This window comes from Gossypium hirsutum, chromosome A09, assembly GCF_007990345.1.
Source record: "Gossypium hirsutum isolate 1008001.06 chromosome A09, Gossypium_hirsutum_v2.1, whole genome shotgun sequence".
In the NCBI taxonomy this organism is placed as follows: Eukaryota; Viridiplantae; Streptophyta; class Magnoliopsida; order Malvales; family Malvaceae; genus Gossypium; species Gossypium hirsutum.
Genome location: NC_053432.1, coordinates 77,211,228 through 77,282,112, shown reverse-complemented (window position 1 = coordinate 77,282,112; position 70,885 = coordinate 77,211,228). Strand labels below are relative to the sequence as shown.

General features: G+C 33.8%; 7 protein-coding genes across 10 annotated transcripts; 6 read left to right on the top strand and 1 right to left on the bottom strand.

The window, feature by feature from the left end:
* Positions 1-3,178: 3,178 nt before the first annotated feature.
* LOC107933635 (cysteine-rich receptor-like protein kinase 1) lies at positions 3,179-6,331 on the top strand. Its single transcript, XM_041076895.1, has 6 exons — positions 3,179-4,394; positions 4,481-4,591; positions 4,681-5,031; positions 5,121-5,355; positions 5,487-5,631; positions 5,732-6,331. The coding sequence occupies exons 1-6, from the start codon at positions 3,632-3,634 to the stop codon at positions 6,062-6,064; spliced, it is 1,938 nt and encodes a 645-aa protein (XP_040932829.1). The 5' UTR covers positions 3,179-3,631; the 3' UTR covers positions 6,065-6,331.
* A 12,786-nt stretch (positions 6,332-19,117) lies between these two features.
* LOC107933636 (GDSL esterase/lipase At5g03610) lies at positions 19,118-21,814 on the top strand. Its single transcript, XM_016865896.2, has 5 exons — positions 19,118-19,445; positions 19,536-19,751; positions 19,833-20,104; positions 20,901-21,216; positions 21,533-21,814. The coding sequence occupies exons 1-5, from the start codon at positions 19,385-19,387 to the stop codon at positions 21,700-21,702; spliced, it is 1,035 nt and encodes a 344-aa protein (XP_016721385.2). The 5' UTR covers positions 19,118-19,384; the 3' UTR covers positions 21,703-21,814.
* A 10,239-nt stretch (positions 21,815-32,053) lies between these two features.
* LOC107933659 (26S proteasome regulatory subunit 6B homolog) lies at positions 32,054-35,458 on the top strand. Its single transcript, XM_016865923.2, is given in 7 exon segments — positions 32,054-32,624; positions 34,014-34,131; positions 34,134-34,243; positions 34,339-34,497; positions 34,608-34,760; positions 34,949-35,032; positions 35,140-35,458. Coding segments are annotated over 7 exon segments (1,260 nt in total). The 5' UTR covers positions 32,054-32,123; the 3' UTR covers positions 35,275-35,458.
* Positions 35,459-35,910: 452 nt separating this feature from the next.
* Positions 35,911-39,018, bottom strand: LOC107933660 (phosphopantetheine adenylyltransferase). 3 transcript variants are annotated; one of them, XM_016865925.2, is made up of 8 exons: positions 38,871-39,018; positions 38,636-38,681; positions 38,102-38,222; positions 37,920-37,991; positions 37,245-37,304; positions 36,743-36,837; positions 36,343-36,412; positions 35,911-36,216 (listed from the first exon to the last, which is right to left on the bottom strand). In XM_016865925.2, exons 3-8 carry the CDS (start codon positions 38,219-38,221, stop codon positions 36,094-36,096), a joined length of 540 nt encoding a protein of 179 aa, XP_016721414.1. In that variant the 5' UTR covers position 38,222; positions 38,636-38,681; positions 38,871-39,018; the 3' UTR covers positions 35,911-36,093. The 3 variants fall into 3 exon arrangements, with proteins under 3 accessions (XP_016721414.1, XP_016721413.1, XP_016721415.1); XM_016865924.2 differs by having other exon boundaries at positions 38,784-38,993; XM_016865926.2 differs by having other exon boundaries at positions 37,920-38,010; positions 38,784-38,894.
* A 12,016-nt stretch (positions 39,019-51,034) lies between these two features.
* LOC107933613 (ubiquitin-conjugating enzyme E2-23 kDa) lies at positions 51,035-55,905 on the top strand. Of its 2 annotated transcripts, none has more exons than XM_016865875.2 (7): positions 51,035-51,179; positions 53,156-53,229; positions 53,915-53,994; positions 54,433-54,547; positions 54,827-54,879; positions 55,069-55,197; positions 55,436-55,905. In XM_016865875.2, the coding sequence occupies exons 2-7, from the start codon at positions 53,186-53,188 to the stop codon at positions 55,570-55,572; spliced, it is 558 nt and encodes a 185-aa protein (XP_016721364.2). In that variant the 5' UTR covers positions 51,035-51,179; positions 53,156-53,185; the 3' UTR covers positions 55,573-55,905. The 2 variants fall into 2 exon arrangements, with proteins under 2 accessions (XP_016721364.2, XP_016721363.2); XM_016865874.2 differs by having other exon boundaries at positions 51,042-51,309.
* A 79-nt stretch (positions 55,906-55,984) lies between these two features.
* LOC107933611 (probable inactive receptor kinase At2g26730) lies at positions 55,985-58,444 on the top strand. Its single transcript, XM_041076894.1, has 2 exons — positions 55,985-57,620; positions 57,706-58,444. The coding sequence occupies exons 1-2, from the start codon at positions 56,327-56,329 to the stop codon at positions 58,272-58,274; spliced, it is 1,863 nt and encodes a 620-aa protein (XP_040932828.1). The 5' UTR covers positions 55,985-56,326; the 3' UTR covers positions 58,275-58,444.
* A 2,898-nt stretch (positions 58,445-61,342) lies between these two features.
* On the top strand, positions 61,343-64,948 carry LOC107933608 (WAT1-related protein At5g40230). The gene is made up of 7 exons (XM_041076893.1): positions 61,343-61,649; positions 61,731-61,793; positions 61,874-61,990; positions 62,091-62,331; positions 62,408-62,566; positions 62,648-62,799; positions 64,666-64,948. Exons 1-7 carry the CDS (start codon positions 61,459-61,461, stop codon positions 64,787-64,789), a joined length of 1,047 nt encoding a protein of 348 aa, XP_040932827.1. The 5' UTR covers positions 61,343-61,458; the 3' UTR covers positions 64,790-64,948.
* Positions 64,949-70,885: the final 5,937 nt, after the last annotated feature.

The following is a 70,885-nucleotide window of genomic DNA, read 5'->3' as shown; positions in this document are numbered from 1 at the left end:
CTTTCTCTTTACATCTTATGTATATGCTTAAAACTGTCTCTTTCTGCTGTCGAGCTCTCTCTACGAAGGGCATAGGATAGATGAACGTGCTACAGAAGATCGACACACCAAGTATGTGAGATTTAAGGAACAACAGGTGTGATTCGATGTAGTTTAGGCTATGGACTTGTCATCTGATTCGACTCTATCGTGGAAAGATAGGCTTTTAGGAAAATGTTATTCAGATCTGAAGAAGGTGACTGAATCTACTGGATTCGAAGGGGATAATGATTTTGAATTTTTTGATGGGGATATCAAGAAGTCTATGGTTAATGACATCCATTTGATTGAATTTTCAGAAAGGGTTCATCAACTTCTCATCAGGGATATCGAGAATGGGTATTTTTTGGCAAAGTTTTAGGACAAAAGCGACTTCGAAAAAATGATCTCTTAAGGGCCATGGGTCATTCAGAATCAGTGGGAGGAAGCATCGTGTTCTGTTTTATACAAATAAATTATAAAGTTAATTGCCAACCATTGCAAACTTATTTTCCCAAGATCATTGCTGAAGAGCAAGTAGGATTTATTGTGGGAGGAGCATCACAAATAATGTAATTATTGTGCAGGAAGTAATTCATTCTATGAAAGGTAAGCAAAACAGGAAAAATGGATGACAGTTAAAATCGATATGGAGAAAGCTTACTACAGGGTGCGATGAGAATTTATTGACATCTCTCTTTAAGCTACTGGTATTTCGGATTTACTCAGAATTGTAATTATGTCTACTATTTCTAATTCTATCATGCAAGTATTGTGGAATGGTGTGCCGACTTAGAAATTCAGGCCTGCCAGAGGGATTCGACAAGGATGCCCTTTGTCTCCTTATCTCTTTGTATTGTGTATGGAATGGTTTGGACATAATCTCTACTCTGCTATATTTATAGGTAAGAGATGTCCTATTTGGTTATCCCAGACTGGTTCAATTGTATCTTATCTTTTCTTTGCCGATGATTTATTTATTTTTAGCAAAGTGGATATGCAACAAGCTCGACGCCTTAAGGATATTTTAGAGTGTTTCTGTACTTTCTCTAGGTGTAAGGTTAACGCTCGAAAAACAAAATATCTTCTTTTCCAGTGCAATTGATGATGATCTAGGGATGCTGATTAGTGATTTGACTGGTTTTCAATAAGTGGATAATCTTGGACACTACTTAGGTGTGTACCTTTATTCCATGAGAGAGTTACTAATAGTTACTTGAGATTTGTGGTGGAAAAAGTTCGTAGTAAGTTACAAAGTTTGGATGCCAGACAACTATATTGTCGGTACAACTATTTTGGCACAAGTAGTCTTGTTATCGAATCCTACCTATTTTATGCAATCCATGATTATTCCCAAAGGTATCTGTGAGGAGATCAAACGTATGGCTAGGCAGTTCATTTGGGGTGCCTCAAATGGTAGGAAAATTTGGCTCTTGTTGGATTGGATTCTATTTGTCAACCTCGTTGCTATGGTGGTCTTGGGTTTAGGCAATTGCGGGACCATAATACATCTTTTTTCCTGAAACTTGGGTTTAATAAAGTTTCAAAGGATAATGCTTTATGGGTCTGTGTTTTTCGATCTAAGTATAACCTGAATGAGAGATTACCGGAAAATATTTCTTGAGGTAGATGTTCTTTCCTTTGGAAGACTTTCTCTAAGATCTAGCCTTTGCTTCGTGGTAATCTAGCTTGTTCAGTAGGAAATGGTAACAACATTCGGCGTTGGATAGATCCTAGGTCCTTGAAGCAGGTCCTTTGGTTTTACGATTTCCTTCTCAAGCCAACCTTCTTCCGGATTGTTTGCTTAGTGAAATGGTAATGAACGAAGGCATGTAAAATCTAGATCTTTTTCGAGTTTGGGTATTGAAAAAGATGTCATAAGACGTATTGTGAGTATTCCCCCTTCTCATCCTACAGTGGGACTGGATAGAATTATGTTGATGGGTACTTCAACAGGATTCTTCTCCATTAAAAGTGCATATTGACTATTACGAGAGCATACTTGGTCTCCTAGAGATGCAGCATGGAAATTGGTGTGGAAGTTTCAGGGTCCCCAAAGGGTAAGGTTTTTCATTTGGTTAGTACTCAAACAACGATTACTTACCAATTTAGAACGAGTGAAATGGGAAATCAAAAATGATAGTTCTTGTTTGTTCTGTGACCATGCATCGGAAGATTTGTTACACTTGCTTAGGGATTGTTCAGTCGCCAAGGAAGTTTGGTCGTAGATTATTTCGATTAATCATCAAAGCAAGTTTTTCTCTATTAATTTCTAGGAGTGGCTTGTCTCTAATTTATAGAGTAACTCGAGGATAATTATAGGAGGGATTCTTTGACCTTGTCTTTTTGGCTTGCTTGCTTAGCGCATTTGGAAGAACAAAAATCTTTTCACCTTTCAAGGTGTATCTTGAAGCCCTTTTGAGATCGTCAAAGTCTCCTATAGTTGAGCAAAGCAGTACATTTCAATTCATAAGAACACTTAGATTAGCCAACATGAGGATAGCTCTAGTCAGGTATTGATAGGTAATTGGGTTTTTTTTAAATATTGATGGTGCTATTAAATTGGACTCAGGAATTGGAGTTGCTGGGGGAGTAGTGCATGATGGGAATGATGATTGGATTTTCGGATATAATCAACATTTGGGGCAATGTTTATAATCAACATTTGGGGCAATGTTTAGTGTTTGATATAGAATTATGAGGTATTTTGGATAGTTTGGTGTTCCTTTCGAAACAAGACTATAAAAAGGTAGTTATTCAATATGAAAGTTTGTAAGTGGTCAAAACTATCCAAGAAAATTCATTGGTAGACTCAAATTCAGCTTTGATAAGGCGGATTCAATAAGTTCTGCAACATTAAAGTCATTGGCTCTTAAGGCATGTTCCTAAACAAAAGAATCAAATCGCGGACTCTGTATGGCAAAAATGTCTTTTGATAGGAGGGAAGATTTGCAGGTGTTTGAGAGTTAGTTTAGAAGATACTAAAAGTCTTAGTTTCCGATAGATTAGAAGGAAATTGTGGCCAAATTAATTTAGTTTAATTCCTTTTGTTGTTTTCATAAATAAAAAAAAAAAGAGAAAAAGAAAAGTTCTAATTTGGTATTATTATATTGAATTTAATTACCTAAATTGGCTATTTAATTACAATTTTAAACAAAGCTGGCTGTCCCGCAAGGCGGGGCAGTTGTGGAAGTCGACCCGCGTTGCCGGCTGAATGCTGATATGGAACGTGGGCGCAAGGGTTACATTACAGCCAAATGCCGTGAATCAGTTATCTAAAAATGGCCTTAAAATAACAAAGAGAAACGAAATTCAGTTCTTGATTCTTGCATTTTTATCTTTCTGTCTCCCCGAAACAATAAAGACAAACAAAACAAACCATCTTCCCTTATGCATGCAAAAAGCACCAGACATCATACCTGGTACCCACAACAACGACTCCATACCTCCTTAGCCTTGGGTTTCAAAATCCTCTCTCCATCCCCACACCCCTTTTTACCCAAACAACACAGGGAGAGAGGGGTAGGATAGGAGAGAAGACAAGAGAAGACAATACAACTGGTAACCTTCGATGTGTTCATGAAAATTGCACCAACAACCGAGATAGAATTCGATGCGATTATCAATCCCATATCCTTGGAACATAAAAACAATATGGATGTTTTTGGTATTTTGTTCATGTTTTTTCCCTTCTTTGTCATTCGAAGGCCACCTTATATGTGGAACTAACAACCAAACGTCGGACAACTTTGGTCACAAAGTTAATGAAGCCATGGAATCATTGTGGGAACTTGTGTCTTCTAAAAGTTGGGGAACCGTGTTTAAGAAAGATCCAAAGTACAATATTTTTGGATTTGCCCAATGCTACCAAGATGTGAATGCTGACGATTGCGAACTCTGTTTCAAAATATCCCAAGGAAAACTCCAACAATGCATTCCTGCCAGATCTGGCCGGGTCTATCTCGACCAATGCTTCCATCGTTTCGATCACTATGACTTTTACAACGAAGGGGTTGATCCAAAGTATGATCACGTCACCTGTGGCTCCCCTACAGGTGATTCCAATGACACTTACATGTCTCAGGATTTTCAAAGTAAGTTGGATCATGTGATTTTGAACGTCGAGGAGGCTGCGTTGCGGAAAAATGGATTTGGGACAACCGAAGTGAAAGGTGGGGTGGTAACCGTTTACGCCTTGGCTCAGTGTTGGAAAACCATCGATAAACAAGCTTGCGATAAGTGCCTCACTGATGCAGGGATGCGGCTGAGGGAGTGTGGCCCAGCAGCCGAAGGCCGGGCTTTGTTTACTGGGTGTTATATGAGGTATTCAACCAATAGATTCTTTGATCATGGTTCGGGCACGGTGGAAAAAAAGGGTAAATTTTGCTGCCCACATTGATTTTCTTCTTTATCTATGTTGTCTGTCATGTTGGATAGTGATTCTTGTCATTTGTATGTGTAGGGTTTACAGATTGGGTCACCCTAGGAGTGGCTTTATCTGGAGCTACATTCCTTTTGCTTGCTGTCGTTGGTGCTTTTGTAAGCTACAAGAAATTATCCAGAACAAAAGAAGGTATATATATACATATATCATATAAAGCAAAATGATTGAAATTTGAACCTTTTTTACCTGTTTAACTATTTTCTGTTGATTTCTCGTAGAGGTGACTGGTCTAGATGCCCTTCCGGCCACCGGACTCAAGACTAGTTTAAACTTCAAGTATGAAATGCTTGAAAAGGCAACCAATAATTTCAATGAATCAATGAAATTAGGCCAAGGAGGAGCAGGCTCGGTGTTCAAAGGAGTCCTACCTAACGCAGAAGCTGTTGCAGTTAAGAGATTGTTCTTCAATACTCGGCAGTGGGTGGACCAGTTCTTTAATGAAGTAAATTTAATCAGTGGAATTCAACACAAGAACCTTGTAAGGCTTTTAGGATGCAGCATTGAAGGTCCGGAGAGTCTTCTTGTTTATGAATATGTGCCTAATAGGAGCCTCGATCAAATCCTTTTCTGTAAGTGCATGCTTTCTAAACTTAAATTTCCTTATTATCATTTGATACATTTCTCCATTTTCCACTCTTATTATGATTATTTGATGCAGCTAAGGACAAAAGATATATTCTAAGCTGGTCCCAGAGGTTCAACATCATATGTGGAACAGCTGAAGGGCTGGCATATCTTCATGGAGGTTCTGGCGTGAAAATCCTTCACAGAGACATCAAAGGCAGCAACATTCTCCTCGATGAGCATCTCTCTCCCAAGATTGCTGATTTCGGACTTGCTCGTTGCGTTGCTTCGGATAAATCCCATGTCAGTACTGCAATTGCAGGGACACTGTAAGATATTTAGTTTTGGTGCAAAAAGAAAAATAAATGCAAAATCACTGAGACTTGCTTTCTAATCAAAACAAACATATAACAATATGATATGATATGATACAACTATGAACTTTTAATCTGTGTTGCAGAGGATACATGGCTCCAGAATACCTTGTCCGGGGACAACTAACAGAGAAAGCAGACGTTTATGGTTTCGGGGTGCTAGTTCTTGAGATTGCAACTGGTCGGAAAAACAGTGTTTTCTCGGAGGGTTCAAGTTCGATTTTGTACTCGGTGAGATATCCATTATTCTTACAAGCAGATATCTTTAATGTTAATGTTTAAACTATAGAACATGGATAGAGGGGCTCTTAATACTGTGCTTTTCAATCAGGTTTGGAAGCAATACAAGGCAGACCACATTACACAATCAATTGACCCTGGGTTAGAAGGCAAGTTTGAGGAAAGGGAGGCATCTACTGCGCTACTAGTTGGGCTTTTGTGCACTCAACCTTCAGTTGCAATAAGACCATCCATGCATGACGTTCTTCACATGCTAACCAATGCAAATTCTGAAATTCCTTGTCCAAAACAACCTCCGTTCTTAACTGCCAGTGTGTTAAGTCCGGCACACACCCCCGACGATTCTTTTGCAATGGATTCTTCAGCTTTAGATCAGCCTAAAACAGGTTCTGAGTCATCCACTCAGAAGGCCATTGGGCATTAAATTAAAGCTACAATGGAGTCAACATAGCCTTCACTCATTTTCTCCTTGGGCTTTGGGGAACCAAAAAATTGTAAATCTCAGAGATGCAGGTCAAGAGATCTGAGAATTTTCCTCCCCCAACTGCAATGAAACCTTTGTTTTTCCCACTTGGAGGCCAGGCGGGGGAGCAAGAATATTTGCATGGCTTCTTTTTAGGGATCCCGGTAGGTCGGATATGTGTCCCTTTTTTTTTTTGTCATACTTGAATTCAAATTCTGCTTTAATTTTTAAATTCTTTTATTATTTACATTAAATTTAAATATTATAATCTGAATTTGAATTTAAAAAATATAAAAAACTATAATCCTTCATATAACTTACTACAACATATAATTCAACCACAATTCCGTAAACAACTAAGTTTCCATTACTATCGAGCATTAAGAAGAACTAAATTTTGTAACACTTGTTCATTAATCTCCTATTAGTCGCACCTTACTATCCTCCATAACCATTCTCTACATTTCTCTCTTCACTATATATACACACAAAATTTTTTGTCACCGTCTTATAACATAAGATTAGCAATATAAGTTTGAATAAAGAATGCTTGTTTAACTAACATTTCTTATACCTCGCTTCCTTATCACTTTAACTAGTAGAAATTTAGGGTTTTTTACTATAATAATATTAAAAGAAAAAAGGAAAATAGGCTACCTTCGAGATAATTTATCAAAATAGTATACTTCAAGTGATGGAGGGTGGTGCATAGGCGGCACCACCTTGAATTTTCTGATAAACACAGTGAAAAAAATATAAAATAATAGGTCAAAAAAAGTGAAAAATAAAATAAAATAATGGGTCGAGAGCATCTTATAGGCGGCATCAGTTGTGGGATAGCCATAGGCGGCACCCATGGTGGGCCTGTTAGAGGTGGCACCAGTGGTGCCTTTCTGACAAGCATCACCCCTCCAATATATCTCCACCCTGCTCCCCCCATTCTGCTCTTACCAAATTGGAAAAAAAAATAAAGAAGAAGAGAGGGAGAATAAAAGAGAAGAAAGAAAGAAAGGAGGAAAGAAAAGAAAAGGTAATTTTTTTTATGGTTATTTTTTAAATAGAATAGATTATGATAAGAAAAAAATATTTTGTTAGTATTATATAGTTTGTTTAGTATTATTTTTATGTTTTGTTTTAAAAGTTATTTTGTTTATTGTGATATATTAGTAAGTTTTGTGTTTAGATTAATTATGTGTTTATTATGAATGTTATGTTTTAAATTTTTTAAATATATTTGAAAGTTTTTATGTTAGTAAAACTATTATAAAGTAATTGTTAATTAGTGATAGCAACTGAAAATATTTTTGTTATACATATTGTTAGAAATGACAACATATTTGGTATTGCCTGATGAAATAATAACTTTAGCACAAAGGGAGAAAGTTGATAAGATGATGAGAGAAGTGTAAGATTACAGAATGAAACCAGAAGAAGATATTGTTCAACACCTTATTACCGTAAATCGAAAGATGCAGAAAGTATTGTGAAAGGTCATGAAATGATTAGAAACAATAAAGTGCAATACTTAACTCTTAGAGGGACATTAATAGAACGGGAGCATCAAATCATTTTAGACGAACTTTGGAAGACATCGGTACCACGAACCTATTGGAATCTAGTTATAAACTTCGCGAAGTTTATAATCTCTTATGGAGCAAGGAAAATAGCGAGACAAAGTATAGGTTCACGAAAGTTAACTGGGAAGCAAAATTTGTTTGACAAACTATGGATCGATAAATTAGTTGTTAGGAAATTACCGAGAGAACTTGTATATTCAATACTCGTTATAAAAATTGAAGAGGCAAAAGATCCCGAGGAATTTCCAAATTGGATTGTATAAGATGAATATGAAGAGAATCAAGAATTTCCAAATCGGATTGTAGAGAATTTCCCAAATGAAGATACGGGATCGGAGATGGAAGAAAATGTAGAACTGAATTTAAGTGGTTAAATGTAAAGATAAATGTTGTTCATGTACAAAATGAGAATTAAAAAAGTATGGGCTTATGAATGAAAAAAATTGTATATTGATTAATTAATTTTGTATTTAAGTAATTTATTTGTCGTTCGAAATTGTTTTGAGAAATTTTGTTTATTTTTTAATAGATTGAGTATTGAAGATGGATAATCAGTTTTTCGTATGCTTTTATTTTGATGGAATCATCTTGACAACAACCGTTGGATGCATATTTGAATGTCGGCAACAAATAGCAATGAGATTTAATAGATATTTCTCATTGGATGATATGAAGGGAACGATTAATGCAAAAATTGTTAGACGTTGTAGGAGAAGGATTTCGAAACTTTTCTACAAGTTTCCAGTTTCGACAGATCCCATCAAATTCACCGAAATGGAACTTGTAGACGACGAAGACATGGAGACAATGATAGCTCTTTACTGTGGGAATAAGAGTGACAAAAATGCACCGATTCACTTATTTGCTGAGTTAGCCAGTATGGAGCAAAATGAAGATTTCACTGCATATGGTGAAGAACATGGAGCTCAAAAACCGTGCGTGGTGGCTCCAATATCGTACGTTGATAGTGAATCAACTATACGTGGGATCAATATCGATCTTAATGTTATATCCGATACTGATGTGGTTGGTGATGATGGATACGATAGTAGTGATCCTTGTGATCAAGAGGTCAATAGTGATAGTGATCCCGATGTGGAGTATGTCCCCGATGATATTGACGATGAAGATGTGAATGACGATGGAAACATTAACCCATCTTCAGTGGGGAACCAGATGCGACGTATTGTGATACAATAATCCTGGGCCACACATGTCGCTCATAGACCTCGACGCGACGCATGTAGTTGAGTTTTCGAAGTACCCTGAAATACTTTCTGCTCACCGACTGGCCGTAAATTTTGAGCATGAGGAGTTGTTGGTAGACTAGAGATTCGAAAGCAAAGAAGAGTGCGTATTTGCTATTAAGCGTATACCATGAATACATCAGTGGATTACAAAGTTGCAGTGTCTAAACTGACATTATATATTAGAGAATGTTAGAAGTCGGCGGAAGGCTTCAATTGGCGGGTACGAGCTGCATTTATTCAAAAATCGCAGATATGAGAGATACGCAAATTTGTTAGGCTTCACACATGCACATCAACACGTATGACAGAAGACCATGAAAAACTTGATTCCAAAACTATTTGTACGTTTATCATGCCAATGGTGAAATATATGCCGACCATTAAAGTTTCGGTATTGATTACCGAAATGCAAGCACGATTTCAGTATCGAGTATCATATCGAAAAGGGTGGATAGCTAAACAGATGGCAATAGAGCAATTGTATTGGGATTTCGATGTGTCGTATAACGAGCTACAAGGATGGATAGCCGCTATGTGAGAGTATGTACTGAGGATTGTAATTGAGTTACAAACACGACCTTATTACGGCCCGGATGACCAATTACAGCCAGGAAAAAGAATTTTCCATCGGATGTTCTGGACGTTTGATCTATGTGTGCACGGATTTCCCCATTGCAAGCCGTTTGTACAAGTCGATGGGACCTGGCTATATGGAAAATATACACAGATCTTACTTTTTGCGGTTGCTCAAGACGACAACAGGAATGTGCTCCTGATAGCATTTGCCATCATAGATAAGGAGAACATGGAATTGTATGAATTCTTCCTTACCAACTTGCGGAGGTATGTTATTAGCAACGATAATACTTGCATCATCTCCGATACAGAGAAAGGATTAATTGCCGCTATTAGGCGTTCCAGCGTACCATGGAGATCTGTTTACTGTATCTGGCACATCGCGGCTAACTTCCATCGAGATTATAAGAATGTAGGCTGGAAGAGAAAAGTTGTAAAAATGAGTAAATGATTACCTTCTCTTTTCAAAATATGTTTTAATGTTTTAGGGAAATACTGTAACTTATCTTTCCTTAATACATATACAGCGCACGAGCTAAAGCCACATATTTTTCGCCAAAGAATGACTCGACTTGAGAGTGACATGGAGGGTCAAACGAATACATCTTTCCAACAGTGGTTAGGACTATGGAGCCTTGGCAATGGGTTCAAAGTTTTGAGGAAGGCTTTTGTTATGGTCAAATGACCACAAACTTAGTGGATGGGGTCAACGCTGTGTTGTTAAAAATACGACATCTTCCGATTTCATTTGTCTTTTCTGCTACATTCTACAGGTTGACTACCTTGATGCCAAGAATGGGTCAGCAACAAGTTAACCAGATGGAGGCGGGACATGTGTTTGTCGAAGATGTCAGGGATGTAATGGCTGTAAACCGTCGAATGGCGAGGTTGATGAATGTAGAAATATATTCACGACACCATGAAACATTTCGTGTTACGGATACCATCGGTCGTCAACCCGGTATACCACCTAGGTCCTATGGAGTTGATCTCCAAAAAAAATAGTGTGATTGCAAGAGGTTCCGAACACTTCATTATCTATGTGCGCATGTCGTGGCAGCATATGCTAAGGTGAACCTTAATGTTAAACAATTTGTCGATGATGTGTACACACTCGAGCGCAAGTTACATGTCTGGGAAAATGATTTCCCTGTTCTGCCTAACCTGTCAACATGGGAGGTACCTTCGACGACTTTCGAGCTTGTCCCAGACAGAGGGCTACGCAGGAATCCGAAAGGTCGTCCGCAATCATCCAAAATCTGTAATGAGATGGACATTAAGGAGAAATCTGACGGTAAGCGTTGTGGATTATGCAGGTTAGCTAGTCATAATCGGAGTAAATACACGCAGCGAAATTGTCATGTTAAACAATCGTCATGATCGGGTAGGAATTGAACGTATGTTGTAATGTATTTAATTTATATAAAAAAATTATATTGCAAAGTTTGTTCCAATTAGATTAATGTTGTAATGTATTTAATTTATATTACAAGACTAAGTTTGTTAAGTTTTAGTGTTTTAATGTTCAAATTAATATAATTTATGTTATGGTCAAATTTTGTTACAATTTTTAAAGTTCCAATTAATCTAATTAAATGTATACAAAAAAATACAAACTTTTTAATATCAAAACCCAAGAAACCCCTAAAATTGATGGTTCGATGGTATGGTCCTAGGGGTATACCTATGCGGAGGTCGACGTTCACGTTGTGGGTGATCGCGACGACCAACATCCTCTTCAGTCGCAGGTGAGGGTGTCTAATACGTGGAAGAAAAATCATATAGCTCGAATGGCATTGATAAACTTGAGCCGAGAGGAGTGCCATGCTGCAGTGGATACAACCCAGGAGGAGTGGAGTACTGCGGTGGATATGGGTCGAAGGTAGTGCTGTACTGCAGTGGGTACAGGCCGAGAGAAGTGCTGTGCTGCAATGGATACGACCTAAAGATATCAAACCCGTAATGGTATCCGCCCCCTGACGAGCCTGGAAAATAATCATTGCGCGGCAAATCTGGATGATAAGAAGTATCAGCCGAATATAAATGCGATCGCTCAAACTCGGCCTCCGACTGTGGCTCGAGCTCCACCTCTTGCTCAGGCTCGAGATCTGGCTGTGGATAGGGCTCTATATCAGCTACTGGTTCTATGCCCCAGGTCGCTGTACGTGCGGGTAGACTACAGTCGACTGGCCACCAAGTAAATATGGCTTTCCCATACTAGAGTACCATTGTATGTACTCTAACGATGGTTTCAAATCGGAAGATATATCCATCTGAGGTATTCGACCCATCCGATTATCCCACACCGCAATATATCTCCGGTGCACAACCCCCCAATACATTCCATGTTTTCCTTTCTTGTTGATGCCGTGAACCTTCCCTACCTCCATTGGCGGATCTAGGATATACTGGATACAACCAAAATGTTGTAGTACTCGATCCCCATGGTAACACTCAACTACATTGAAACTGATAATTGGTGCGTTACACCACAATTGAGAATGAATGTAGGCAGATGAGGGTATAATAACCGCAATTTCTGGTCTACGATATTGCATCCAAATAAACTGCACGATTAATACCATGGTTAAAATTTGACACGGTTTGAGTAAAATATATAAAGTAATTACATGTCACGAATATTGGAATAGCTTACCCCTTCGTCGGCATGTTGTTCAATCATCAAACGATATATCGGGATAGTGTATGACCTCCCGATACCCGGATAAATACTCTATCTACGGAAATAAATTTCAAATAAATATAGTATCGTTAGAATAGCATCATTATAAAGAAACTATCAATTAATAACAAGTTAAAATTTATCACCTGTTAACTAGTGGATCTACGTATGGTTGGTGACTAACCGATGCCAAGAATGGCATCCGATAAATAGCCCATGAATGCATCAATATAAGGCATCCGCCTATGTCTACGGCATGAGGCTTTGTCGTCCGACAAAGCTCATGATACAATATAGCCAGAACTGCGAAGCCCCAACTATACGAGCGAACATTATGCAAATCAACTAATGAGGTAAATATTGGAGATGAACCCTGTTGTTGTTTGCATCGGGCATCAATACACCCCCTATATTATACATAATGTACGCTCGAGCTGCGCACATCAACTCTTCTTTAGTGGCATTAACTGATAAATGCTCAAAATTGGCTTTCAGCCATGTAAATTTCAAACCCGAAAAATTAGACTCATCATCGCCGAACGAGGCTCCTAGTAGGCTATAACAAAGTGCAGCCGGCTCAGCTATCGCACTTACACCCGTTACGGCACTCTTGTCGATTGGGAGCCCAAGTTGCAGTGCAACATCCTCCAGAGTGACAGTGCACTCCCCACGCGGCAAATGAAAAGTATGGGTCTTCGGGCGCCAATGCTCAACCAATGCGGATATTAAATCGTACCGCAAATCAAACGTCCGAATCAATGCTGTTGACCCGAATCCAGCTAGCTCCAAATAGGGCATCAGTCGTGCATCCGGGGAATATCCTAAACCATTCACCCGGCCCCTTAATACGCGGTACGAGCCCTGACAATGTTAAATTGCAAAAAATAGTTATAATAACATAATTTATTTCCGTAAATTACGTAGATCTTTTTTTAATGGAATCTGTGAGTAACAAATAAAAATATATTACCATATTATTAACTATGTTAGCTACGTGAGGATCTTTCTTAATCAATGAAGCCATTGCGATGCCTACAAATTCAAAATAAATTCCGGTTATTAATTTCAATGTTTGATGGATTTTAAATATTTATCAAAATAACTAAATTTTATATATTACTTTTAATTACAAAAAAAAATACCAAACAGTTTTTTTGACAGCATATTTTTTGCCATACTACATTAAAAAATAAATATATCCAATTCAAATACAAATATTTTTAATATTATTTTAAAATGATAATAAGTAAAATATTTTGGTTTAAATTATAATATATATAAATACCGGGCATGTAATTTAATATATTTTGGTATTTATTTTATTTTCAGATTTTATTTTTTAAATATACTATTTTCGTATTTTATTTTTTTATATTATTTTAGTACATAATGGTTCGAATGCATTAATTTAGTTTTTTTATATTAATTTAGTAAAAAACTCTGATTTTGGCCATTTTTTTATTATTTATTTTATTTTTGAATTTTATTTTTTTAAAATATACTATTTTCGTATTTTATTTTTATATTATTTTAGTACATAATGTTTCAAATATATTATTTTAGTGTTTTTTTATATTAATTTAGTAAAAAACTCTGATTTTGGCCGTTTATTTTTATTATTTATTTTATTTTCAGATTTTATTTTTTAAAATATACTATTTTCGTATTTTATTTTTTTACATTATTTTAATACATAATGGTTCGAATGTATTATATTAGTGTTTTTTATATTAATTTAGTAAAAAACTCTGATTTTGGCCGTTTATTTTTATTATTTATTTTATTTTTGAATTTTATTTTTTAAAATATACTATTTTCGTATTTTATTTTTATATTATTTTAGTACATAATGTTTCAAATGTATTATTTTAGTGTTTTTTATATTAATTTAGTAAAAAACTCTGATTTTGGCCGTTTATTTTATTATTTATTTTATTTTCGGATTTTATTTTTTAAAATATACTATTTCGTATTTTATTTTTTTACATTATTTTAGTACATAATGGTTCGAATGTATTATATTAGTGTTTTTTTATATTAATTTAGTAAAAAACTCTGATTTTGGCCGTTTATTTTTATTATTTATTTTATTTTGAATTTTATTTTTAAAATATACTATTTTCGTATTTTATTTTTATATTATTTTAGTACATAATGTTTCAAATGTATTATTTTAGTGTTTTTTATATTAATTTAGTAAAAAACTCTGATTTTGGCCGTTTATTTTTATTATTTATTTTATTTTCGAATTTTATTTTTTAAAATATACTATTTTCGTATTTATTTTTATATTATTTTAGTACATAATGTTTCAAATGTATTATTTTAGTGTTTTTTATATTAATTTAGTAAAAAACTCTGATTTTGGCCGTTTATTTTTATTATTTATTTTATTTTCGAATTTTATTTTTTAAAATATACTATTTTGCTATTTTATTTTTATATTATTTTAGTACATAATGTTTCAAATGTATTACTTTAGTGTTTTTTAATATTAATTTAGTAAAAAACTCTGGTTTTGGCCATTTGTTTTTATTTTTTTATTTTCGTATTTTATTTTTATATTATTTTAGAAAAAACCCGCCAGCACCATTTTCCCCAAAAAAAGTTATTATTTTCTTGTTTTATTTCTTTTCGTATTTTATTTTTTCATTAAGATATTCTTTTAATATTTTTTATATTATTTTTGTAAAAAAACCTCATCACATAAAAAAAAAGATATAATCAAAATATTACATACCAAATAAATTTCATAAAAAAAAATATCTAATTAACCTAAAACACACTTAACAAATAAATTACATAAAATAATAATAAAACATTTTTTGTACATAACATACATAGGCTTTCTTACTTCAATAAAAATTAAAAATAAATTATGAATATATATAAAAAAATAAAATAAATAAAAACATACATTAATATCTCTTTTTAACGAAATTATACCTTGCAAAAAAATAAATTTAAAAATTAAATCAAAATCAATCAACAATAATAATAATAACAACTAAAATAAATAATTTATTTCCTTAAATCAACAACTAAAAATTATTTCCTTAAATAAATCAATTACTCAATTTATAAAAAAAAATTACCTTTTTTTACTTCTTTTTCCCTCCCTCCCTCTTCTTCTTCTTCTCTTTTTCTTTTTCTTTTTTCTTCTCTCACCAATGTCGCCTCCTTCTTCTTCTTCTTCTCTTCTCCTTTCCCCTTTCTTCTCCTTCACTCACGCACCAGCAGAAACAAATTGAGGACCATTATAAGGTCTCCAAACACATAAAAAAAAACATTGTAGCATTGAAGCATCCCATCGGTGCAGGGTGCTGCCTCTGGCAGCCCAACCATTGGTGCTGCCTATGGCAGTCCCATAACCAGTGCCGCCTATGAGATGCCCTCGACTCATTATTTTATTATTTTTTTCAACTGTTTTCGACCTAGTATTTTATATTTTTTTCACTGTGTTTGTCAGAAAATTCAGGGAGGTGCCGCCTATGCACCGGCACCACCCTCCATCACTTGAAGTATACCATTTTGGTAAATTATCTTGAAGGCAGCCTATTTTCATTTTTTTAATATTATTATAGTTAAAAACCCTAGAAACTTAGCTTCCCTTCACCAATTTCACCCTCTTTTCATTGCAAACAATATTAGGTGATTTGGATTGTGCTTTATTTTCTTTAAGTATGCTTTGATGCGGAGAAAAGTGAGAGAAAAAAAATGGAATGGATGAGCATTTTCCATCCTAATGCATAAAAAATAATCTTTTCAAATTGGAATGATTAGAGGAAAGAATATGAGAGAGATCTGAATATTAGTTCAAAATCATGTATTTTCAAATATATATTCTTTTCTTTCATTTTCAACTATACTAAGTAAGGGATGAAATTTTCTTCTCATTTTCCATCACTCCTACTAAGCACACCTATTGAAAGAAAATTTATGTTCTTAATTTTTCTTGTTTTTCTACCCTCAATTTTCCATCCTTCTAATTTTCTTTATACTCTACCAAGAAAAGCCTTAGTGATTAAGGTTAGGTTTGGATGGCGGTGGGGTGCGGTGTGGTGTATTTAGTTTATTTTTTGTCTCACGTTACAGTATTACTATAGTATCTAATATCATCACTACCGCTATTTTTATACTAACCACAGGTAAATGCATCATCCATCCAAATCTAAAATTTAAGGTAGTATTTTGATGAAGTAATGATTAATATGTTAAGGTTTTAGCAAGTTTTCTTCTTCTTTCAAGTTTCCTAAAACATTCAAATTTTTTATTCTTCTCTTTCTTCTCCCTTTTGCCAAAACATGAGAAATGTCTCCCCCCACCGTGTAATAGCACCATCTAATGGTGAGAAATTTAACAATTCTTTCACTTGCCACCTAGCTATTTATGTGTCACATATTTCTTACAGAAATTGTTATTAGTTTTTAAGGGCTAATATCAAACCTCATCTTCCACTCAAATATGTAGTAAAATAACATTTTTAAGTCTATATTTCTCTTCAATTTTAATATAGTCCTTACCTGAAATTGTAATTTATATTTTTATCACCTTTAATACTTTTTTCTTGATGTCTAATTTAATTCTACTAATATTATTCAAATAATATTTATTTATTCTCTCGAGAAATTTACTGCTTATATTCTCGAAATAGTATCGTTAACTACTCTGAAATTCTCGGAACATAACAAAAGTAAAATCAATTAATAAAAATTGTATGCTTTTTTACTGTTAGAGTTCTTCACATGTAAAGAAATTTGTGTATTGCTTCATGTTAGGTTGTCGAGACCTACAAAAAATAAAACGTACTTGAAAAAGAGTAATTAGTAAAAGTAACAAGTAGGGTCGTATACATAGAGATAAATAATAACTTTATTTCTTGAAGTAAAAAATAATAAAAGTAAATTGGAAGGGGCAATTTATGAAATCGAAAACTAAAATTAAACTAAAGCTAAATTTAAATTGAAAACTTGAAGAAAGCAATAATTAAAAGTTTTAGAAAAATCGATGGGAAAAAGCTCTAATCAAAGGTAAATCCCCGTTTGATTTATGAATTCGATCATTGATGCAAAAATGACTTTTACACCTTTAATAAATTTGTTCTAGTCGCTGACTCAATGTTGGGCAACCAATTTCTTCTTACCTGTTTAGTAGTCAATAGGCAGTTCATTTGAAATTACTTCTCTAACCGATAAATAACACTATAACTCAGCACTCAAAATTTAACTTATCGATAGCATTAAAAATAAGAAAGACTTAAATCTAACCAACAAACTCACCTTAGTAAAGTTCATTTAAGTTGGATAACACACCCCCACCACATAAGTGTAAACTACGATATAAACGAGTTATGCAGTTCGTTACTAATATACGACTTTAATTATTTTAATTGACAAGATAATCATTCTAAGCTATCAAAACCAGCTAAATATTAACAATTTTGAGCAATAAAATAAAACAATCTTTTTATACAAACAAAATGAAACAATTAATTACCTTACTTTGTAACAACATAATAATTCTTGCTTCATCTTTAATCTTAAATGCTTGTATTATAGTTATAAATGGATAATCTTCCTTTATTCATCTTTACAAATTTTAATTGAAATTAAAAAAAAATTGTTACAAAAAAATAAATAAGAAAATTAAAAAATATATATATATATAATGAATTTAAATTTGAATTGCGTAAAATATTTTTATTAAGATTTTAATATATCTCCAAAATACAACAAAATCATCAATACTTCAAATATAATTATAAAAATGACTAATAAAAAAGTGTTTTATATACCTACCAAATAAATGATTTTTTCACAAGATAATTTTTCATAAGATTATATTGCTTTTGAAGACAATTTTATATAAAATTATACAACACAACTGATAATGAATAATCATATTTTAAATTCTAATTACCTAACTATTTTAGATAATAAAATATTATTACTTATCAATATAATAAACTCCATGAAAAGATATCAAAATTGTTCTCTACTTCCACAACACCCATCACTTATAGATTTTTCTCAATAATAACAAAAACATATAAAATTTAAGACAATACGGGTCCAAATCGACACGTGAAATCATTTATTGTTCTAAAATACTCTCAAAATAGAAACAGATTAAGAAATTAACGAAGAGCCACTCACTTTCCAAGAACTATTGGTGATCGGTGGAGTTTTAGCAAACGACAGGCACCACCATCATCTATATATCACAATTTGTGAAGACAACAAAGATACTTACAAAACATATCTACAAATTAAATAGAGAGAATACATGTGTAATGAATGAGAAGAAGAAAAAAAAGAATTAATGGGAGTAGAAAAAGGCGGGCGATAGCCAGCCCAGAGATTAACACCGCCACTGAGCAAAACAAAATATAAGAAGCAAATAACTTAAAAAAAAAGTTCATCTTTAATCTTAAATGATTGTATTATAGTAATAAATCAATATACTACCTTTATTCATCTTCACAACTTTAAATTGAAATTTAGAAAAAAATAAAAATGTTAGTAAATATGATGGATTAGAGGTGCTTAGAATACTTTTATTAAGATTTTAGTATGTCTCTAAGATAAAAGAGAATCATCAATACTCCAAGCATAATCATGAAAATGACTAATAGAAAAATGTTCTATATACCTACCAAATAGATGTATTTTTCTACGAGATTACTTTTTGTTTTTGAAGATAACTTTTCCTAAAATTATATGAAGTTATACAATAAAACTAATAATAATGGTATTTTAGATTCTAATTGTTTAATTTTTTAGATAATAAAATATTATTACTTTTTATGATTAAAAATTAGTATCACTTTAAACTCCATAAAAAAATATCAAAGTCGTTCCCGGCTTCCACAACAACCTTTATTTGTAGATTTTTCTCAATGGCCTTATGATAACCAAATGATACAACCTGCGTCCTATTCTAATGCTTACAAGTAAAAAACTTCCTAGTCTATCATTTAGCCAAGTCAACGTAAGAGAAATATACGCATGTTAGAGAGAAATACAAGTTTATACTCTTGATTAAGCCTTACGTAGCTCCACTATATAACCTCTTGAAATTATCAGTTTATCGGTCATCTTCCAATTTTCCAAATATCAATTCTCAAGCTTAAAGGTTAACCAAACCAAACCAAACCATTTCCTTTCCTTTCTTTTACCCAAAAATTTTCTTTTCCATGGACACTCAAAACTCTCTCTTCTCACTCTTTTGTTTCTTCCTAGTTTGTTTTTTCTCAGGTAATAAGAAAACAAATTAACCCCATTTTCTGCTTCATTTGCTAGGAGTTTTTAATAATTTCTTTTGATGGTTAAACAATGGAATTGTAGATGAACAAGTTGTTGTTGAAGGTAGGAGGTTGCCTTGGACATCATCACCCTTTGGTTTTAGACCAAAAATGTTGTTTGTGTTCGGAGATTCCTATGCTGATACGGGGAACACTAAGATAGCAGAGACAAGATCTTGGAAATTCCCTTACGGAAATACATTTCCCGGGAAACCTTCTGGTCGTTTCTCCGATGGTTTTGTTTCCACTGATTACATTGGTAAAATATTAATTTCTATCTTTATTACATATTAAGAAAAGCAAATTAAGACTAAATTGGGAATGGTTTTTGGAGAAGCAGCGGGGTACTTGGGAATGAAGACACCGATACCGTACAGATGGAGGGAACAACTGAGTGAGCGAGTGAAGGATGGATTGAACATTGCTTATGGAGGTACAGGTGTGTTCGACACGATGGTTGCGGAGCCAAATATGACCACCCAAATCGATTTCCTACAACAGCTTCTCCACGACTCAGTCTACACTAAAAGGAATTTGAAAACTTCAGTCGCATTTGTCAGTGTTGCAGGCAACGACTACGCCACTTACAATGCCAAAAACGGCTCTGCACAGGTAATAAGACCATATCTGTTTTATTTATAGTTGGTGATGACTAATTAAACTAAATTATTCAGGCTCCTTTTACAACCAAAACAGAAAAAGAAACCAACGTTATTGTAGTTTTGATGGTAGCCATAAATAGTTGGCTGCAGTGTAGGTAACTCGGAATAAATGTGAAATACAGCTACAAGTATTAGAATTTACATTATAAAATATGAATGTATTTTTTATAATTTAAAATTTAAACTATAGTAGAAAAATACATAAATATTCTTAAAATCAACTCCTTTTTCATTTTAACTTTGACTTTTTTTTTTATATTTCAATTATTATTTTTAATTTATTTTACCTTCCAAAATTTATCTATATTTAACAAGCGGAAATAAAAATGATAATTCAAATATCAAAATAAAATAAAAAATTAAATGTCAAAATTAAAAATATATATACTCTTAAACGTTTTCATTTAATTAAAGTAGGATTTAAATTTTAAAGCATGCTCGATAATATAGTGTGTGATATAAAAATGATAAGTTTTATAAAAGTTGCCGTCACCATTTTTCTTGTCTATCAAGTTTGTATTTTTTTTTTGTTGTCTCAATATTATGTGGGAATGTGATTCTGTAAAAAATTATATATTACGTGATTGATTTTAAAGATTTCACTTTTATATTTATTTAGGTTAACCTATACTTTTTCTATATTATTTGTGCATTTGAGATTTAATTTTTTATTTTTATAAACTTATTTTTTAAAATTTTATATTTTAAAATTTAAATTTAATTGTTGAAGTCATTAAAATTTATAGGATTTTCCGGCCTTCATGGAAAGCCTCATGAACCAACTTATGGTGAATTTGAAACGCATCCATGACATGGGAGTGAGGAAAATAGGCATTACCTCACTGCTACCATTGGGTTGCCTCCCTAGAAACACTGCCCCATTCTCCTTTCAACACTGCGACGATACTTACAGCGCCCTCGTTGCCCTTCATAACCAGCTATTGTCTCAAGTTGTCAACACCTTGAACCAACAAACCAATACCTCCAATAACCCCTCATTCTTTATTCTTGATCTTTATAATGCCTTTTGGACAGTTTTCAATCGGAATGAAACTTATGAAGGTAAATATTTTATTTAACTCTTCATTCTTAGCTTTTGTCTTAAAAAGTAGATTAATCAAATATTCAATATATCAAATATCATTAGGTCCTTCTATGAGTAACCGTGAGCTTATGTTAAATATCAATTTAGATTTGATATGAAACATATTTAAAATATATTATCAAATTTTAAATGAGCGTATATGTTATATGAACAATTTGAATCGAAACTAACATTTAACACTCAAAGTGACGAAAAAACTTGATTGATATAATACTGATAATTTAAAGACTTGATTAGAATATGTTACAATTAACCTTCAATTTTTTATTGTAGGAAATGATCCAACATTTGAGAAGCCATTTGAGCCATGTTGTTTTGGAGTAAGTGGAGGATTTAAATGTGGAAATGTGGATGAAAATGGGGAAAACAAGTACACACTTTGCTCAGACCCTATATCCAAATTTTTTTGGGATGGAGTTCACCCTGTTGAAAAGTCAAATTAAAAGGGGTGTTGAAAAGTCAAAAAAATGGGAGGTGCAAGTGGCACTGAAAGAAAAAAATGGTAGGCAAATTGTTTAAAGTTGAATGAGATAATTGCAATTTTGGTCCCTAATTTTTAGGCCATTTGCAAGTTAGTCCCTGAACCTCAAATATAAATAGGCCTAACAATTTCTCATTTACACCATCCCAACCAATCTTTCTCTCTTAGTTTTCTTTCTTCTCCCATTTGAGAATTCTTAAGGAATTCTATTTGTTTGTAATATTTTGAAGATAGTAAAGTTATCATCTGGTGTTAGTGCCCGAGGACGTAGGTATAATTTACCGAACCTCGTTAAAACTCTTGTGTTCTTTCTTGTCCTATTTTTCTTTCAATATTTGAGGGTATAATAGTAGTATTTAATTGTGCTATTAAATTACTATTGTAACACCCCGAACCCGAGACCGACACCGGAGTCGAACACGAGGTGTTAGCAGACTTTAAACCCTTTATAAAAATATTTCTCAGACACTGCCAATCTGCGTACTAGTCGCTTTAAAAATCATATCTTGAGTTTCACAACTCGAAAATCAGTTTCGTGATTTTTCCCTGAAACTAGACTCATATGCCCATCTACATATTTTTTTCTAGAATTTTTGGTCAGGCCAATTAGTACAGTTTATTAGTCAAAGTCTCCCATGTTACAGGGATCGACTACACTGACCTTTGTGCATTACGACTTGGATATCTCCCTGCACAGAGCTTCAATACTGATGCCGTTTGTTTCTATAGAAACTAGACTCAGAGAGGAATCTATACATATATGGTATGACTCCTATTTATCTCTGGTTAATTTATAATGAATTTCCAAAGTCGGAACAGGGAATCCAGAAACCGTTCTGGCCCTGTCTCACGAGAACCTGAATATCTCTTAACATACTGTCCATATGATCTTTTCGTTGCTTCTATATGAAAATAGACTCATCGAGCTTCGAATACATAATTTATTCATCAATTAATCCCACTCCTACTATTTTTAGTGATTTTTCAATCTCACGTCACTGCTGCTGCCAGCATCTGTTACGAAAGCAACTATACCCATATCGTGATTTCTCCTTGATCTAACTAGTAATTCATCATACATATCACAAATTATGATCACGACTAGCCATGCCAAAGGCTAATCATTGTCAAACATCCCCCTACTACACTATTGCCATATCATGAATTTTAACACCAAAATAATCAACCATGACATATGGCATAAAAAGGTCGAATTATCAAGATTTACGACCTAACGTTATGAAACCAAACCCAACCGAACATTTATGCCATTTTCGCATGGCTAAAAGTTTACATACCAAAGTTCAAACACAACATAATAGCCTATACATGCCGAAATGTTCTCCTAAGCCGACTAAGAAGAAAGTACCAAAACTTGCTAGCCGGTGTGATGACTCCAATGACGGCCCAATCACGCAAAAAGAGACGAGTCCAAGAAACCTAAAATAGGTGACAAGGAAACACCGAGTGAGTATATAACTCAGTAAGCCATAAGCATTCCACAACCATCCATTAATAAAATTATCACAACAGGAAACAATGAAAGGAGGTTAAGTACTCCATCCATACCAAACTATACCATAGTTCCTCAGACCCATCGGTTCAATCTCATACCAAATCATGCATTCACATTCCATATACTCATCAATAGGATATTTGAGGCATTTTCATACATCATTTTATTTTCGTTACAATCATACAACTAAACGGCCTTTCACCTATTCCACGATAAATCTTATGTACGTGACTTCAAGTATATTTGTCACATAGGTTCAAACTTACCAAGCTCAACTCCAAATATAGTCATAGCACCTATTAGCCATGAACTCAAGGTACTTACCCGATCCGCTGTCCGTAATCGACTCAATAATGCCGCACACTTAGTGTCCATAATGATTCAAAAGTATATATTAAGTCCGCACACTCAGTGCTATACAATCAACTCGCACACTTAGTGCTATATAATCAAACTCGCACACTTAGTGCTACATAATCAAACTCGCACACTTAGTGCTACATAATCAAACTCGCACACTTAGTGCTACATAATCAAACTCGCACACTTAGTGCTGTACAATTTAAACCCGCACACTTAGCGCCAATCTCATGATCATAAATGTTTATACCTGCACTCTTAGTGCCGAGGTCAACAACTCAATACATCTCACCTCTTTTCTCTTTATTCAACACTTTCATCACCACATACATACATGTATATAAATTTATCATTCCATTCAGCATGATTACATAGACATTATGTCTATTTAGATCAATACAAAATATATGCTTGATGACTTACCTTGTGTTGGGTAAGACGGTTCCAACTCGGTTACTCGATGATCTTTTCTTTGCCCTTGCTTGCCTCTCCACCTTTAGCTTCTTGAGCTAAATCGATAAATTAACTAGTTTAACCATCTTGCTAAACATTCATACTTCAATTACACATGCATATGAATGTTTGTATATTCGGCAATGACAATGGTAATTTAGCAAACCTTAATTTAACTTATAATTGTTCATAAAACATTTAAAGCATCCACTCCATTCCATTCACATTCGGCATTTTCACAAATACACATGCCGATTTCATTCACTCATCTCTAATGTTAATTAAGAAATGCCGAATGTCGCCAACTAAATGGCATACACACACACCCACATGCATAAAAGTCATCCACACCTCCTATAGCTCATTCGGCATTCACCTTTGCTAGTTTTTCCCTTTTTTTGTCGGTTATATATACATAGTCCTAAGGTAATATCACGAATGGGCTTGCATATATATGTATATATATATATATATAGCTGAATATGCAAAGCTTAAACTCAACATCACATAAGCTCCTAAGTGATGGCCGAATATGTATATCTATATATATTCATCAACTATACTATTACCTTTAATTTACCTAATCACACAATTTCATCTAAGTTTAGCATGAAACACAATCATCACCCTTATTAATCTTTTATAGCCGAAAACCATACTTACCCCCAAAATCGAAATTTCAACATGGTTTACAAAAATCACTTGATAACTCACTCAATATTAACTAAAATTTCAAAAGCTAGTACAAACTTCCTTACCTTAATAGGACTTAAGATGACCGATTGCTCATGTTACCAACAAGATTCAAGATTTGAACATGGGCTAACTAAGGGACTTAGTAACTAGCTTAATACATTCAACAATTTCCAAAAGCTACCATGCATTACATACCTTATTCAAGACTAGAAGGAGTGGCCGAATGTTTTACTTCCCCTTCCCCCTTCTTCTTAGCATTTTCGGCCAAGGATGATAAAAGATGAACAATTTTTTTTTCTTTCTTCTTTAGATTCGGCTAGCAAGAACATGAATGATGATCCCTTTTTTTTTCCTTTCATCATTCTTTTTTTTTCCATTTCTTTATTACTAACTTTTATTTTGTTATTCATCCCATGATGCACCAACAAAACATGTCTATGACATGTTTTGCCCATCACACCTTGTCCACCTTATTTGTCATGGCCGGCCACTATAAAAAGGGGGGAAATTTGACATGCAAGTCCTCCCCTTTTTCCACATGCACTAATAGGTCCTTACGCATTGACCTATCACATTTTAAAAATTTTCTCGCATAAGTCCTATTGACTAAATTCACATGCAATCGACTAAATCGAAGCTTGAAATTTTCACACATTCATAATTACATATTCTAGACAATAATTATCACATTCAAACATTTCGATGACTCGGTTTAGCGGTCCCGAAACCACTTCCCGACTAGGGTCAATTTTGGGCTGTTACAACTATAGAAGGGATATTCTGACCAAGGAAAGACTTGGTATTTAAGAGATCCATGTGATCCACCTCTCTTCCCTGGGAATTGAACTTTGTGTGATTTTTTAGTACAATAATTTACACGCTTCCGACCCTATTGGAACAACAAGTGGTATCAAGAGCCGAAGGTTAATCGTAGTATGCTCTGTGGTTGCAGTTTGAACTGATCTTCCACATCAGAAAAGATTTCCTTAGGTATATTGAAAGATTATGGAGAAAACGGTCGGTGTAGGAGCTTCAACATCGTCCATGTGGACAAGACCGACAATTGCAAATGCAAGACTGGCCGTAGAGATCTTTGATGACACGGGCCATTTTGGTATGTGGCAAAGTGAGGTTCTAGATGCCCTTTTTCAGCAGGGTCTAGACATTGCCATTGATGAAGAGAAACCAGATGATGTACAGGAGAAAGATTGGAAGGCGATCAATCGATTGGCATGTGGCACAATTCGATCATGCCTTTCTCGAGAGCAGAGGTATGCTTTTTCAAAGGAGACTTCTGCAAATAAGTTGTGGGTGGCACTTGAAGAAAATTTTTTGAAGAAAAACAGTCAAAATAAGCCCCACTTGAAGAAAAGACTGTTTCGCTTCACTTACGTCCCAAGTACCACAATGAATGATCACATCACCAAATTTAATCAGTTAGTCACTGATTTGCTAAATATGGATGAGACATTCAAAGATGAAGATTTGGCTTTGATGCTGTTGGGGTCACTTCCTGAGGAGTTTGAGTTCCTAGAAACTACTCTACTTCATGGCAGGAGTGATATATCTCTGAGCGAAGTCTGTGCGGCCTTATACAGTTATGAACAGAGAAAGAAGGACAAACAGAAAAACTCAATCAGAGATACAGAAGCTTTAATAGTCCGAGGTCGTTCATACACTTGGAAGAAAACTCAGAAGGGGAGATCAAAGTCAAAGTCCAGACTCGGGAAAGATGAATGTGCCTTTTGTCATGAGAAAGGCCACTGGAAGAAAAATTGTCCAAAGCTGAAGAATAAGGGAAAAGCTGCTGTAGATGCTTGTGTTGCAAAGCATGATACTAGTGACTCTGAACTATCACTGGTTGCATCATCATCGTCGTTCCATTCAGATGAGTGGATATTGGATTCGGGTTGTACCTATCATATGTCCCCTAACCGGGAGTGGTTCTCTGATTTAGAAGAACTAAATGGAGGAGTTGTTTATATGGGCAATGACAATGCCTGTAAAACTGTTGGGATAGGTTCAATCCAATTAAAGAATCAAGATGGATCAACCAGAGTTCTGACTGATGTTCGGTACGTGCCCAGTTTGAAGAAAAATCACATCTCATTGGGAGCCTTGGAATCCAATGGTTCAGTTGTTACTATGAGAGATGGGATTTTGAAAGTGACATCTGGCGCACTTGTGATATTGAAGGGCATCAGGAAAAATAACTTGTATTACTACCAAGGTAGTACAGTTATTGGAGCAGTCGCTACAGCTTCCGGTAACAAAGAATTGGACTCAATGCAGTTGTGGCATATGAAGTTGGGACATGCCAGCGAAAAATCCTTGCAAATTCTGGCAAAGCAAGGATTGTTGAAAGGTGCAAAGGCTTGCAAATTAAAATTTTGCGAGCATTGTGTTCTGGGAAAGTAAAAGAGAGTGAAATTCGGTACTGCTATCCATAATACAAAAGGTATTTTGGAATATGTTCACTCAGATGTGTGGGGGCCTTCCAAGACACCTTCATTGGGAGGAAAACACTACTTTGTTACTTTTGTTGATGACTTTTCCAGAAGAGTTTGGGTGTATACCATGAGAACTAAGGATGAAGTGCTTAGAGTTTTTCTTAAATGGAAAACTATGATCGAAAACCAGACTGGCAAGAAAATCAAGCGGCTTAGGACGGATAATGGAGGGGAATATAAAAGTGATTCGTTCTTCGATGTGTGCCAAGAGTATGGTATTGTTCGACACTTCACAGTTAGGGATACACCACAGCAGAATGGATTGGCAGAGTGTATGAATCGAACATTGCTGGAGAAAGTTCGATGTATGTTGTCCAATGCTGGGTTGGGCAAGCAATTTTGGGCTGAGGCTGTGACATACACTGGCCATCTTGTTAATCATTTGCCATCATCTGCATTAGAAAGAAAAACTCCTATGGAGGTATAGTCTGGAAAACCGGCTACAGATTATGATTCCTTACATGTGTTTGGATCCACTGCATATTACCATGTGAAGGAGTCAAAGTTAGATCCGAGGGCAAAGAAAGCTCTCTTTATGGGAATCACTTCTGGAGTGAAGGGATTTCGTCTTTGGTGCTTAAGCACAAAGAAAATGATCTGTAGCAGAGATGTTACCTTTGATGAATCTGCCACATTGAAAAAGGTAGCAGATAAAGATATTCAGACGAGCAATACTCCATAGCAGGTGGAGTTTGAGCAGATGGGGATTTGCCCAGTTAATAAGTCTAATTCTCCAGCCACAATGGAGGAATTAGAGGTTGAAGAGGTTCTGACTCAAGAACCACTAAGTACACCAGAACCAGTTGCAGTTGTAAGGCCACGGAGAGAAATTCGTAAACCTGCTCGATTTACTGATATGGTGGCCTACGCCCTTCCTGTTGTTGATGATATTCCTATCACTTATCAAGAAGCAATGCAAAGCTTAGAAAGTGATAAATGGAAAAGCGTCATGGATGAAGAAATGCAGTCTCTCCTGAAGAACAATACTTGGGAGTTGGCGCAATTACCGAAAGGTAAAAGGGCAATCGGATGCAAGTGGGTATTCGCAAAGAAAGATGGATCTCCTAGCAAGAAGGATATTCGCTACAAGGCAAGATTGGTAGCTAAAGGCTACGCTCAGAAGGAGGGAATTGACTACAATGATGTATTTTCCCCTGTTGTGAAGCATTCCTCCATTAGAATTTTGTTGGCCTTGGTAGCACAGTTGAATTTGGAACTAGCTCAACTTGATGTTAAGACGGCTTTCTTGCATGGTGAGTTAGAAGAGGAGATCTATGTGACTCAGCCCGAAGGATACACAGATGCTGGTGGTAGAAATTGGGTTTGTAAGCTGAACAAATCGCTATATGGATTGAAGCAATCCCCGAGGTAGTGGTACAAACGATTTGATAGCTTTATGAGAAGGCAGAAGTACACAAGAAGCAAATATGACAATTGTGTGTATTTGCAGAAGCTGCATGACGGATCTTTCATTTATCTACTCTTGTATGTTGATGATATGTTAATCGCTTCGAAGAGCCAAAAAGAGATAGATAAGCTGAAGGCTCAGTTGAATCAAGAGTTCGAGATGAAAGATCTAGGTGAGGCCAAAAAGATTCTCGGCATGGAGATAAGTAGAGATAGACAGAGAGGCAAGCTTTGTTTGAATCAGAAGCAATATCTGAAAAAGGTATTACAATGTTTTGGTGTAAATGAAAACACAAAACATGTAAGTACCCCACTTGCTTCTCATTTGAAACTTAGTGCTCAATTATCTCCGAAAACTGAAGAAGAAAGAGAATATATGGCAAAAGTCCCATATGCTAATGCAGTTGGGAGTTTGATGTATGCTATGGTGTGTACGCGACCTGACATTTCACAAGTTGTTGGAGTTGTGAGCAGGTATATGCATGATCCTGGAAAAGGACATTGGCAAGCTGTGAAATGGATTCTACGGTATCTTCGAAAAACCGTAGATGTTGGTTTAATTTTTGAACAGGATGAAGCACTTGGTCAGTTTGTAGTTGGATATGTTGATTCCGACTTTACTGGTGATTTAGATAAACGTCGTTCAACTACGGGGTATCTGTTTACTCTTGCGAAAGCCCCAGTGAGTTGGAAGTCTACCTTACAGTCTACAGTAGCTGTGTCTACTACAGAGGCAGAATATATGGCAGTTACAGAAGCTGTTAAGGAGGCTATTTGGCTTAATGGATTGTTGAAAGACTTAGGAGTTGTTCAAAGTCACATAAGTTTATATTGTGACAGTCAGAGCGCTATTCATTTAGCGAAAAATCAAGTCTATCATTCAAGAACCAAGCATATCGACGTAAGATATCACTTTTGTGCGGGAAGTCTTTGAAAAAGGAAAAATTCTACTTCAGAAGATTCCGACAGTAGATAATCCCGCAGATATGATGACCAAGGTGGTAACAACAATCAAGTTTAATCATTGTTTGAACTTGATTAACATCTTAAGAATTTGAGCACCTTCAGGTGTATGGCGCTCAAGAGCGCATTTGGAGGCACTACAAAAGATAACTTTATCGAATTTGGGGAGTTGAAGGAAGTGTGTGAAGATGTGATTATCCTAATCAAATCTTCAAGGTGGATATTGTTGAAAAGTCAAATTAAAAGGGGTGTTGAAAAGTTAAAAAAATGGGAGGTGCAAGTGGCACCGAAAGAAAAAAATGGTAGGCAAGTTGTTTAAAGTTGAATGGGATAATTGCAATTTTGGTCCCTAATTTTTTAGGCCATTTGCAAGTTAGTCCCTGAACCTCAACTATAAATAGGCCTAACCATTTCTCATTTACACCATCCCAACCAATCTTTCTCTCTTAGTTTTCTTTCTTCTCCCATTTGAGAATTCTTAAGGAATTCTATTTGTTTGTAATATTTTGAAGATAGTAAAGTTATCATCTGGTGTTAGTGCCCGAGGACGTAGGTATAATTTACCAAACCTCGTTAAAACTCTTGTGTTCTTTCTTGTCCTATTTTTCTTTCAATATTTGAAGGTATAATAGTAGTATTTAATTGTGCTATTAAATTACTATAGAAGGGATATTCTGACTAAGGAAAGACTTGGTATTTAAGAGATCCATGTGATCCACCTCTCTTCCCTGGGAATTGAACTTTGTGTGATTTTTTAGTACAATAATTTACACGCTTCCGACCCTATTGGAACAACACACCCTACAGAACAGGGATGGTACGTTGTATACAAAACTCCTGCAACTCCTGCATTTCAAAACAGTCTAAAGCAATTTTATGGTTTGACTTAGGGACTTTGCAATGTTTACTTTTGCTTTTGGTATCTCTTGAGATCCCTTTTGTAATGATCTCTTGGTTCAATCAGTTGTATGAAAGCTCTTCACTGTTATTACCATTTGCATTGGGTTCTAAAATTGTTTGGTTGCAAGATTCTCGTACCTAATGAAACAACAGCAAAAATGTAACCCAATTGTTTTATGTAGATCGGGTTTTTAATCTATGTCTATGGAAGAATCAATTACAGAATTACAACATAAATTTGGATGTTTCGATCTTATTCTTATACGTAAATTCACTTAATAACCTTCAATTTATGGAATGTTGTAAAATAACTCTTCATTAAGAAGTTAAAATAAATACTCTTTTATATATAAAAACAAGAGAATGACCGAAACTTTATAAAAAATTCATCCACAACTTCAAAAGTGATTGATAAATCAATCTTATAGAAATGAGATAATATAGCACTAGGGATGAGCGTTCGATCTAATTAAATGAAAAAATTTCGAGTTGACGAGTCTTATTTTATCATCTTAACTCGATTTGAAATTTTTGTAAATTAAGTCGAGTAAAATGAAATTCAAGTGAAATTGTTCGAGTTAAATTAAAAAATTAAACATGTTAAATTAAAATCTTGTTACAATATAACTAATTTTACGTTGGAGCACATAACTTTAAAACCATATATATTTAAAAACTTCTTCAAAACAAAGTAATAATAAATTTAGATAGATAAACTTGAATTATTAATTAATTTATTTAGGTCCAAAATTATTAATTTAGAAAATTTTTAAAATTTTAATTTTCTTTATATATTTTTTAGAATAATTTTAAAAAGATTATATAAATTTTTGGAAATTTTATAAATATTTTGAATTTTTTTTTTGTAATTTTTATTGAGAGAAATCAATTTGTTCATTTTCAAAATTGACAATTATCAAATGATTATTTACACCAATCTATTATTCGAATTGTAAAATTTAACTCGATTTAAACTCGAAATTCAAATTACTTATTTGAGTTAGCTCAAATAACTCGATTTGACTAACTCGGAATTCAATTTATTTTATAAGTCGAAACTTCATCCACGATAAAATGCTTCACCCATAGTATTTATATTCGAAAATACATGTCGTTTTGAACAAACTTCTATACTATTTTGAACAAACACAATTAATATTTAATTACTTAATTTTTAAATTAACAGAAATTAAATTATTCTAAATATTTTAAAAAAAATTAATTTTCTCAATTTTAAAATTAAAAAAACTGAAGAAATATTTTTATCAAAATTAAGTAATCAGAATGTAATTTTAAATCCAAGTTAGAGGTGAAATTAACCTTTTCAAAGATTGGATAACCCACCTGACCCGATAGGCCAGACTTGATTAGAATTGAACTTGGATAAAAATATTCGCATTTCAACTCGGCCCGACCTAAATTCAATCCGACCCTGACCAGGGACACCTGTACATGGAGCCATTTTTGCTGCCAGTATATAATAAACAAAGGTGTCCTTTATCCCATTCGATTTTTATTTAACTTCTGTTGTGACCTTTTCTTGTTCTTCAATCCAAATTCAAAAGTCGGAGAAAGTAAATGGCAGCCTCAACGGTGGTGGCGGAACCGAAATCCTCGGCAGAGGCACCATTCCCCGTCACAGGAACCGACCTCGGCAAGTGCCTGACAATGGACCCTCCCTTGGGTGCCGATGAGGACGATCTGTACAGTAGGCTGAAATCCCTTCAAAGGCAATTGGAGTTCATAGACATCCAAGAAGAGTACGTAAAGGATGAGCAGAAGAATCTCAAGAGAGAGCTTTTGAGGGCTCAGGAGGAAGTCAAGCGAATCCAGTCGGTGCCTTTGGTCATCGGCCAGTTCATGGAGATGGTCAATCAGAACAACGGAATCGTCGGTTCCACCACCGGCTCCAATTACTATGTCAGGATATTGAGCACCATTAACAGAGAGCTGTTAAAGCCCTCGGCTTCTGTGGCTCTTCACCGACACTCCAATGCCCTTGTTGACGTGTTGCCTCCCGAGGCTGATTCCAGTATTTCTCTGCTTAGCCAATCTGAGAAGCCCGATGTTACTTACAATGTCAGTTTCTTATCTTCTTTCTTTTAATTTCATCTGTTCTGAAGCTTGGTAGTTTATTGATTTATTTTTAGGATATAGGTTATCTGTTTGCGATGATTGATTGGTATTAGGTCCTTTTTTTTATTATACCTTGCAGCCTCAATTCTCGTGTTAATCGATTTGTTTGGGTGTGTAGTTAAAAAAAAAAAAAAACTAGGATTTTTGTATGCCACAGTCAGGAGAATATGGGGTTTTGGGTTTGACAATTAGATAAGGTTAGTTTTGCTGAAAAGTAAGAAGAATTGAATAGTATTTGAGTCTTTTTCCTTTTTACACTCTTAAATAATTTGATGTTTGAATTTGAAGCTACCATATGTTAGACAAAATTTGCACCTTTCATGAGCTCCTCTGTATTGGTTTATTGGACTTTTAGCCAGATTAACATAAGCTTGGAATATAAAGTGAAGCAAATTCCATCTGTTATGTGGGGAATTTACCTTAATAACTAAAATATGCTTCAATATTCCAGGGTTGGCCTAAAATTTTGGGTTGTGTCACTAGTTCTTGAATAGGAGTGTAAACGAGACATTTGTGCTCGCAAGTTATTTGGATTTGAATCGCAAAAAACTCAAGCTTGATACAGTATTTATCAAACTGAGTTTGAGCTCAAGCAACTCAAGATAATGCGAGGGTCGAATTTGAGCAACTTAATACCTGCTTCGAGTAGCTCACAAGCCCAATTGAGCATTTTATATATAGTTTAATATTCAAAATTGCATGTGCAAAAGCTTAATTTGAGCTTGAGCTCAAGTATGGGAATGGAGTAACTGAGATTAATTGAGCAGTTCGATCATATCTTAAGCCAAGCTTAATCTTAGAAATAAAACACTATCGAGCTTGAGCCATGTTTGGGTAGATTACAGCCCTATTCTTGAATAATGAAACTATGTTATTTTAAAACTGATGGGTTCCACACTGAATTTGTGCCATTTTCAGTGGTTTCTTGAATTTCACATGTAGAATGAGTGGAAGGATAGTATTGTCATTCTTGACTGGTTATTTATTTCATTTTAAAATGTTCTTGTCGTTTCACTGGTTACTGTATTAAAACAAAGCAAGGGATGTTTTGAGTATCTTACATGATTTGTAGTCATTTGTGTCTTTCTAATATTGTAAATTTATATTCAATTTTCAACTATTTAATTTGAACCAACTACATATTTGAAATTTAAGATTCTTGTATTATTTTGATTTGGGGATAAGTTATTGTCAGTGTTAGTCCTCTGCTGTAATAGACTAAACAGACTCTGTTAGAGTACATATCTTCCTTTCTCGGAATAAAAATGACAATTGTTATGTTTTGGTGGTTGTTCCCTGTATCTGAGACTTTGTTCTCTTCTATTCACTTAGGATATTGGAGGATGTGACATTCAAAAGCAGGAAATCCGTGAGGCTGTAGAGTTACCATTGACTCATCATGAGCTTTACAAGCAGATTGGGATAGACCCTCCTCGTGGTGTTTTACTCTATGGCCCCCTGGCACTGGGAAAACAATGCTTGCAAAGGCTGTTGCTAACCATACAACTGCAGCCTTCATTAGAGTTGTTGGATCTGAATTTGTTCAAAAATATTTGGGCGAGGTAAGGCTACAGTTCACGTTACTCATATTGTTATTTAGTGTCGGTTCTCTTCTTCTGTTGGCGGATAATAACCTCGAGCATTGTTACTGTTTCAGGGCCCACGGATGGTTCGTGATGTGTTCCGTCTTGCTAAAGAAAATGCTCCTGCTATTATCTTTATTGATGAGGTGGATGCCATTGCTACTGCTAGGTTTGATGCCCAAACTGGAGCTGATAGAGAAGTTCAGCGAATCCTCATGGAACTTCTGAATCAGGTATGTATGACTTAAGGAATTTCTTGACGTGGTTCTGCAAAATACAGTGTCATTCAAAATGTCTGAGGAAGTTGAAATTTACTTAACCATTTTCTCCAAACTATTTCTAGATGGACGGATTTGACCAGACTGTGAATGTTAAGGTCATTATGGCAACCAATCGAGCAGACACTTTGGACCCTGCACTTCTTCGTCCTGGAAGGCTTGATAGGAAGATTGAGTTCCCTTTGCCTGATAGAAGGCAGAAGAGGCTTGTTTTCCAGGCAAGTAGGGCAATATGTATATCTATGTCCATGTCATTATTGTCACTAGTACATTTCAGTGTGATTGGTGATTGTTTCTAGTTGTGTATTTTCCTTTCATTCTGTTTATCCATCCTGGTTAGATGAGAGTAGGAAAGGTTGCATTTTGTTTTGTTGGCTGTATTTAAGGTGATCTTTACCTTTCACAGGTTTGCACTGCTAAAATGAACCTAAGCGATGAGGTTGACTTGGAGGATTATGTTAGTCGGCCTGATAAAATTAGTGCTGCCGAGGTTGGTTGTGAATACTATCTATCATAGCATTCTATGTGTCTCTCTTTCTAGATTTGTTCTTGAAATCTTTTTCACTCATTATTTGAATGCATGTTGGAATCGGACAGATTGCTGCCATCTGCCAGGAAGCTGGAATGCATGCGGTTCGCAAGAACCGATATGTGATACTTCCCAAGGACTTCGAAAAGGGTTACAGAACAAATGTGAAGAAGCCTGACACTGACTTTGAGTTCTATAAATGATTAATGAATATGGAGTGCGCTATGGATATTGAAAATGGAGTTTTCAAGATGTTGCTGACGCTGATGTACAAATCAATTTAAGTTGTAAACTATTTCTTTAGTTATATTCGTTTATGGACATAGTTTAACTTGTCAAGTGTTTATCATTGATTTTAGATTTTAAAATTATTATACTTTTACAGCATCAATATTTTTACACTAATTCGTGTTACATAACATATTACAAAATATACAATAAATATTATAATTGAGTAATGCTTTTATAAGAACACAAATTGATGTAGATTGTAAAAAGATTTGCAGTCAAATGATATATATATTCATAGCATTTATAAAAAATAATGAGGTAATTTCTTTCAATGACTTATGTCTTGTAAATCTAAATTTATCAGAGTGCTTACCGTAAAAGCCCTACCCGGTGGATCTATTAAATTCCAACAAAAAAAGTCGACATTTATTTAATTACAACAAGAAAGTTGCCTAGAATAAACATTTAATATACTTGCTAAGTAGTTCTTGTTTTCTGTTTTATGTTATTGTTGAAAATTATTAATGGATGATAAAATTTAGTACTTCGTTCAAGGAAACGATAGGAGCACATATAATCTAAAGAGAAAAGTAAGAATACACCTACTTTATAAAAATATTTATTCCTTGAGACTTCATACTTGTGCTTCTCAATTTCATTTAGAAGACGGTATAAAACACATTGTAGAATGTGATAATGATATGTACATACATAGACATTGCAGTAATTGAGGAATCTCTTGTGGACACCTTGCTATAAAAATGGTTTCCTAACCTTTCTCAACATTGGCATTACCTCGACTCATCATCATGCTTACCCTTCCCTTGCTGTTTCTCAGCCTCCAGCTTCCTTAATGTTGTTGAGCTAAGCTTATCTTGGCTACACTCTTCAGAAACTAGATCAACAACTTCAATCTGCACAACTCCATGATACATATAAAGCCAACTCCTTACTAGTTCCAATACAGAATTTGCTTCAACTTAATATATATATTCATCCTCATCACATGAATAAAGAAAATGAAACCCAGAAATTCTAACCTTTAGTTGTGAAAGGCCTCTGTCAGCTCTATTTCTATTGACCGATATTCCACCTGGTATTGTCTCCTTGCTGCAGAGAATTAAAACCAATCAAAGCATGTGCGAGACCATGACTACTTAAGCAATAAAAACAGTATAATATCCTTGGAGATTCAGCTTGCATTAACATAACCACATTTCTATCAACTACAGAAATAAACCCCAATTGGCAAAGCCGACTAGGTTAAAAAACAGAGAACACCTATGAACTATCGACGTATAGCCAGACAAGACTAAAGGCCTGAAAGGCGAACTGACACAACTCATATAAAACAACTATTTTTCTATACACCACACCAAAAAGGAAATGCTCTGTAAGCTTTATTTTACAAGACTAAAAACATGCTGGTCAAGTACAAACCTGACAACAATGGCATCTAAATTCTCATCAACAATTGAAGGGCCGTATGGATCTGTAATCGGTCTAACATGCACAACCAGCTCAGGTTTGATAGACTGCACAAGTATAAACAAATTCAATACTATCCAAAGAAAAGAAGCTAACAAATTATACAAAAAAAAATCCAATAAATAACACCTCAGGTTGAAAGAATGGTGTACTGTGTTATTTTTCTTTCTCTCTTAACTCTTTGAATAGATATAGAACACTAGATAAAAGGTGATGCAGTGTCATCTAGCTGACACACAACATAATGACAGGCAAGGGAAACACATGCAACTTGATACACGCCATCTATATCCATTAACCTTAGTGCAGCCTCACTTCAAGCTGGCATACAACATTCAACTCCAGTTGAATTAAAAAAATGGCGGTGCAATCACAGAAATAAAATGCATTAATCGAATAAATACATTTTTCTGGCTCAACATGCAAGACATTAACAAGATATTCCTTCATTTACCTTTATATAACATTCCACATTATGCATCCTTTCCTCAATGGGCTCTATTAAATCAGAGTACTACAGAAACAAAAAACAATATATATATCATGTAATATTGGAATTTCAACAGCTTGGAATAAAAATAAAGCATAATATCTTGATGTCTCAAATGGAAAACATCATCTCTTACATTAAAATAGGTCTAAATTTATACGGCAGTGATACAGATTTACTTCAAGGGTGCATCCACTTTTTTGCTAGAATGTAATAACAGTTTGCAAAGCACCTCTTTGAAAGGACCATAATGGAGTAATAACTCAACCAATTCCGCACAAACGGCTTACCATCATGGACATGTGACAAAAAGCAACAAGTTGAAATACGTACATCATTTAACTAGTAATGTTTAGGAATAAATAGGGTTTTGGTGCTCATCACAACTCTTACAGAAAGGGATTTTGCAATAAGTAATACAGTCTAGAGAAGGAACTTATATCAAACTACAACAGAGTTCAGACATAAAATCTGTTTCCTTTCAAACTGATTTCAGTTAAGCTAGACAAAATTGCTACTCATCTCTCTGAAGTTTTCTCCAATGAAAAATCAGTTATCAATGACTAAAACCACATATAATAGCAGTTCATTACGTTATTACGCACAATCGCCCCTAAGAAAACACAACTCAGCATTTACCTGTTTGTTTGTCAACATTGGCCCATCACAAACTCCAACTACAATCCGGCTCCTAGCCAACTCAGCTGATGACTGTTGACAATGCACACTTCTTTTGAAATTTGATCCGTTCAGATGAAAATTTTGAAAGAAAAAGAAAGCTGAAAGCGAGAACTAGAGATTTTTTTTTTTTAAATGCTTACTCTGAGGAAGAGGCGATGACCATCGTGTAAGCGATCAAACGTGCCGCCAAGAACTACAGCTCCATATGAATTTGGTGGAGAAATCTTTGAATCCACTACTGATTCCTCCAAAATTGCCATTCTGAAAAGCAAAAACAAATATCAGAAAACAAAGGAGACCTTTTCTTCTCCCTCCCTCCCTCCCCATCTCTCTTCTCTTCAGAAAATGAAAAGAGTTTGATGATCTTATCCTGTTTTATGTTTGGGGTACGCAAGATTTAAAGGACGCCATTATCTCTCTTGTATACTGCCCTTTTTTGGCATGAGAAAATGAATTTAGAATGTGATTGATCAAAGTTACCCATAACCATGCCAACTACAGATTTTTTTTATATTTTTTATGAAAAATGCAAACTTTTAGCTTTATGGGATGCAGAAAGAATTGCTCCCTTCCATATTAAATCAAACAAATGAAAATAAATAAACCCCACAAGTTTTGGATCCAAACTCCAAACAATTATGGAAAACATAATACTAAATATTAAAGTTTTGTACCTTTTTCTTCTTGGTGTTTCTAATATTTCTTTGCTCTATCAGATACCTGCAAAGAAAATAATTTAAAATTCGATCAAAAACCCCTTTCCATCCATAGAACGAGAGAGAGAGAGAGAGAGAGAGAGAGAGAGAATGCAATATGATTTACAGTGTGAAGTATATGTTTGGTTGCGGGGAAACCGAAGCAAAATAAAAATTTTTGGGAAGGACACCCAGAAAGGGAGAAACCCAGTACCATTCTTTAAACCAGTCAAGCGTATCCCTCAAGCACACGTGACATAGAGATGACCACGTGTCAAAAACTTTGTTTTTTTAATTAGAATGTTTGTCCGATCCGCTCCCCCGACATGACAAGGATCTCCCGATCGGTTAGTTAAACAGGTTAAATAAATTAGTGATTAGGTTAATAGTTCGACCAATAACACAAAATCAGATTTTTATAAAGGCTTAGTATTTGGTATATTGTCGTGAATACATGAGTCACGATAGAGTTCTCTTCTAGTCCCTGTATTTTTATCTATCATTTTGTAACATCGAGAAGTCTCTTTTTGCCAGTTTCAATCGGCGGTGGTGGTCTTATGGCAGTCGTCGGCCCCCCTCTCCTTCCTACACTCTCCTCTCCCTTCTCTCTTGATGATCTTTCCCCTCCCATTCACCTCCTTTGCTGTCCTCTGTTCTTCTTCCTTCTGTTTTCTTTCTCCTTTCTCTTATCTTCCTTCCTCCCTTCCATGAAGGCGGTCGGCTTGTTACCATCGTCACCAACACTTCCACATAGCATTTTAAGCGCCTTTTTATGCTTTTTCTTTCATCTATAAATAGGACAAGCCTCCCAACATTTTTCTCAAGCTTTTAGGAATTTTTTTCATTGAAGAAGTACAGTGAATGAGCTTATAGTTAAAAGTTTTGTATTATATATATTAAGGAAAAAAAAGTTAAAATATTACACTAAATTCGATATCAATGGAGCCAAATTTAAACAGAATCTCTTCCCTCATCACGAAAAATTTAATAATCAGAACCTTATACAAAAAGAAAACGTATTCTAAACAATACTTATTGAAGGAACTTGAAAATTAATAAAAAGTTTGACCCGGAAACTCGAGAATCCATTTTTTGAAATATCCTGACTTCTATATATATACGACTTTTGAAGAAAAGAATTTTGTGATAAATATATTCACTAAAACCTTATATAAAAAGTAAATTAATCTTTAGTTGAAATGAAAGTTAACTGTCAAATTTATTTTCTCGTAAATTCAATTCTATGAATTTCTTATTATATAAAAATATAAAAAAGATAAAAACACTTTAGTAATAATATAATTTATCCCGTGATAAAAGTACCATAAAAAAAATTTTTACTAGGAGTTTAATGTGTTTTGCTTTATCAACTAAAAATGAGTAAATTAGCTGCTATATGTTAAAAAAAAGTACAAATTAACTATTTTGTTAAAAATTCTATTCATATGTGTTATTAAGTGATGATTAAATTTTTTTATTGTAAGTGGCATGAAATTAAATGATGAGTAGGATTAACTAATAGCACTAAGATTCGGATTACATTTGGTCTCCTCTAGTAATCTTTCTACTAAAAATTCACTAACACGTGGCCTGCCATGTGTACCTTAAATAATAATATTTTAAAAATTAAAAAAATTTCTAAACATAAATAAATTTACTTCATAATTATTTAAAAAACCACTCTAGTATGGACTTAAATAAATAGTTGTGCTAGTTCATTTTGTTGTGGACATATTTTTTCAGAAAAATTATAATAATGTGGAGATTTATTTAAAAGTTGCTAAGAATTATTGAAATTTTTAAAATTATTAAAAATCAATAAAAAGTATTCAAAAAATGTTCAAAATGATCTTGGACAAATGGTTGTCCAGGTTCAATTACTCGGACAACCATTTGTCTATGAACATTCTAGATGTTTTTATTAACTTTAAAATAATTTTTAACAAATTTCAAAACTTTATAATTTTTTTTTATTTTTGAGATTTTTTAATTTTTAAATATGTATTGTTGTAGTAAAATGTGAACATCAGGCATATGTAGTACATCACTTATCACTATATAGTTGTTTCGTTAATTATGTCTGTAACATTCCGAAATAGGGCCTAAACGGAATAGTGGTTGCGAAACCACAAATCCGGGGTAGAAAAATTTATTTTATTATTATTTTGAGGTTCATGGTATGATTACATGATTGTGCGAAAATTTCGTGATAAAATTCTATGCATAAAGTGCTTAAGTTGAGGTTAGGGACTAAATCGAATAATTAGCAAAACTTGCATTCTAGAAGTTTTTAGTATGAAATTGTTTTGGAATATTAATTAGGAGATCTTAAATGGTAATTTGACCAATTTTAAGTTCATGGACAAAATTAGGACATGGAAGGAATTTTTGAAAGTTTAGTAAGGAGGGGCATTTTGGTCATTTGGTTATTAACATTAATAAAAAGGTAAAAAGATGACAAAATTGTATCATCTTCTTCAAGTTACCAGCCGAACCTTACCTCTCTCCATAGTTGGGGTTTCTTCAACTTTCAAGCTTCATAGTAAGTGATTCCAAGCCCCGTTTTTAATGATCTTTACGTTTTTGAAGTCCCGGTAGCTCGATAAAGCTTATGCTTGCAATAATTTAAGTTAGGAATCAAATTTGGAAAAAAACTCATAGGTAAAATTTGTGTATTTTGATGTTTTATGATGGAATACGAGGTTTTAAATTATGTTAGACAACTTGTGCTACTTGGTTTTAAGTGAAAATGAGTAAAAAAGCTTAATCGGTAAAAATACCTAATAGTCATAAGTACATGTTAGTGTGTGAATTTGATGTTATCATAGAAGGAAAAAATGATCAGCATATCATAAAACATAAGAAAATAGGATGAAGTTTAATTTACGAGCCTTAGGGCAAAAGTGAAAATATGTGAAAGTTTAGGGGCAAAAATGTAATTTTTCCAAAGTTTGAGTAAAGGGATGTTTTGATAAATGTTGATATTAAATAAGCTAAATTTGCTATTATAGATCAAGAAGAGCGAAATTCGGGAGTAGATCGGGGAAAAGAAAAAGTAAAAGACTAAATTGTAAAGTTTAGTCACATTTTGTATCGAGGTAAGTTTACAGTAAATAAATGCAATATTATTTTATTTTACATTATTATTGTCAATTTCCAGCATTTATATATTTATGTTATGAAAATATTTAAAGTCGAATTTAAGGCAAAGTGACAGAGGAAAAGTGTTAAAAAGCCCCGGTTGAACCCTAGGAATGTTAGGATATTAGGGTTGACAGGACAGAACAGAAATGAGCCATGTAAGTCCATATTAGAAATATGGCTTTGGAGACAGGATTGAGCCATGTAAGTCCATATTATATATGGCATTGGAGACAGGAATAATTCATGTAAGTTTATGTCAAAGACATGGCATTGGCAGGATATTGATAGACAGAAACGACCCCAGTATCCTTAGTATTCTGAGTGGTTCAACGGGTCAGGATACGAGTTAAATTACAGTGAATTAACAGCAAAAGAAAAGTAGATTATATTTATGAAAAAGGAAAGGCCAGGTAAGAAAGAAGGTAAGAGAATAAAGAAGAAGATAGAAATTGAGAAGTAAAGAAATTTATGATGTTAGATGATATTATGCATAATTATCCATTATGTTGAATACTGTGATTTATTTGCTTGTAAGCTTACTAAGCCTAGTGCTTAATCTCTTTATTTTCTTCTTCTTATAGTACTTATCTAGCCACTCGGGGATCGAAGGAAACGTCGGAGGCCGATCACACTATCAAAGAAATAACTCGGTATAATTAGACGTTTTGTTTTGTATATGGCATGTATAGAAACTTAGCTACTTTTGGTATAATATGAACAATGAATGATGTGTAAATACTTGCTAGTGATTAGCTAATAAAAATGACCGATGATAAGCATGTTTATTAATATGTATGATTGAATGGTGATTATCACATGAAAATTATGAAAAATGTGAAAGTAGCCTAAAAACAGATTCAAGTAACAGAAATGACGTAACTTTGAAAAATCACTAAAAATTTTAGAAACATATTTTGAAGATGAATAATATATTAAATTAAATATTATTATGTCTATTTTCTTATGGAATAAGAAAAATAGGTAAAGTTATTATATTTTATGAGATATCTGAGTTTTAGTGAAACAGGGTCAGAGCAATTTCTGGATCCCCTGTTTCAACTTTGGAAATTCACCATAAATTGTACAAGACTAATTAGAAGGTTTACTTTATATGGTTATAATCCTTGTTGAGTCTAGTTTTAAGAGAAACAAATGGCTTAGTGATATGAATTTTGTACAGGAATAAACATGGTTTGTAGTAAGAAGAGGTTAGTGCAGTTGAGTTTTGAAACAGGAGAAACTTTAACTAATAAACTGTACTAATTGGCCAAGTCAAAAATCTATGAAAAAAATCAATAGATAGATATATGAGTTTAGTTTCAGGGAAAATTTACGGATCTTAATTTCGAGTTTCTAAACTCAAGATATGAATTTTTAGGCGACAACGATACAGAATGGCAGCACATTCCGAAAAGCTTAAATAAACAATTTAAAACTATTTAAGTGATAGATTAAGTTTAGTAATGCCTCGTGCTCGATTCTGGCAACAGTCTCGGGTAAGGAGTGTTACATTTATTGGTATCAGAGCAGGTTTAGTAGATTCTCGGAACAGTTAGTGTGAGAAAAAGTCTAGCTATACATGCCATACTTGTATTTTGATAGTGTGACGACTCCTGACAATTTTTTTTAAATATTTTTTTATAGTAATGGATCCCGGGCGAGCTGGTGATGATGATGTAGAAAGTAATGCACCTGCTTCCACAGAAGGGGCAGCGCCATCTGAGAATAGGCCAGTAATAGTTGATCAGGGAGGAGTGACTCGAGAAGCTCTCTTTCGAGCTTCGAATGATTTATTTGCCGAGTTCGTTCGTACGAATCCGGCAGTTAGACCTCCACCCGCTCATAATTCTCAGGCTACCTATGTAGCTCAAGCTTCCCCAGTCACAGGTACAGTGGCAAGAGAGAAGCCACCAGTTGATAGAATCAGGAAACAAGGGGCAGAAGAGTTCCGAGCAACAAAAGATGATGATGCAGAAAGAGCAGAATTTTGGTTAGAAAATACTATCAGAGTCTTTGACGAATTATCTTGAACACCCGAGGAATGTATGAAATGTGTAGTATCACTTCTTAGAGACTCAGCCTACTACTGGTGGAAGACACTTGTATCAGTTGTACCGAAAAAAAGGGTCACTTGGGATTTCTTTCAGGAAGAATTTCGTAAAAAGTACATCAGTCAGAGGTTTATTGACCAAAAGAGAAAGGAATTCCTGGAATTGAAACAAGGCAATATGACGGTGACCGATTATGAGCGTGAATTTGTCAGGCTTAGTAAATATGCTCAAGAATGTGTGTCCACAGAGGCTATCACGTGTAAAAGGTTTGAGGATGGGTTAAATGATGATATCCGACTGTCAGTGGGTGTCCTAGAAATAAAAGAGTTCGTTATTTTAGTTGAGAGAGCCTGTAAGGCAGATGAGCTATTAAAAAGAAAAGGCAAAGTTGAGACAGAGACACAAGATACAAAGAAGAGACAGATGAGCAGATCATTTCAGGCTACATCCAAGAGGCCCAAAGAATTTTCTACCAAATCTAGCTTTTCGACAGGGCAATCTAGTCAGAATAGAGGTAGCAGATTTAAGGATCCGAAGGCTCAGACCACCTCGACTACGAGTGCAGGTAATATCAGACAGGGTAGATCAGGGTGTCCACGGTGTGGTAGACTTTATTATGGTCCTTGTCGGGCAGGCGAAAATGTTTGCTATAAATGTGGTGCTCCAGATCATTTTGTACGAGAATGTCCAGAAGTGGCTAGCCGAGAGGTAACACAGAGTGCTAGATCCGGAAATGCTCTTACTAGAGGCAGATCACCGAGGCAACCGGGAGTAGGAGCAAGTAACAGAGGTACCTCTAGAGATTCGGCTGTGAGACCAGATGTTAGAGCGCCTGCAAGAACTTATGCTATTCGTACACGCAAAGAGGCATCCTCCCCCGATGTGATTTCGGGTACATTTTCTCTACATGATATTAATGTCATTGCTCTGATTGATCCTGGTTCGACTCATTCTTATGTTTGTATAAAATTGATGCCTAGTATAAGTATGCCTATAGAATCTACAGAATTTGTGATTAAAGTATCGAATCCATTAGGCAAGCATGTATTAGTAGATAAAGTATGTAGAAATTGTCCTTTAATGATTAGAGGCTGCTGTTTTCCGGTCGATCTCATGCTATTGCCATTTGATGAGTTTGATGTGATTCTTGGTATGGATTGGTTGACTACACATGATGTGATAATGAATTGTGGAAAGAAATTCATTGAGTTGAAGTGTGAAAATGGTGAAATTCTTCGGGTTAATTCAGAAGAGTCAGATAGTTCATTTCCCATAATTTTTATTATGTCTGCTCAGAAATACTTGAGAAAATGGTATGAAGCTTATCTTGCTTTTGTGTTGAACACTAAAGATCCAGAATTGAAAATTGAATCAGTGCATGTGGTATGTAAGTTTCCCGATGTGTTTCCGGAAGAACTACCAGGTTTGTCTCCTGTTAGAGAAGTTGAGTTTGGTATGGAGTTGATTCCAGGTACCACGCCCATTTCTATTGCTCCTTATAGAATGGCTGTATTGGAATTGAAATAATTGAAAGCTCAGTTGCAGGAAATAACAGATAAAGACTTTGTAAGACCCAGTAGTTCACCATGGGGTGCACCAGTGCTGTTTGTGAAAAAAAAGACGGATCGATGAGATTGTGCATAGATTATCGGCAACTTAACAAGGTAACAGTAAAGAACAAGTATCCATTGCCTAGAATTGATGATTTGTTTGATCAATTGAAGGGAGCTACTGTGTTTTCCAAGATAGATTTGAGATCCGGATACTATCAGTTGCGAGTTAAAGAGTCAGATGTCCTGAAGACTGCTTTCCGGACTAGGTATGGTCATTATGAGTTCCTTGTGATGCCATTTGGCTTGACTAATGCTCCTGCCATTTTCATGGACTTAATGAACTGAATTTTTAGACCATACTTAGATAAGTTTGTAGTTGTGTTCATTGATGATATTTTGATTTATTCTCATGATGAGACTGAGCATGCAGAGCATTTGAGAACAGTTTTACAAATTCTGAGAGATAATCAGTTGTATGCCAAGTTCAGCAAAAGTGAGTTCTGGTTACGAGAAGTTGGTTTTCTTGGACATATTGTCTCAGGTGAAGGTATTAAGGTTGATACGAGTAAGATTGCAGCCATTGTTGATTGGAAGCCTCCTAGAAATGTATCAGAAGTTAGAAGTTTTCTTGGTCTTGCCAGATATTATAGACGATTTGTGGAGGGATTTTCCATGATAGCTACCCCGTTGACGAGACTGCTACGGAAGGATGTTAAGTTTGAATAGACTGAGAAGTGCCAACAAAGTTTTGACAAGTTAAAGGCATTGTTGACGGAAGCTCCTATCTTAGTACAGCCGGAACCGGGTAAAGAATTTGTGATTTACAGTGATGCATCCTTGAATGGGCTCGGTTGTGTACTCATGCAGGAAGGAAAGGTAATTGCTTATGCCTCTAGACAATTGAAGCCACATGAGAAAAATTATCCGACACATGATTTAGAGCTAGCTGCAATTGTATTTGCATTGAAGATTTGGAGACATTATTTGTATGGTGAAAGGTGCCGGATATTTACCGATCATAAAAGCTTGAAATACTTGATGACTCAAAAAGATTTGAATTTGAGGCAAAGAAGATGGTTGAAATTGCTTAAAGATTATGAGTTAGTGATTGATTATCACCCAGGTAAGGCAAATGTAGTTGCTGACGCTTTAAGCAGGAAACTTTTATTTACATTGCGAGCTTTGAATACCAATTTAGCCATGTCAGATGATAGTTCTATTTTAGATGAATTTAGAGCTAAACCGGTATTTCTTGAAGAGATTTGTGAAGCTCAGAAAGATGATAATGAGTTACAAGCTAAAAGAGTTCAATGTGAGTCAGGCATAGAATCAGATTTCTGGATTGGTTCTGATGGTTGTTTGATGTTTAGAGACAGAATTTGTGTACCAAAAAATGATGAGCTTATTCGGAAGATTTTACAGGAAGCACATAGCAGTTCTTTATCTATTCATCTAGGCAGTATAAAAATGTATAATGATTTGAAGAAATGTATTGGTGGGTAGGAATGAAAAGAGATATTTCAGAGTTTGTTTCTAGATGCTTGATTTGTCAACAGGTAAAGGCCGAACATCAGGAACCCTCAGGATTATTACAACCTGTGCTAGTTCCGGAATGGAAATGGGACAGAGTTACTATGGATTTTGTGACAGGGTTGCCGTTAACACTGAAAAAGAAAGATGCAGTATGGGTTGTGATTGATAAGCTAACTAAGTCGGCTCATTTTATCCCAATCCGTATGGATTATTCACTTGAAAAGTTGGCCGAGTTATACATTTCAGAGATAGTTAGACTACATGGAGTGCCATTATCGATCATTTCAGATAGAGATCCAAGATTTACTTCACGGTTCTGGAAGAAGTTACAAGAGGCTTTAGGTACGAAGTTGAGTTTTAGTATGGCTTTTCACCCTCAGACCGATGATCAGTCAAAGAGAGTTATTCAGGTACTTGAAGATATGCTTAGATGTTGTGTATTAGAATTTCAAGGTAGTTGGGAAAAATACTTACCATTGGTAGAGTTTGCCTACAAGAATAGTTATCAGTCAAGTTCGAAGATGGCACCTTATGAAGCTTTGCATGGACGTAAATGCCACACACCTTTATATTGGACAGAGCTTAAAGAAAGCCAGATTTACGAGGTTGATCTAGTTAAAGAAACAGAAGAAAAAGTGAAAGTTATCAGAAATTGTTTAAAAGCAGCTTCAGACAGGCAGAAGTTGTATGCAGATTTAAAAAGAAAAGAGATCGAATATCAAGTTGGTGACAAAGTTTTTTTGAAAGTATCCCCGTGGAAGAAAGTTCTCAGATCTGGCAAGAAAGGCAAACTAAGTCCACGTTTTATTGGACCGTTTGAAATGATTGAGAGAGTCGGACCATTAGCATATCGGTTAGCTTTGCCGATTGAGTTAGAGAAGATTCATAATGTATTTCATGTGTCTATGCTACGTCGTTATCGTTCAGATCCGTCACATGTGATTTCTTAAACAGAGGTTGAGATTCAGCCAGACATGACTTACGGTGAAGAACCGGTAAAGATTCTAGCTCGAGAGGTAAAACAATTAAGGAACAAAAGTATTGTACTTGTGAAAGTACTATGGAATAGACATGGGGTAGACGAGGCTACATGGGAACCCGAAGAGGCTATGCGAAAACAGTACCCATATCTCTTCACAGGTAAGATTTTCGGGACGAAAATCCCTAAAGGGGGGAGAAATGTAACATTCCGAAATAGGGCCTAAATGGAACAGTGGTTGCGAAACCATAAATCCAGGGTAGAAAAATTTATTTTATTATTATTTTGAGGTTCATGGTATGATTACATGATTGTACGAAAATTTCGTGATAAAATTCTATGCATAAAGTGCTTAAGTTGAGGTTAGGGACTAAATCGAATAATTTGCAAAACTTGCATTCTAGAAGTTTTTAGTATGAAATTGTTTTGGAATATTAATTAGGAGATCTTAAATGGTAATTTGACCAATTTTAAGTTCATGGACAAAATTAGGACATGGAAGGAATTTTTGAAAGTTTAGTAAGGAGGGGCATTTTGGTCATTTGGTTATTAACATTAATAAAAAGGTAAAAAGATGACAAAATTGTATCATCTTCTTCAAGTTACCAGCCGAACCTTACCTCTCTCCATAGTTGGGGTTTCTTCAACTTTCAAGCTTCATAGTAAGTGATTCCAAGCCCCGTTTTTAATGATCTTTACGTTTTTGAAGTCCCGGTAGCTCGATAAAGCTTATGCTAGCAATAATTTAAGTTAGGAATCAAATTTGGAAAAATACCCATAGGTGAAATTTGTGTATTTTGATGTTTTCTGATGGAATATGATATTTTAAATTATGTTAGACAACTTGTGCTACTTGGTTTTAAGTGAAAACGAGTAAAAAGGCTTAATCGGTAAAAATACCTAATAGTCATAAGTACATGTTAGTGTGTGAATTTGATGTTGTCATAGAAGGGAAAAATGATCATCATGTCATAAAATATAAGAAAATAGGATGAAGTTTAATTTACGAGCCTTGGGGCAAAAGTGAAAATATGTGAAAGTTTAGGGGCAAAAATATAATTTTTTCAAAGTTTGAGTAAAGGGCTGTTTTGATAAATGTTGATATTAAATAAGCTAAATTTGCTATTATAGATCAAGAAGAGCAAAATTCGGGAGTAGATCGGGGAAAAGAAAAAGTAAATGACTAAATTGTAAAGTTTAGTCACATTTTGTATCGAGGTAAGTTTACAGTAAATAAATGCAATATTATTTTATTTTACATTATTATTGTCAATTTCCAGCATTTATATATTTATGTTATGAAAATATTTAAAGTCGAATTTAAGGTGAAGTGACAGAGGAAAAGTGTTAGAAAGCCCCGGTTGAACCCTAGGAATGTTAGGATATTAGGGTTGACAGGACAGAACAGAAATGAGCCATGTAAGTCCATATTAGAAATATGGCTTTGGAGACAGGATTGAGCCATGTAAGTCCATATTATATATGGCATTGGAGACAGGAATAATTCATGTAAGTCCATGTCAAAGACATGGCATTGGCAGGATATTGATAGACAGGAACGACCCTAGTATCCTTAGTATTCCGAGAGGTTCAACGGGTCAGGATACGAGTTAAATTATAGTGAATTAACAGCAAAGGAAAAGTAGATTATATTTATGAAAAAGGAAAGGTCAGGTAAGAAAGAAGGTAAGAGAATAAAGAAGAAGATAGAAATTGAGAAGTAAAGAAATTTATGATGTTAGATGATATTATGCATAATTATCCATTATGTTGAATGTTGTGATTTATTTGCTTGTAAGCTTACTAAGCCTAGTGCTTAATCTCTTTATTTTCTTCTTCTTATAGTACTTATCTAGCCACTCGAGGATCGAAGGAAACGTCGGAGGCCAATCACACTATCAAAGAAATAACTCGGTATAATTAGACGTTTTGTTTTGTATATGGCATGTATAGAAACTTAGCTACTTTTGGTATAATATGAACAATGAATGATGTGTAAATACTTGCTAGTGATTAGCTAATAAAAATGGCCGATGATATGCATGTTTATTAATATGTATGATTGAATGGTGATTATCACATGAAAATTATGAAAAATGTGAAAGTAACCTAAAAACAGATTCAAGTAACAGAAATGACGTAACTTTGAAGAATCACTAAAAATTGTAGAAACATAGTTTGAAGATGAATAATATATGAAATTAAAGCTTATTATGTCTATTTTCTTATGGAATAAGCAAAACAGGTAAAGGTATTATATTTTATGAGATATCTGAGTTTTAGTGAAACAGGGTTAGAGCAATTTCTGGATCCCCTGTTTCAACTTTGGAAATTCACCATAAATTGTACAAAACTAATTAGAAGGTGTACTTTATATGGTTATAATCCTTGTTGAGTCTAGTTTTAAGAGAAACAAACGGATTAGTGATATGAATTTTGTACAGGAATAAACATGGTTCGTAGTAAGAAGAGGTTAGTGCAGTCGAGTTTTGAAACAGGGGAAACTTTAACTAATAAACTGTACTAATTGGCCAAGTCAAAAATCTATGAAAAAAATCAGTAGATAGATATATGAGTTTAGTTTCAAGAAAAATTTACGAATCTTAATTTCGAGTTTCGAAACTCAAGATATGAATTTTTAGGTGACTACGACGCAGAATGGCAGCACATTCCGAAAAGCTTAAATAAACAATTTAAAACTATTTAAGTGATAGATTAAGTTTAGTAATGCCTCGTACTCGATTCTGGCAACAGTCTCGGGTAAGGGGTGTTACAATGTCATTACTTAAAATTAGAATGATCAATTTATTCTTTGATCTAAAATTAAAAGATAAATTTATATTATTTTTAAATATAAAAATTAATTATTTTTAATAAAAGATAAAATTAAATTCACTCATGATATAAACACCTTTATAATATTTTACCCTTACTTTATATATAAAAACATTTTAATAAATTTAAATTTAAATTAATATGTAGCAAATCACGAAAAGAAATGCATTAACATGACATTTCTCGATAATTTGTTGTCCTAAATAAAACCATGCATGCCACGTAACAGAGACTTGAATCCAACACGTGCACATGAAAATATGACGACATTCACTCCCACTTCCTATTCAGAATATTAAATCTTTATTTTCTTTCCCTTTTCTCTATAATTTTTTTCCTTCCGCTCCTTCCCCATTTTCGGTTCATTTCTCCCTTTATAGGAACGATCTCCCGAATTATTTTTTGTTAAAATTACCCTTTGCTGAAACGTAAGATCCCCTGGTTTCATTCTCGCTTTTCTTCTCCCTTTTTTTATCTTTAAGTGATCAAACAGGGAACAATTTGTTGGTCGTTTCTTTTGTGTTTGTGGATGCCCTTTTGCCCCTGGATCTTAATTTAGTACGTTCTATTAGGATGTTAAGTTTAATGGGAATGAAAAGATGATGAATTTGGTTATACTTCTATGTGTGTGTTTGTGCGCGCTTGCGCGTTTCTGATGCTATATTTCTCTATTTCAAGAATGCCTTGTATCTGTTTCCAATGCTTTAAGGAAGAAAATGGGGATCCATATGAATCTCTTCTTCTTCTTTTTTTTCTCTTTTTCCATTAGGCTACATTCTTATGGTAATGGGTAGTTTCTCAAGGATAAACGAGATTTGTATTTGTAGTATTCTAACGCAAATGTGTAGTCTAAAGATTTATGCTTTAAATGTGTAATGTAAAGTGACATAGTGGACAAATTAAGGCATTTTTATATACTTTTATGGAAATGATCACAACCTTCTTGCTTTCAGCATTATTAGATTTTCCACTTTTAGACTTGAATATTGCATCTTAGGATTGTATATTGATTTATGAATCAAAATCGATGGTAGAAGAATAGGAAAATTGTTGATTCGTGAGATGGTTTTAATATGTAGTGTTTGTAATTGTGACACTTATAACCAGCAAGCAGCATTTGAAGTTTGTGCCTTTTTCAGTGTGCTAATTAAGAATTTTATATACTAGATTTGCAGCAGTATTAATATCTATGGATTACTGGGAATTGAAGTGCAGACTTGAATCTTCTATCTTTACATATTTTGCATTTAGATTTTCGTCAGAAGAATATGAAGCTGCTAAGGTTGGATCTTTGCATCTAGGTAGTGTGTGTATGAACAAACTTGTCAAAATTTCTAAAACCTTGCCTCTTTGGTTCAGGGTTACATGCCAATCCAAGTAATTAAAGAGTTTTGAAGTTGTTTCTCTAATTACAAACATTTACTCACATCCATAGATTCTTTTGATGGCAATCTATTCATATTTACATTTTAATGGCAATCCAGCAGGAAAAATTTTCTTGCTAAGACATTGTGCTAAGGCAATATTCTTTGTTTAAGAATTCGATATCAGTTGAAAGGTTATCAGTATTTTTCTTCCGTCTTATGTTCTTTATGTCAAATATACTATGAGGCTTTTCATACTGGCTTTCAATCTCATTACTTATAACTCTAAAGTCAAGGAATGTTTTACATGGATAACTAAATATTGCATTGCCATTTTTCAAAAAAGTGCGTTCTTTAACGTCTTTGTTTATTAAAAAAAACATTTCACTTAGCTTTAATTCGACTTTGTTAAACTGATGTACTTTTTTCTTAAGTTATTGGTTCATATTTGAGTTAAAGTTTTTGATCTGCATGCCAAGCTGTTGAGCTTCATATTGATTCCAGGATTTTTGGGCTAGCTATTTCCCGAAGATTAAGGAGCAGTGAATTAAATTGGTCATAGTTTAGTGTTTGTTATCCAGTGTAATTCAGAAATTGAAAATAAGCATGAGCATCAAAAAAAATTGTCTGGACCTTTTCAAATTTCTAAGGATTTGGTTCGTCTTTTTAAGAATTTCATGCAAGTGTAACTTTGGTTGATATGAGGATTTCTTCGGTTATATAGACTGCGATAAATATTCAGAACTCACTACTTCGACACCCTGTTTTGGATTAGTTCACTCAAAAGTATATACTTGTTTTTATCTCTGCATCAACATTTATTTTGGTGCAGGACATAAAATTTGAGGTTTCTTAGAATGCAGCCTCTAGGATTCTACAAGTTAATATGTGCCCTTCTCCCATTATCAGACTAGTTTTTTCTAGAATGTTTTAGAAATAAGAATATTTTGGACATGGAAGTATGTAAAATGTGAAGTTCATTTCATAAGTTTTAATCTTGCAGAAGTGCAAAAAGTAATTTTGTTGTTGATATTCTGCAGGTAGTTTGGAATCTGCAATATTGGCTTAAAATGTCTTCCCCTAGCAAGAGGAGAGAAATGGATGTAATGAAGTTGTAAGTTTCTCTTACATATTTTATGTTCAGAATAGTTTGCTACTGTAATGCTTTTACTGATAGTATTTTGTATGGTGTTTTGGGCACTTCTTTTTGCAATTTTCTAAAGCAGTAGTAATTAGTGTGGCCAAGGCACCCAGACCGGCTGTCTTAATCACATAACAGGTGATGGATAAGTTGGGATGTTTTGAGTTGTAACCTTTTTAGTTAATAGGAGTAGCATCATGAAGATGTTCGTAGCAGAGATGGTAAATTGAATTTGTTGAATGAGAACATCTATATTCTGAAAATTGGTTTTCATAGGGTTGATGGGACTATAATTTGAATGGCCATTATTCATTAAATACTCATGAATGTCAACTGTCTGTGATACTGTTTTGTTTCTTTTCTACAATTAAGAAATCCATGAACAGTAAAAGATGTTGATGATTTTCAGCTTTCACCTTTACTCAGCAGTGAGTTCATTGCATTATTATAGGGCATCCTCTCACTTTTAACAGACCTAGTGACATATTTTTCTTTTTGTTTGCCTGAGTGATTATTTCAATTCTTGATACTTTTATTTTATTCAAATGAACTCTTTCCATTTCCACTTCGTGAAAGCTTTGCTGAATTTAGAAATTGCTGCTAAACTTGGATTTTGGCCTGAGTTGCTCATGAGTTTTTTATTTTTAATTTTATCTAGGATGATGAGTGATTACAATGTAGAAACAATAAATGACGGGCTCAACGAATTCAATGTCAAGTTTCATGGTCCCAAAGAAAGTATGCTTATACTAATCTGTTCAATTTATGTTCTTTTTTTCATGTATGTTTGATATGATCCCTCTCACATAGTGTTTATATGTTTAAGCATGTACTTCAGGTAGTCACCTGGTTGTTATTATTATTATTGTTATTATTATAGAGAGAGGATACAATATCTATTTATCATTACAAAGTAAACAAAACACCTAGATGATCGAGTTCCAAAATTTGCATTCATAATACGAATGAAAAACAAGTGCTGGACCAGCAGAGAACTGTTCCATAGTGTTTTATATGCTTATAAATTTCAAATTTGTTGATAATTTTATTAAATTTATTATATACTTAGAGGGCTTTATCTATGCTACAGCTTATAACAAATTGTTTCTATTGCTAGTCCAAGTACTTGTTTTTAATCCACTTTGATTTCTTTTATATCAACTTCAATGCATACAGGTCTCTATGAAGGTGGGGTTTGGAAAATCCGGGTTGAGCTTCCGGATGCTTACCCATTCAAGTCTCCTTCTATTGGATTTGTGAACAAGATATTCCACCCAAATGTTGATGAACTGTGAGGAATTCATAATTTCAGAATTGACTCTTACAAACTATATTATCTTTGCTGTTTAGTTTTTTTCATTCTTGTCTTCAAAAATAGTCCTTTTGAGCTTTCATGGTCAGCCGTCTAAAATTTGGAATTGATTTGCTAAGAAAAATATTTAAGATGCTCTTGTATTAATTGTTAATAGACAAGGATTCTGTAACCTTTTTGTATTTCTGGGTATGCCATGCTGATTCTTGTTCAAAGTTGACTGAATCCGATTTTTTTTCTGTATTCAAATAATTGCAGGTCTGGTTCTGTTTGCTTGGATGTTATTAACCAATCATGGAGTCCAATGTTCGGTAAGCATCAATTGGATTACCATTGCTTACAATCAGGAGACCTTTTTCATTTTCTTGATTGACACCTAACATACATTTTTTGCATTAATAATATCCTTGGTTCTTCCATATACAAATTAGTTCTTTTTTTTCTTTTCTGGAATTTGTAATGGAAACTGAGCTATATACGACTTTTACCTGTTATTGCAGATCTTTTAAATATTTTTGAAGTTTTTCTTCCACAGCTCTTGCTTTATCCAAATCCTTCAGACCCTCTAAATGGGGATGCAGCATCATTAATGATGAAGGATCGAAAGCAATATGATCAAAAAGTAAAAGGTAAAATATATTGAATCGGTTTATCTTCTTTTCCTCCGTTCTGAATTTTGCTCTAGTCGAATGGCTCCAATGTACACTGTGCATTTGGAAATTTTGTGATCCGGTGGTAAACTCAGGATTACTGCTTTATTACATTTATCCATGAGTGTGTAAGAAAGAGAGGGTGGTTGTTGACAAGTATTCATTTCTTGGCTGAGTGATGTAACTAGTGTCTTCTTTTTCCCCTTCATGGAAGCAGAATACTGTGAGCGATATGCAAAGAAAGAAGACATCACGAAATCCGCAGCTGACAAGGAAACTGATGATGAGGATGACATCACTGATGAAGATACTGGATCTAGTGATGATGAAATTGCTGGACATGCAGATCCATAACCACCTTGGAAGATCTAGCTTCTACGAATTAAACATTTGATAAAAGCGATGATGAACCCCCTTTGTTGTTCTCATCGGCATATATTAGATAAAAATAGAAGTGGCAAGTAAAGTTAGTGATTTCAATATGGTAGGGCTCAAAAGGAAAAAAAAAAATAGCAATAACTATTGATACATTAAACTCAAATATTCTTATTAGACACCAGCTTGTATCTTCTTTCCCCGTAGATCCTGTACTAAGGGAATACATGGTCATGTATTTGTATTTGTATGTGGTTGGTATTTGATTAAATTTGTTTTAACCTCATGCTGGAAGAATAAAGATTTTAATAACATTTGTTTTTAGCCTAATGCTAGAATAATAAAAGTTTGTTTGTTAATATGAAAAGAATCCTTGGAAAAGTTGCAGTTTTACTTTTGAGATTTATGATTTTCTAGGACCTGAAGCATTTGGCTCGTGAGTTAGATGGCAACCGAGAAAGACATGCACTGTATTGCAAGGATTCTTTGACACTTTCACGTTGCCGGCAGTCAATTTTAAATGCCACTTTGGTTTATTGACTCATTCCTTGCTCATTATTTGAGTCTTACAGAACGTAGCAAACCACATACTCAAATTCAGCCATATGGCAAAGCAAAAGTTGGCAGAGCATTTAAACCATTTTATTTCTGTTTGTTCTTCAACAATTCGTGAACAAGCAATCCCTTTTCCTTAAAAGTTGGTAGAAACCTTGCTTCTGTTTGTAAGTTGAAAATGAACCGAGTTTCAATCCGGGTACTGCCCATTTTGATCTTTCTGCTCTTCAATGTCTCAAATTCAGAAGATGAAGAAGTAAAGCAATCCCTGGTGAGATTCATGGACAAACTTGCGGGTGTAACTGCAAAGACAGATCAAAGTTGGGGTTGGAACACGACATCAGACCCCTGCATACACAAATGGAAGGGCGTATCGTGCGACACTCAGTTGCGGTCCGTCAAGAAAGTAGTCCTTGATGGGTTAAATCTCACCGGAGTTCTCGATATTGGTTCAGTTTGCAAGGCAAGTTCCCTTCTCGTGTTTAGCATCGTCAAGAACAATGTTGCTGGATTGATATCGGAAGAGATGGGGAATTGCAAACGTTTAACTCATCTGTATTTAAGTGGTAACCAATTATCAGGTCACCTTCCGGATTCTCTGAAAGAGTTGAGTAACTTGAAAAGATTTGATATCTCCAACAATAACTTCTCTGGAAAGGTTCCCGATTTGTCTCAAATTTCGAGGTTGATTATGTTTTATGCTCAGAATAATCAACTTAGCGGAGAGATACCAAAGCTTGATTTCTCCAATCTGATGCAGTTCAATGTCTCCAACAACAACTTCAGGGGTCCACTTCCTGATGTAAAAGGCCGGTTCTCTGCTGAAAGTTGGTCCGGTAATCCAGAACTAGGTGGAGAATTTATCTCAAAGGAATCCCCTCCATCAGCAGCAGCACCATTATCTCCACGAAAATCTGAAGATTCATCAAGGAGACTGCTTCTTATCTACTTTGGTTATGCTGTTCTTGGACTTATTATTCTGTTGGTCGTTGCCTTCATATTAATCAGCAAAAAGAAGCTGAAAGAAGCCAAGGCTGATTTTGCGAAAAAGGGAGTGAACGCATACATTAGCAGTACTTACGATGTATCCAAGATCACTGAGCATAAGTCAGAAAATTTAGCAAGTTATGAAGAGAGTAAAGCGGCAATGTCACCCCTTGTAGTTCTTAGAAGTCCAAGGGCCCAAGGTTTAAGGTTCGAGGACCTGCTTCGAGCTCCGGCTGAATTGCTTGGAAAGGGGAAACATGGAAGCATCTACAAGGTAATGCTTGATAATGGGTCGACAACCTTGGCAGTGAAGCGGGTAAAGGACTGGAGTGTTACAAGTCAAGCCTTCAGTAGAAGAATGCAGAGATTGCACCAGGCAAGGCATCCGAATATATTGCGATCACTAGCTTTTTATAGTTCCAAGCAAGAGAAGCTCTTGGTATATGAATATCAACCAAATGGCAGTCTTTCCAAGCTACTCAACGGTAATGTCATTGTCACCTATGCTTGTTGGTTAGCAACTAATTGGGCTCTTTTCATCACTACTGATATGGTTCCTTGTTGATTCAGGATCCCGAAATGGCCAGGCATTCGACTGGGGAAGCAGAATAAACGTTGCAGCTACTGTTGCTGAGGCATTAGCATATATGCATGAGGAGCTGAGTGAAGACGGAATCGCACATGGTAACCTGAAATCAGCAAACATACTGTTCAACAACAACATGGATCCTTGTGTGAGTGAATATGGGCTAATGATTTCCCACAGTGAAAATCCATCATCGAATTCCCACTCCAACAGTTTCAGCTTGGATCCTGCCCGTATCCGTACAAGCTTTAAAGCAGACATCTATGGTTTTGGGGTGATCCTTCTTGAACTTGTAACAGGAAAACCGGTCCAGGGTGATGAGTTGGAATTGGTTCAATGGGTTAACTCAGTGGTTAGAGAGGAGTGGACTGTTGAAGTGTTTGATGAAGGCTTACTTCTGGAAGGTGCAAGTGAAGAGAGGTTGCTGATCCTTTTGCAGATAGCATTGAAGTGCATAAATCCTAACCCTTATGAAAGGCCCAACATGGACCAAGTTGCTGTTATGATCAACACGCTAAAAGATGAAGAGGATAAATCAAGCTCCCATGTATGAACCACTCCAATGTCATACTTCTGCATTAATTCGATTGTTCATCAATCGGCCCAATTTTCGTTTCTGTAATTTATTAAAAAGGTTTTTATATTTAATGTATATCTATAAAATATAAAACCTTATTAAATGTAATAACTTCACTTCTTCTACAAAATTTTGATTGCAAAAAATTACTGATAGCTCTTTCTCAACCCTTAATTAAGATAATAATATGTTTCAGTATATTCGAACTCACATTATTATATACTGACAATAATACTAATACTAATCGAGTTAAGACAACTAAAACGGTAATTAAATGGGATGATTATGTTCGGATTAAAAAAATGGTTAATATATAAATTGCTCTCTCAACTTAGCCGCTTATAACCAATTGATATTGAGACTTTTTTGTATAATTAGTACATAAATTTGGAATTTGTCACACTTTGGTATATCTACCATTATGCCATTAAAATACAAAAATATAAAAAATGTGTTGCCAACTTTTTCTCAGATTACAACTAGGATTGATGTTGACAGTGACACTAACATTTAGAAATGTAAATGTTAAATTTTGAATTTTTTTATATTTTTACAATTAATTTTAATTTGTATATAAAAATATCTTATAAAATTTAAAGTATTATATATAAAATATTATAAAATTAAAAAATAAATATTTGTAAATTATTGTGAACTGATTTGCAATTTAAAAGATAATACATAAAGGAAAAGGAAAAAAAATTTGAAGTATAAATTCACTAATGTATTTTTCAATAAGTGATAGATCACAATTTATCGACCCATCTTTTTCAATGGTTTTATTCAAAATTTTCTATTCAATGTATTTTTTTCCATTTATTAACTTATTTTGGATCAAATTTAAAAATTTTCTGAATATTTATTTATTTTTTCGAATAAAATACCAAATATCTCAAAATTTAATTTAACTTTCTTTTGCTTTTGCTGTTTTGGGTCGATTTTTAAATTTTCTAAATATAATTAATTTTCTTTTTAGATAAAATTTCTAAATCCCTAATTTAATTTATTTTTCTTTCTATTTTTTCCATTTTGGATATAATTTAAAAATTATTTATTATATCTTTTGGGTTAAAAGTCTTTCAATATAATTTATTTTTCTTTTTACATTCTTTTTTGTGTAAAATTACAAAAAATTTAAATTCAATCTATTTTCTTTCTATTTCGCTGATCTAGATAAAGGTATCTACTCCTTTTTTTCACTATTCAACTACTTTATATCATTATTAAAAAAAAAACTTTTTACGTTAAAAAATCCGTTATAAAAATCGATTACTCTTTTATATTAAATTCACATCCAATTAAATCCTTATCATTATTTAAAAGAATTAATTAAGTCCCCCTTTTAACTGTTTGTTATTGATCATGTTGACTATTAAAATAAATTGACAGACCAATCAGATGATAACACATGATAACTTTTGATTTAATCTAATATTTAAGCTTTTATATTAATTTGCATCCAATTAACCCCCAGTCATTATATAAAATAATTAATTGAATCCCTCTGTTAACAGTTTCTATTATTGACCACGTTGACCATTTAAATTTTAATTATTCAAAAGTGATTAAATTATACAATAATGGTAAAAAATAGAAAGACTAAATTTTTAAAATAAAAATATGAAGACTAGATTCCAGAAATACAGAGAGCACAGAAATTTGAAGTATATTGTAACATTTAAATTTTAACTATTTAGTCTATAAACAATTAACCCAATGCGAGACATTAAGATGGATGTAAAGAGTAAATCTATTGATTCGGGTTAGTGTTGTTTTTCATTTTGGGCCGATATGTAATTTTATTAATCAAAGTCATTTCTTATTTTAAAAAAATTATCTAAAAAGGAATAAATAAAAAGTTATAATTTTTGTTAATTCAAATTAAATAATTTGATTATAAAAAATTGATAAATATAACAGAAAATAACTTCATTTTAAGGAGTGTTCAAAATTAATTAAAGTTGCAACTTTAATATACTTAAATGAATTATAATTCCAAAATATTACTTCTTTCGATTTGGAATATCTGAATAATTTTGATTATGCAAGTTAACGACATGTTTCTTTCTTTTCATTTATTTTTATTTTATATAATTTCATTATTTAAACTATTTTATTTTATTTTAATGTAACTATTATATAGGTCGCATTATAATTATATTCATATGTTTAATTATATAAATATGCGGTTTTCACACATACATATGTGTATCTTAATTACTAAGGTATATAATTTAGGTATATGTATATATAATATACAAAACTAAGAACTAAAATATAAAAATATTTTTTTAACAAAAATTTTCTTATCATATCTGTTCTTTTTTATATAATATCTAAAATTCTCTATAGTCTCGAGTTTCGAGTTTGAATAGAGTTGAACTTTACAATTCGAATAACTCAAATAATTTGAATAACAGATCGATATAAATACTATTCTGGTCCCTTTCAAATTTAAAAATGAGCAAATTAATCTCTCAATAAAAAAATACAAAATAATTCAAAATAATTTTCAAAAATTCAAAATATTTATAAAAATTTCATAATTTATTTTTTTACTAAATTATTTAAAAAATTCAAAAAAAATCTAAAAACATATATAGAAAATTAAAAAATTAAAAATTTTCTAAAATAATGATTTTGGAAACTAAATAAGTATTAATAACTCAAATTTATTATATTAAAGGATTAATGATTCAATTGAACACTCACACCTACCTTCAACCTTAAAATAGTAGGAGAATGCGTTTCAGCGCATTCGAACTAACGTCCTCCTAAACTGATAACTATACCGATACTAATGAAGTTAATACTCAATCGGCATTAAAATATAAATTATATAAAAATTAGAAGATAATATATAAAAACACACGCGTACGTAGTTCGTTGGTTGGTTGGTTAACATTCCATTGGACATGGTAGATTATTAATGGTGTTAATTAATTCTTTTTCTTTTTCAACAGTATGGAAATGAGTTGCAGCACGTGATCAAATAGTCCATTTTTCCTGTCTTAAAATTACATTTTAGTGTCTACCTTTTGTCCGTACTCCGTTGCAATCTCGATGATAAAAGTGAAACTCAGAAAGAGAAAATTATTTTTATTTGTACCAGCGACTTAAGTCAACCACCAACTCCCAGCGATCAGGAGAGAAAGAAGAGATGAAAGTGAAGTCGTGGTTAGTTGAATCGGCGCCATTTGCAGCCATGGTGGCTGTGGAGTGCCTGGATGTTGGCTTATCCACCCTCAGCAAAGCTGCCATGTCCAAAGGAATGAGCCACTTTGTCCTTGTCGTCTACTCAAATGCTCTGGCTTCCCTCATTCTTCTTCCAGCGGCTTTTTTCTTCACAATGTTCTCATCTATTTATCAATTAGATCCATGGATGAGCAATTAATGGTAATTATTTCTGTTTCGGGACTTCCTTATATGCAGGAAAAAGCGGCCACCAATTACTTTATCTTTTCTGTGCAAAATTTTCTGCTTAAGCATTGCTGGGTATGCAATTAAATCTGAACAGAGTTCAATAATTCCTTTATTGGTGAAAAAATTGGGGTATGAAACCGGGTTTTTTGCAGGATCACTTTGATGCAGAACTGTGTAATCACCGGTGTAAGTTACAGCTCTCCAACCCTTGCTTCTGCTCTTGCCAACTTAATCCCAGCTTTCACTTTCTTGCTTGCTGTTATCTTCAGGTTCGTCTTTGCTACTATGCCATTTGTTTTTGTAGTATAAGGCCTAATCAGCTGTCTTTGATCTTTGCTAGCTATAGCAGTTTTTTTTTTAACTTTATAGGATGGAAAAGCTAGAGTTGAAAAGCCCAAAGAGTCAGATCAAAGTGTTGGGCACCTTGGTATCCATTTCTGGAGCACTCATTATGACCCTTTACAAGGGTCCTCCAGTACTTTCCCCACCAATTCAACCGCATTTACACCCATCTCCTTCTACCATGTTAACAACATCTAACAATTGGCTCATAGGTGGCCTCTTCATCGCTACTGCCTCTTTGTCACTTTCAGCAAACATCGTTGGTCAGGTAATTTAATATGCTATTTCATAATCCACAATGCTTTGGCTACTTCAAACTGATACTTTCCCTACTAAATTTGAAGGCTGCGGTTCTGAAAGGGTATCCATCGGAGATAACGTTGGTTTCCTTCTATTGCCTCTTTGGGACCATTCAATCTGCATTGGTTACTTTGATTTTTGAAAGAGACCCCAACGCTTGGATGTTGAGTCCAGATATCGAGCTCATTTCTGTGGTCTACTCAGTAAGCAGACTGCAACTCCCCATGTTAGCTTTGTCATTTTGGCAAATCAAAGCTTAGTAACTGAGACCGATTTCGTTTCAGGCTTTATTTGGAAATGTGGTAACATTCGGCGTGCAAGCATGGTGCATACGGCGTAAAGGGCCGGTCTTTGTGGCCATGTTCAAGCCCTTAAGTATTGCTATTGCTGCCTTCTTGGGGTTCATTTTCCTTGGTGAAACGCTTTATATTGGCAGGTACGAATTTCCTTATTATCATTTTTAATTTGCTAATTTTTGCAAACTTAGTAAACTGTTCATGAACATAAGCAAGGGCTCACCTATTAATTAGCAAATGAGCATAAATAAGTTTAAAACTAGATAAAAACGAGCTTATTAATTTGCTCACCCTCGTAGTAGCAACGAGATAAAATATAAAATATTTGAAGCCAAAGTATAAGTTGTGTTGTACGAATAGGATAAAAGAGAGTAAATTATTATACTAGAAAATTACACAGGTTTATATTTTGCTGCAAAAGATACAAGTGGAAACATTACAAATAAAGAGGAAAAAATTGTCTTAGGAAGAATATGACGGATGATTCAAAGATGGAGGAACAACCACCCATTTATAGTAGTACAAAATCTCCACAACTTTGTATTCTTTAGATGTGAGATTATGTTATTTCAATAAATTGATTATTATAAAGGGATGTACTAAAGTTGAACACAATAATAGGCTACAAATAGACGACCAGTTGATTTCACAAGAGATACTCTAAACAAAAATTCCTTAACTTGGACATAAAATCAAAGGAACTTTTGACAAAAACATTGTGTAAATTGGTCTGAATTTTATGGAACTATTCATTTAAGCCAAAGAGCTTCTTACAATGATGTTTATTCTCTATCCGCATCATTTACTGCTTATGTTTAAAGGCTCTAGCGAGGCTCATAGTTGTGACTAAATCAGGGGTTTATGCATTTGAGCATTTAATCGGATGGAATCATCTAATCCAGCCATAAATAGCCTAACATGTTGTTTTGCCCGAATGTACTGACTAGCTTGTCTTAATTTTTATCGCAATTGTCAATGATAAAGCTCTACCCTTCCTATCTGTTTCAAACTAACCAAATCTCCCAAGCGGAAGGACCAAAACAGAGGGAGCAATAATTGCTGAATTATAATCATTTCAGCACACCCCTCTAACTTAATCTGAAAAATATCAAAGTTGTGCCTCATCCAGCATGTGGAAGGTTGCCAAACTTTATCTACCTCAGTCCTGTGTTGATTTTCGAAAAACTATTCACACCGATGCAAGCCAAATCAAAGGATCTTCCGATCCATCAAACTAATATCATTACTTGGGAATAGTTTTTTCAAGTGGCGAAATTGCCCCACTCGGGGGTGTTTCCGTCACGCCTCCTCCAACAGCTGATGGGAGATGGGAAGTATTAAATCACCCTTCAAAGGACTACGTACGTGTTGGCTGAAACCTACGCACACAACCCGAATAAGTAAACATGCAATGGTATTAGCTCACCCTATAAGTTTGAAAGCATAATAGGTCTTTGCTCTTATATTCTAATCTTATGATGCCATGTTTGTTTTATTTTACTTTTGCAAAACTGTCTTAAAAGTACCATTTCTTTGTTTCTTGTATCACAAGTCACATTGAAGTTTTGAACATACGATGCTATAGTGTTATGTGATTCATTCATCAGTTTTTCCTTCTCTATGCGGAAAACTGCTTTTGGAAATAGGATTGTTTACCTTCGTAAACTTGTACATATTTGCGTTAGAATTAACACCACAAGAGCAGTGTTTGGCAGATGAGAAAGGTCAAGAAAATCAAGAGAGAAAAAAACTTGAAACAAACTTCTATCAATTTGATTTTGTAGACTTATCTCTTTGGGTTATTCTTTATCAATATTTCTATTACATCTCTTAAAATTCAGTGGCATTGTGATATGTTCCGCTTTTGTTATAGTGGATCAACATCACAAATTTTATAGTAATTGATCTAAGTTACCATAGACGAAGGAAGCTGTATTGCATGCAGCTATTGCACCACTTTTACCAAAACTTAACAACGAGATAATAATACTAGTACTCCTTTGCAGTATTGTGGGAGCAGCCATAATTGTAACGGGCTTTTATGGGGTGATATGGGCACAGTCGGACAAGGAAGAAGTGGGCAAGACAACAACCACCCCCCTCTTAGATGGACATGATGCAGATGCCTAAATGATTAAATTTCTCTTCTTTTTAAAATGATACATTCATGAAATTTTATGGGTTAGAGCAAATATTTTATTAATTTTGTGTGTGCTAATTTAAAAGATCAAAATAACATGATCCGTAGATTTTAAGAAATCAATTAATGCAGGTATGCTTCCGCATCTAGTTTTATTCTTGATGATTTAGCATTGAATCATTACATTATTTCTGTTTAGTTTTGACATATATGGTTTAAAAAAAATAGTCAAAGATTACGATTTTCGGTTTTTTAATTTCACTATTAAGACATCCTTATTTCGGGTTATTTTAGAGACTCTAGTGCAATCAGAAATTTTAGTTTTGAGCTTTGACAATTGGGTAAATTTTAAATTTGAATATTGATATAATTATATATATATTTTAAAATAACTTAATTGAAGCAATAAGTCGCCAAAATGATTTTTTTTGTATAAATTATTTTGTTTTAAAACATAAAAGGTTGTGTGCATGTAACTTAAGTTATGTTAATATTGATCGGCTCAAATGAAGTTAATGATATTACATGTGCAACTATGGTAATAAATATGTGACAATTATTTGGTTTTACATGTGAGCAATAAATTGGCCCAAAGGAAGATTTATGGTTCGACATGTTCTTATTGTCAATGTTTGATTATTACACCAATATAAATGGAGTGTCCGATATCTTGAAATAAAGTTTACCTTTATTCAAATTATTTTGGTTTAAATTTGAAATCTTATGTGAGGTTGTTTATGGTTTATGATTTATTCAACTATTATTATATTTGTCAACATCATTGTATGTTGTTTTAGGATAAATATATATATATTATTATCTTTTAATTTGATTGAAAGATGAAATTAAGAAAAATATTTTGAAACAGATAAATTCATATTTTGGCTTTAGGTTTTAATTAAGGATGCCTAATATTTTAATAGATTAGTTGAAACAAAATACCGCCAAAGTGACCTCTTTTGTGTAGATTATTTTATTTAAAATATCAAGATGATTATATGTGTCACACCCCTACACCCGGTTCGATTGTATGGACTCGGTATAAGACTATTACATTTGGTGCTAAAATTGTTTTAGCACCAAATGTAATAGTCTTATACCGGGTCCATACAATTGAATCGAGTTTAGAGTTTTACATTTATTGGTATCAGAGCTTAAGTTTTCTGAATTCTTGGGTTGGGAATGAGTCTATCTGTACATGTCATTTTGTATATTGATGAGATGAGATGAGGTTTAATTATTTAATTGTGTAATTTATGAATATTGTAAAAACTTAAAGATGTCAAATAGATCTCGTGAAGAATCGGAAAATGAAGTAGAGAGTAGGGCACCAAACCTTGATAGGGAAAGAGATCAACATAGAGCCCAAGCCCGAAGTGAATCGGTAAACTTAGGGGATTATAGGGAGCCTAAATTGGAAGAAATAACTCAACTTGAAATAGAGTCGATACCGCCTAGAGAAGAAATTCCAATTGTAGCCTTGTTATAGACAATGAATCAGTTATTGCAGCAAGTTGTAAGAATTAATAATGCTCCATCTATTCCACCACCATCTCCTCCTTTTACTGCTCCACATATACAACCGTCATAACTAGTCATCGATCTCTTTCGGAGAAAATAAGAAAATATAGAGCTAAAGACTTTAAAGGAAAAAAAAATGATGACCCACCTGAAGCTGAAGAATGGTTAGAGAACAGTCAAAGGATATTTGAAGAATTACAGTGTACAGGGGATGAAAAATTGAAATGTGCAATATCTTTATTAAAGGGTGAGGCTTACCAATGGTGGAACACTGTCATGAATATTCATCCTGCAGAGAAAATTAATTGGAATTTCTTTGTGTCCACATTTTGAAAAAATATGTGAGCCAACTTTATCTTGAGAAGAAGAATAGAGAATTTTTTGATTTGAAGCAAAATAACATGTTTGTTGTTGAATACGAACGTGAATTTATCAAATTGAGTAAATATGCCAATGAATTAATAGCAAATAAAGCAGATATGTGCAGGAGATTTGAGTGAGGATTGAATGAAGAAATTTATGTTCCTCTTATACCATTACATGTAACACCCCCTTAACCCCGTCCCGTCGCCGGAACAGGATTACGAAGCATTACCAGTCCTTACAATACTTTTATGCATTAAATAGGGATAATTATGATACATAAATTAAAATTATGTCATTTTGTATCTTAAATGGGCCTATATTGATTACTATAAACATCTGAATCCAACCGGGGTTCGATCAGAAGCTTATAAAAATTTTTGTGAAAACTTAAAAATTTCCTTCTTTTTGTCACACGCCCGTGTGACCTAGGGGACACACCCGTGTTCACTTCTTACACGTCCGTGTAGGAACACCGTGTTGTTTTTTTTTAGAATCTGTTAATCTCGCACGGCCAAAGCACACGCCCGTGTGACTTGGCCGTGTGAACCTATGATGAACTTCGTTTTGCAAGTTACTAACCCTGTAAAAACTTAAGCTTTAAGATAATATTTTTACCGACTTTTAATATGATTAGAACTCGATTAAACATATTTAATGCTAACCCAACTTGACAATAAGACATTCAACCATTGTACTCTCAGTGGTACCACAGTCTAGATTGACTAAAAATTTTTGTGTACAATCTTAAACAACTTACCTATATTAACTTTCAAGCATGCATATTTCATTTTATGACCTAACATCTTTAAACCATTCTTGAACATTTTTACTCTATTAACTTAATAGCCAAGGTACATGCCATTTTCAACAATTAACATATTTTACCTTGTTGAGTTTGGGATTGACTTAGGATGCTGATTCGACGATCTTTCTTTAGTTTAACCTACGCATGGAACCAACCGTACGCTGAGTATAAACTCAGTGGTATTTCTATAAACTAAATACTTAATAGTAAATTAAAAAAATATAACATTTGCTTAAAATCATGCAACTTTTACAGTAATTTCATAAATCAATAAAACAATAATATTTGTCATTCATATATGTATTCGAGCTTTAGCTTTTAGCTTTACAGTCTTTATAATTCAATCACTTAACTTCACTTCATAACTTATAAATTTTACCATTTAATTCGGTCTACATTCGTTATCCATTAATACATAACAGTCAACAGTCAATATTTATCAACCAATTTATCAATTTCATACAGAACATTCAGTCATTCATCAACAGTTAATTATACTGTTATAATCATTTCTTCAGTAGCATTCAGTTACTCTATAACAGTCAGTTATACAATAACAGTCATTTATTCAGTAACAGTCAATTATTCCATAGCAACAGTCTTTAATACTTTTAGTTACCCCTATTAACATGACTCGGACCTGGACGGATACACGGATCCAATTCCAACCCATACACCAGGGATAAAATACAGTGTTTCATCGGCCGAAATCGAAATACACCGAAACGGTAACAGTAACAGTCATAGTAACGGTACACAAAGTACCTCATCGGAACGAATCCGGAACAGTCACAGTCTGGCTACACATAAAGTGTCTCATCGACACAGAGTCGGAATATCCCTAACTCCACTGATCCTATGGCATGCCAACTATATCCGACTAGCTCAACATTGTTAATAGAGATTTCAGTCAACTTCCAATTTTCAATTTCCCTTCTTAATTTAATTTTACTTCATTTCAATACTTTTCCATATCAAATCACATGTAATTCAATTTAAATACAACATACCTTTTAATTCATTTTCCAATAATCACACATTCAAATATTTCATACTTTAATTACTTGTCACATATCAATATGATACAACAATTAATAATCAAATTCAATAAATTATAGAACATTATAATTCTTACCTTAGCATTTCCATTCTCAAGCAATTTCAAATATTAACATAACAATTAACTATTAAGTTCAGTTTATAGAAATACAAACCGTAATTCTTGAGTCCACTCGATATCCTCGTCCATTTTCTTTTTCCCTTTCCTCGATGACACTTTCGGTGCTATATTAGCTACGGAAAAATTAACACAACATTTAAGATTATTAATATCATATTCTCTAATTTACCATGTAACTTTTTCATAAATTCCATTTTAGTCCTATCACCATAACCTTTCTTTTTCTTCAAAATTAACCTAATTAACCTAGTTTTCATCTTTATACTTACTTTAAAGTAATTTCCAGCTTTTCATATTCAACATAAAACTTCAATTTTGAATTCCCTTTAATTTAATCTTTAATATGTCAAAACTTAATTCTCTCTTTACGATTTAATCCTTATATCATTTTTAACTTGAATTTCTATTAATTTAGCCTTTAATTCATCATTTTATTTAACATAAACTATATCTAAAAATCAACTATCTTTCAAAATATTAGCTTAAATCAAGTAGTATTTACCTCTAGGATTCCATAAACTCAAAAATTACAAGAAAATGGATTAAATTGACTTACCAAAGTGACTTTGAACCTTGAGACCCCAAAATTTTCTTTTTCTTTTTCTTTTTCTTTCTTTCTTTCTCCCCTGTTTCTTCTCTATTTCGTTTCATCCCTTCCTTCCTTTTCTATTCTTTTTCTTTTATTTCGTTTACTTTATATAATATAATAATTACTTTAATAAATATCTTTTAAATAACAATTCTTTATTAAATATTTGTATACATACACATTATTACACTTGTACCAATCATCACTCTACATTTGTCATAATTAATTTATTTACTTATATAATTATCTTATAATATAATTATTTAATTGATAAATATCTAGTAATACTTAAATACATATATGAAAAATGTATGTATTTTTATTAATACATGTGTATCCATTTATTACCATACATTTGTCTTCCTTTTATTTATTTATCACCTAATATCAATTTAATAATAATAAATGCATTAATTATTTACTTAAATATTAAGCAAATACATACATGTATTACAAATGTATGTATTATATTAATTACACATGTCCTTTATTTTATCACACACTTGGCGTTCACTTTAGCTTATTTGGTTATTTAGTCCCTTCACTTTTCTTTAGTCTATAATTAAACTTTTATTCTTTATTCATTTAATCCTTCTACTTAATTATTCCTAATTAAGCTAAATTCACTTTATTAGACTTTACTTAATCACTTACTTAACTTCGTAAATATTTTTAATAAATATTTACGAATCTATTTTTCATAAACAGAGATTCGAAATTACACTTTTCCAGTATCGGTAAAATTCGGGTCATTACATTACATCTATAAGAATTTTCTATTTTGGTTGATAGAGCACAACGACTAGAAGAAAGGTTAGCTCGTTCGAAAGTGAAGAGTTTTGGAAAAAGATTAGCAACTAGTTCAACACAACCACCGTCTTTAAAAAGAGTGAGGGATTCTAGAGATTCTAGATACACTTCTTCTACTGCTGGGCAAAGATCCAGAAGTCAGATAAGACAAACTCAGCAGACGACCGCTATGGTTAGTATTGGGGGTTCTAGAAGAAAACCAACACCGCCATCATGTGAGCATTATGGAAGATATCATTGGGGAGAATGTTGACTTAACTTTCGAGCCTATTTCCGATGTGGATCGAAAGATAATTTGATCAGAGATTGTCCAAATGTGTTAGAAAGTGTTACAGAACAGTCTGCGAGAGGTAGCTCAGTTCCACAAAGAGGTGGACAGCCTGGAATTTCTGGTGGTACTGGTAGTGGTATAAGATTTGTGAGAGAAATAGTCGATAGATATGAATCTCAGAGACCTTGGACTTATGCTATCAGAACACGAGAAGAGGGAGATGCTCCTAAGGTGATTACTGATAAATTCTCTTTATTTGATTCTTTTATAATTGCATTAATTGATCTTGACTCTACGCATTCATACATATGCATTACATTCGTGAAAGAGAGAGTTTTCAATAGAACATACAGAATACGAAGTAATAGTTACTAACCATTTCGGGCAAAGTGAGAAAGTTAATAAAGTGTATAGAATATGTCCCTTAAAAATTCATGATTATGAGTTTTCAGCAGACCTTATGGCACTTACGTTTCATGAGTTTGATATGATATTGGGTATGAACTGGTTGTCAGAACACAGGGTTATAGTTGATTGCAGAAGA

What these genes read in the sequence shown, in the direction of transcription:
- LOC107933611 (XM_041076894.1), top strand. Translation starts at nt 56,327, where the DNA reads ATGAACCGAGTTTCAATCCGGGTACTGCCCATTTTGATCTTTCTGCTC. An exon ending in TCTTTCCAAGCTACTCAACG is followed by an intron (nt 57,621 to 57,705) that starts GTAATGTCATTG and finishes TTGTTGATTCAG; the next exon opens with GATCCCGAAATGGCCAGGCA.
- LOC107933636 (XM_016865896.2), top strand. Translation starts at nt 19,385, where the DNA reads ATGGACACTCAAAACTCTCTCTTCTCACTCTTTTGTTTCTTCCTAGTT. An exon ending in CCTAGTTTGTTTTTTCTCAG is followed by an intron (nt 19,446 to 19,535) that starts GTAATAAGAAAA and finishes ATGGAATTGTAG; the next exon opens with ATGAACAAGTTGTTGTTGAA. An exon ending in TCGGAATGAAACTTATGAAG is followed by an intron (nt 21,217 to 21,532) that starts GTAAATATTTTA and finishes TTTTTATTGTAG; the next exon opens with GAAATGATCCAACATTTGAG.
- LOC107933613 (XM_016865875.2), top strand. Translation starts at nt 53,186, where the DNA reads ATGTCTTCCCCTAGCAAGAGGAGAGAAATGGATGTAATGAAGTT. An exon ending in CACCCAAATGTTGATGAACT is followed by an intron (nt 54,548 to 54,826) that starts GTGAGGAATTCA and finishes AAATAATTGCAG; the next exon opens with GTCTGGTTCTGTTTGCTTGG. An exon ending in ATCATGGAGTCCAATGTTCG is followed by an intron (nt 54,880 to 55,068) that starts GTAAGCATCAAT and finishes CTGTTATTGCAG; the next exon opens with ATCTTTTAAATATTTTTGAA.
- LOC107933660 (XM_016865925.2), bottom strand. Translation starts at nt 38,221, where the DNA reads ATGGCAATTTTGGAGGAATCAGTAGTGGATTCAAAGATTTCTCCACCA. An exon ending in GTCATCGCCTCTTCCTCAGA is followed by an intron (nt 37,992 to 38,101) that starts GTAAGCATTTAA and finishes CATTGTCAACAG; the next exon opens with TCATCAGCTGAGTTGGCTAG. An exon ending in TTAGATGCCATTGTTGTCAG is followed by an intron (nt 36,413 to 36,742) that starts GTTTGTACTTGA and finishes AATTCTCTGCAG; the next exon opens with CAAGGAGACAATACCAGGTG.
- LOC107933635 (XM_041076895.1), top strand. Translation starts at nt 3,632, where the DNA reads ATGCGATTATCAATCCCATATCCTTGGAACATAAAAACAATATGGATG. An exon ending in GGGCACGGTGGAAAAAAAGG is followed by an intron (nt 4,395 to 4,480) that starts GTAAATTTTGCT and finishes TTGTATGTGTAG; the next exon opens with GGTTTACAGATTGGGTCACC. An exon ending in CCTCGATCAAATCCTTTTCT is followed by an intron (nt 5,032 to 5,120) that starts GTAAGTGCATGC and finishes TATTTGATGCAG; the next exon opens with CTAAGGACAAAAGATATATT.
- LOC107933608 (XM_041076893.1), top strand. Translation starts at nt 61,459, where the DNA reads ATGAAAGTGAAGTCGTGGTTAGTTGAATCGGCGCCATTTGCAGCCATG. An exon ending in TCATTTCTGTGGTCTACTCA is followed by an intron (nt 62,567 to 62,647) that starts GTAAGCAGACTG and finishes ATTTCGTTTCAG; the next exon opens with GCTTTATTTGGAAATGTGGT. An exon ending in GAAACGCTTTATATTGGCAG is followed by an intron (nt 62,800 to 64,665) that starts GTACGAATTTCC and finishes ACTCCTTTGCAG; the next exon opens with TATTGTGGGAGCAGCCATAA.